This window comes from Salvelinus namaycush, chromosome 14 (genome assembly GCF_016432855.1).
Source record: "Salvelinus namaycush isolate Seneca chromosome 14, SaNama_1.0, whole genome shotgun sequence".
Classification (NCBI taxonomy): Eukaryota; Metazoa; Chordata; class Actinopteri; order Salmoniformes; family Salmonidae; genus Salvelinus; species Salvelinus namaycush.
Genome location: NC_052320.1, coordinates 28,046,254 through 28,116,044, shown reverse-complemented (window position 1 = coordinate 28,116,044; position 69,791 = coordinate 28,046,254). Strand labels below are relative to the sequence as shown.

The 69,791-nt window shown below is 45.5% G+C and overlaps 3 protein-coding genes across 3 annotated transcripts in view; 1 reads left to right on the top strand and 2 right to left on the bottom strand.

The window, feature by feature from the left end:
- Positions 1–28,430: 28,430 nt before the first annotated feature.
- snphb (syntaphilin b) lies at positions 28,431–38,342 on the top strand. The gene is made up of 5 exons (XM_039007428.1): positions 28,431–28,480; positions 33,839–33,949; positions 36,116–36,268; positions 36,614–36,920; positions 37,017–38,342. Exons 1-5 carry the CDS (start codon positions 28,431–28,433, stop codon positions 38,340–38,342), a joined length of 1,947 nt encoding a protein of 648 aa, XP_038863356.1.
- Positions 38,343–42,088: 3,746 nt separating this feature from the next.
- LOC120059361 (syntenin-1-like) lies at positions 42,089–55,540 on the bottom strand. The gene is made up of 9 exons (XM_039008362.1): positions 55,357–55,540; positions 50,789–50,840; positions 50,184–50,277; positions 48,083–48,183; positions 46,110–46,274; positions 44,517–44,692; positions 43,209–43,380; positions 43,024–43,115; positions 42,089–42,908 (listed from the first exon to the last, which is right to left on the bottom strand). Exons 2-9 carry the CDS (start codon positions 50,837–50,839, stop codon positions 42,854–42,856), a joined length of 906 nt encoding a protein of 301 aa, XP_038864290.1. The 5' UTR covers position 50,840; positions 55,357–55,540; the 3' UTR covers positions 42,089–42,853.
- A 10,981-nt stretch (positions 55,541–66,521) lies between these two features.
- Positions 66,522–69,791, bottom strand: part of LOC120058927 (peptidyl-prolyl cis-trans isomerase FKBP1A-like) — an 8,159-nt gene continuing 4,889 nt past the window's right edge. Inside the window, exons 4-5 of the mRNA XM_039007675.1 lie at positions 69,086–69,253; positions 66,522–68,930 (exon numbers count right to left, since the gene is read on the bottom strand). Coding sequence (XP_038863603.1) covers positions 69,125–69,253 — 129 coding nt within the window. The 3' untranslated portion in view covers positions 66,522–68,930; positions 69,086–69,124. The remainder of the gene's footprint in view (positions 68,931–69,085; positions 69,254–69,791) is intronic.

Genomic DNA, 69,791 nt, shown 5'->3' with positions numbered 1-69,791 from the left:
CTAATATGCAAATATCCTATTCCACAGCGTCTGTTGCAGCCACCACTGCTCAAATATTCAGAAACCAGTCATGCTCACTTCTGACTGTTTTAAAACTGGCACATTTACAGTAATGTTGATTTAATGTGCACTGTCCCTGTAAAACTACATTTAATAAAGTAAATTCATACAGGTTCATAAATACCAGACTCACATTCTTAAAACAATGATTATGAGTATATAGACTGTGACTGAGAAAGTGTGTGTGTGTGTGTGTGCGCGTTTGCGTGCGTGCGCCCAGGGACAGTGTTACTGTCACTTAACTGGTGTGACTCGTTCTGTGTCTCTATCCCAGCCATAGGGTGTAATGTAAGTTGTGAGTCAGAATCCCAGAGATTTTCACTGTTTCTTGTTCAAATACATTAATATACGCATGTTTGTATGCTCGGCAGCACACACTTTTAACACACTTCTCAGACTCTCACTTGATGTACAACAACATACATACTAGTGAGTGACGCAGGAAAGACACAGTCTCTTATCTTTCTTCCTTTAACACATGCTGCAGTGTCCTGTACATGGAGTTCCTGGGTGTATATAAGATTAGTCAAGGTCACCTTTCCTTGAGAGAGCAGGGACATTCTGTTTCCGGAGTGTGTGTGTGAGCGAGAGACCATGCTGAGGTGTGACAGTGTGTGCATGTGCGGCTGTACCTGTGTGTGCGTGATAAACATAACCATGGGGTGTGTGTGTGTGTGTCCAAGGTGTTAGATTCCATCAAGGATGTAAAGAGCTTTTACTGTGACTCCCACGAAGGTGCAAATTTATACAGGCGGTCACTACAGATGCTAGACATGAGAAGGATAGATAAGCATATGAGGCTTGATGGTAGATTAAGGTTTTCCCTACTTCTCTGTCTAGCTTCCTCTCTCGCTCACACTCCATCTCTGCGCTCCCTTTCTCCCTCTCTTCCCCCTTTGTCCACAAGTCTCTGTCCACTTGTGTATCATAGCAAGGTTTGGGAGGCTCTCCCCCCCGGATAGCATATGAACACATCATAAGCCATGGCAAAATGTTTAGAATTACAGGAAATTAGCTTTAAAACGGCAATATTTTATCTTTGCCCCATGGCAAAATATGTAGAATTATTGGGGGGGACCTCATGAAATTGCGGTACGTCATTGTCTCTTTCATCAGCTTTGAAGCTGCTTGCGTGCTGCTGTACCCGTCTGATGCTGCCCGTACTTTTGGCTGGGGATGGTGTTATATAATAGGGCTTAATAAATCCTGTATGAATGCCTTGTGATGTACATACAGATATACACTATATATATATTTTTTTAAGTATGTCCACCCTTCAAATGAGTGGATTCGGCTGTTTCAGCCACACCCGTTGCTGACAGGTGTATAAAATTGAGCGCACAGTCATGCAATCTCCATAGACAAACATTGGCAGTAGAATAGCCTTGCTGAAGAGCTCAGTGACTTTCAACGTGGCACCAATGTTCCCTCTAAACTGCGCACGTGCTGGACTGCCATGCAGAAGAAATATCAGCTCGCGCAGAGAAGCACGAGATTGAATTTACAAAATTTCTAGAGTTTTCCCCGTTAGTCAACACAATCAACATTTCCCTTTACTGTGGGAATTGTGATCGAATCAATACAATATTAGCCACTTTCAATGTAAAATACTGAAACAAAGCAAACAATGCCAGACTTAGTATGCAAAACTATCTATGCAAGAGATTTTGTTAAAGGCAGAACGCATCGGATTAGGATTCTATTGCATTGACAGGCACGACTCAGACCCGTACTCTACACAGACCGGTGCGCCATAACCAATCAGAGCTGAAGTAGGCCTACTGTATATGCAACTAGACCATTGCCATATATGGATCTGTGTCATTCACTTTGAACTGGACTGTGTTTACAGCATGAGCGGTCATGAGGAGATGCGCTTGTTTTGAGATCAAAGCTAGAGCTACATGTAGCGACGTGCACATTTGTTCATATCCTTTGCTAGTGAATTATTAGCCCAGTTATAGACTACTTGTAGTCAGCAATAGAAGAGTGATTGCTTCTTACGAGGGCACAAAACGTGTGTATTTCTAGATATCTTTGAAAAGTGAGTCAGGTAAAGAGCTTTTTTTGTCTTTAAAGGGGCAGTGTTGTATTTTGAGACAGGCTTGAATAAGCTAAGTGACCAATAGGCAGAGGGTAGCATAATTTGTCTGATTCTTTGTAATAATGGTATGGGAATGATGATGCATTTTATTTTGTAAAGTGGTTTCTTGCATCAAACAACACAACAATATTTCCAGTCACCTCCTTGTCTGAAGGACAAGTGGATGAACAGGTTAATGTCAAACCCTGCATGTTTTTTTACAAAAGTCTCATGGAATGTAGGCCTCCATTGAACACCACACATCGGCTGCTACTGTAGGCTGGACAATAGAACAGCTATTTCCATGTTAAAATGTTATGGGATGCATTTTCTCCATTGTTTCTGATGGTAGGCCAATCTTGTAGGCCTACATTATGATCAAATAGCCACAGTAGCCAACTGTTAAAACTAACTAAAAGCAGGTACAGCCTCAGTGTTCACAGTAAACGCACACCGGAAGTTGCACAGAATTTTCACAAAGCTCAAGTTTGCACTCAGCAGACCTGAAATTTGCTCAGTGATGCAAAAGATTTGAGGGAACATTGTGTGGCACCATCATAGGATGCCACCTTTCCAACAAGTCAGTGTTCAAATGTTTGCCCTGCTAGAGCTGCCCCGGTCAACTGTGAGTGCTGTATTTGTGAAGTGGAAACGTCTAGGAGCAACAACGGCTCAGACCCTGGGTCTCGACCCCGCCCTGTGCAACTGGGTCCTGGACTTTCTGACGGGCCGCCCCCAGGTGATGAGGGTAGGAAACAACATCTCCACTCAGCTGATCCTCAACACTGGGGGCCCCACAAGGGTGCGTTCTCAGCCCTCTCCTTTTCACCCATGACTGCGTGGCCATGCACGCCTCCAACTCAATCATCAAGTTTGCAGACTATACTACAGTGGTAGGCTTGATTACCAACAACGACGAGATGGCCTACAGGGAGGAGGTGAGGGCCCTCGGAGTGTGGTGTCAGGAAAATAACCTCACACTCAACATCAACAAAACAAAGGAGATGATCGTGGACTTCAGGAAACAGCAGAGAGAGCACCTCCCTATCCACATCGACGGGACAGTAGTGGAGAAGGTGGAAAGTTTTATGTTCCTCAGCGTACACATCACGGACAAACTGAAATGGTCCACCCACACAGACAGCGTGGCGAAGAAGGCACAACAGCGCCTTTTCAACCTCAGGAGGCTGAAGAAATTTGGCTTGTCACCAAAAACACTCACAAACTTTTACAGATGCACAATCGAGAGCGTCCTGTCGGGCTGTATCACCGCCTGGTACGGCAACTGCTCCGCCCACAACCATAAGGTTCTCCAGAGGGTAGTGCGGTCTGCACAACGCATCACCGGTGGCAAACTACCTGCCCTCCAGGACACCTACACCACCCGATGTCACAGGAAGGCCAAAAAGATCATCAAGGACAACAACCAATCGAGCCACTGCCTGTTCACCCCGCTATCATCCAAAAGGTGAGGTCAGTACAGGTGCATCAAAGCTGGGACCGACTGTTAAACAGCCATCACTAACATTGAGTGGCTGCTGCCAACATACTGACTCAAATATCTAGTCACTTTAATAATTAAAAATTGGATGTAAATGTATTGGATAAATGTATCACTAGTCACTTTAAACAATGCCACTTTATATAATGTTTACATACCCTACATTACGCATCTCATATGTATATACTGTACTCTATACCATCTACTGCATCTTGCCTATGCCGTTCGGCCATCGCTCATCCATATATTTATATGTACATATTCTTATTCATTCCTTTACACTTGTGTGTATAAGGTAGTTGTTGTGAAATTGTTAGATTTCTTGTTAGATATTACTGCATGGTTGGAACTAGAAACAGAAGCATTTTGCTACACTCGCATTAACATCTGCTAACCATGGGTATGTGACCAATCAAATTTGATTTGAAGTCCATACAAAAATAATTTATCAAGATCGGTGTGGAAGAACTTGATTGACCTGCACAGAGCCCTGACCTCAACCCCATCGAACACCTTTGGGATGAATTGGAACGCTGAATGCCAGACAGACCTAATTGTCCAACATCAGTGCCCAACCTCCCTAATGATCTAGTGGCTGAATGGAAGCAAGTCCCTTCAGCAATGCTCCAACATCTAGTGGAAAGCCAGATGAGTGGGCTTTTATAGCAGCAAAGGGGAGACCAAGTCCATATTTACGCCCATGATTTTGGAATGAGACAAGAAGATGTCCACATACTTTTGGTCAAGTAGTGTAGGATCTTAGTTTGAGCCAGTTTGCTACAGCAGGAAAATAATCCTGCAGCAACAGGAAATGTTAACTATTATGTGGATTATAATTAATGGGGAAAAAAGTTAGGGGTTGGTACGAAAAATGTAAGGGAAAGTCAAGTCTGAAATTTCAAAGTGGAAATTACAAACTTCAGAAGCCTTTTTTCAAACTCAAATACACAAGTTTTTAATTTCCTGCATTGCAGGACAATTAAAATCCTATATCTGTAGTAGAAAATATTGCATCTGCCTCCCTCCCGGTCTACCTGCTCCTGTCAAACCAGGGATAGGTCTAGGCTGTATCTGTCACGCCCTGGGTGTGGGTACTCTAGTTTTTGTATTTCTATGTTGGCCTGGTATGGTTCCCAATCAGAGGCATCTGTCTATCGTTGTTTCTGATTGGGGATCATATTTAGGCAGCCCTATTCCACCTGTTGTGTGTGGGATCTTGATTTTGTATTGTTGCTTTTTAGCCCTACAAAGCTGAACGTTTCGTTTGTTACTCTTTATTGTTTTGTTGCTGGTTCACATGAATAAATCATGATGAACGCCTTCCACGCTGCACCTTGGTCCAATCCTTCCAACAACGAGCGTTACAGAAGATCCCAACACCCCAGGACCAAGCAGCATGCCCAGGAGGAGCAGACATCCTGGACGTGGGAGGATATATTGGACGGGAAGGGATCCTGGACGTGGGAGGAAATCCTGGCCGGAAAGGATTGCCTTCCATGGGAGCAGACGGAAGCAGCGAAGGGAGGACAGCGACGGCGCCGGGGTTCGCGGCCACAAGGAGAGCCCAAAAGACAGCCCAAATATTTTGGGGGGAGGGGCACACGGGGTGGTCGGCGGAGCCGAGGTGTGAACCAGAGATGACCTGGGAGGAGATAGAGAGGTGGTCGGTCGGCCCAGGGAGAGTGCCAGAGCCCGTCTGGGAGTCGATGAAACAGTGCGAGGAAGGATACCGGAGAATGGAGTTGGCGGTAAGTATGCGGCAACGCAGGCGTTTGGAGGAGCGTGTCACCAGTCCGGTGCAATCTGTACCGGTCCCACGCATCAGGCCTCCAGTGCACCTCCCTAGTCTGGTACGTCCTGTGTCTCCTCCTCGCACTCGCCCTGAAGTGCGTGTCCCCAGTCCGGTATGTCCTGTGCCCTCTCCCCGCACTCGCCCTGAAGTGCGTGTCACCAGTCCGATGCCACCTGTACCAGCCCCACGCATCAGGCCTCCAGTGCACCTCCCCAGGCCGGTACGTCCTGTGCCGGCTCCACGCACCAGGCCTCCTGTGCGTCTCCCCAGCCCGGTACGTCCTGTGCCAGCTCCACGCACCAGGCCTCCAGCGACGGTCTGCAGTCCAGAGCCTCCGGCGACGGTCTGCGGTCCGTAGCCTCCGGTGACGGTCTGCGGTCCGTAGCCTCCGGCGACGGTCTGCGGTCCAGAGCCTCCGGCGACGGTCTGCGGTCCGTAGCCTCTGGCGACGGTCTGCGGTCCGGAGCCTCCGGCGACGAACCGCGGTCCGGAGCCTCCGGCGATGATCCGGAGTCCCCGGCGACGATCTATGGTCCGGTTCCTCCGGCGACGATCCACGGTCCGGAGCCTCTGGCGACGATCCACGGTCCGGTTCCACGGAAGCGGAGAGATCCGCGAGCGGAGCGGGGTCTACGTCCGGAGCCTTCACCGAGGCTAGATGCCCACCCGGATCCTCCCCCATAGAGTCAGATTTTGCGGCCGGAGTCCGCAACTTTGGGGGGGGGGTACTGTCACGCCCTGACCTTAGAGAGCATTTTTATTCTCTATTTTGGTTCGGTCAGGGTGTGACTAGGGTGAGTACTCTAGTTTTTGTATTTCTATGTTGGCCTGGTATGGTTCCCAATCAGAGGCAGCTGTCTATTGTTGTCTCTGATTGGGGATCATATTTAGGCAGCCTTTTTTCCACCTGTTGTGTGTGGGATCTTGATTTTGTATTGTTGCTTTTTAGCCCTACAAAGCTGTACATTTCGTTTGTTACTCTTTATTGTTTTGTTGCTGGTTCACATGAATAAATCATGATGAACGCCTTCCACGCTGCACCTTGGTCCAATCCTTCCAACAACGAGCGTTACAGTATCAGAGAGGAAGAGGATAGGAAAGGCTTTTCTAGTCTGGAACCATTATCTTTGCTCCATTATTTTGTGTGTGTGTGTGTGTGTGTGTGTGTGTGTGTGTGTGTGTGTGTGTGTGTGTGTGTGTGTGTGTGTGTGTGTGTGTGTGTGTGTGTGTGTGTGTGTGTGTGTGTGTGTGTGTGTGTGTGTTTGTTTCCATATTTAATCATGTTCCCCTGTTTTCCACATCAGAAGGCCTTGATTGCCCCAGAGGGTTTGATGTTGCTTAGTGACAGCCATTAACAGGAAAGCCATCATGGACACAGGTGTGTCTCCCATCTGGGTGGCACTGATTCATTTCTTCCTTTGTTTCTACGATTTGATTGTGTGATTGTTGTTTGTCTGTTGTTTTCATATCAGCTTTACTTTTATAGGGCTACTCTTATTTACACAACAAATGAATGGATGAAATAGCGATTTGTAGTTCTCTATTGAATGCCACATAATTAACATGTGATACAAGGACCTTGTTAGATCAATGCTTGGTGCAACAGATAATTCAAATGCATCGCATTAGGCCAGTAACCAAAAGGTCACTAGTTCGAATCCCCGAGTCAACTTGGTGAAAAATCTGTCACTGTGAGCATGGCACGTAACGCTAATTGCTCCTGTAAGTTGGATAAGAGCATCTGCAAAAAATGTAGGTTTTTTTTTCATTTATTTAACTAGGCAAGTCAGTTAAGAACAAATTCTTATTTACAATGACGGCCTAGGAACAGTGGGTTAACTGCCTTGTTCAGGGGCAGAACGACAGATTTTTACCTTGTCAGCTCGGGGATTCGATCTAGCAACCATTCGGTTACTGGCCCAACACTCTAACCACTAAGCTACCTGCCGCCCCTAAATTACTCAAATGTAATAAATGTTTGCGTAACTGCACTGTTTGAGGTAAGTACCTGGTTAGGCAGCGGCTTAGGTGAAATTGTTGTCTTCTTTCTATGTTGCGTGCTGCTCTCCTACGTGTGTATTAACTGTATTCATAAGAGTTAACAGCTGTTTTAACCATGCTACGTCACACCCTGTGGGTGTAGATGGGTTATGAGTGATGAGGTGAGGTGATAACCAGCTGGGTCTCTCTCTGTAGCAGTCTCTCTGTCACTCTGTAGCTGTCTCTCTGTCTCTGTCTCTCTGTAGCAGTCTCTCTGTCTCTCTGTAACAGTCTCTCTGTAGCAGTCTCTCTGTATCTCTGTAGCAGTCTCTCTGTCTCTCTGTAGCTGACTCTGTAGCAGTCTCTCTGTAGCAGTGTCTCTCTCTCTCTCTGTAGCAGTCTCTCTGTCTCTGTCTCTCTGTAGCAGTCTCTCTGTCTCTCTGTCTCTGTCTCTCTGTAGCAGTCTCTCTGTAGCAGTGTCTCTGTCTCTCTGTAGCAATCTCTCTGTAGCAGTCTCTCTGTCTCTCTGTAGCAGTCTCTCTGTCTCTCTGTAGCTGTCTCTCTGTAGCTGTCTCTCTGTAGCAGTCTCTCTGTAGCAGTGTCTCTCTCTCTCTGTAGCAGTCTCTCTGTCTCTGTCTCTCTGTAGCAGTGTCTCTGTCTCTCTGTAGCAGTCTCTCTGTAGCAGTCTCTCTGTCTCTCTGTAGCAGTCTCTCTGTCTCTCTGTAGCAATCTCTCTGTCTCTCTGTAGCAGTCTCTCTGTAGCAGTCTCTCTGTAGCAGTCTCTCTGTAGCAGTCTCTCTGTCTCCCTGTAGCAGTCTCTCTGTCTCTCTGTAGCTGTCTCTCTGTCTCTCTGTAGCAGTCTCTCTGTCTCTCTGTAGCTGTCTCTCTGTAGCAGTCTCTCTGTAGCAGTGTCTCTCTCTCTGTAGCAGTCTCTCTGTCTCTCTGTAGCAGTCTCTCTGTCTCTCTGTCTCTGTCTCTGTCTCTCTGTAGCAGTCTCTCTGTCTCCCTGTAGCAGTCTCTCTGTAGCAGTCTCTCTGTAGCAGTCTCTCTGTCTCTGTCTCTCTGTAGCAGTCTATGTCTCTCTGTAGCAGTCTCTCTGTCTCTGTCTCCCTGTAGCAGTCTCTCTGTCTCCCTGTAGCAGTCTCTCTGTCTCTCTGTAGCAGTCTCTCTGTCTCCCTGTAGCAGTCTCTCTGTAGCAGTCTCTCTGTAGCAGTCTATGTCTCTCTGTAGCAGTCTCTCTGTCTCTGTCTCCCTGTAGCAGTCTCTCTGTCTCTCTGTAGCAGTCTCTCTGTCTCTCTGTAGCAGTCTCTCTGTCTCTGTCTCTCTGTAGCAGTCTCTCTGTAGCAGTCTCTCTGTCTCTGTCTCTCTGTAGCAGTCTCTCTGTAGCAGTCTCTCTGTCTCTCTGTAGCTGTCTCTCTGTAGCTGTCTCTCTGTAGCAGTCTCTCTGTCTCCCTGTAGCAGTCTCTCTGTCTCTGTCTCTCTGTAGCAGTCTCTCTGTCTCTCTGTAGCAGTCTCTCTGTAGCTGTCTCTCTGTCTCTCTGTAGCTGTCTCTCTGTCTCTGTCTCTGTCTCTCTGTAGCTGTCTCTCTGTAGCTGTCTCTCTGTAGCTGTCTCTCTGTAGCAGTCTCTCTGTCTCTCTGTAGCAGTCTCTCTGTCTCTCTGTAGCTGTCTCTCTGTAGCAGTCTCTCTGTAGCAGTGTCTCTCTCTCTCTGTAGCAGTCTCTCTGTCTCTGTCTCTCTGTAGCAGTGTCTCTGTCTCTCTGTAGCAGTCTCTCTGTCTCTCTGTCTCTGTCTCTCTGTAGCAGTCTCTCTGTAGCAGTGTCTCTGTCTCTCTGTAGCAGTCTCTCTGTCTCTCTGTAGCAATATCTCTGTCTCTCTGTAGCAGTCTCTCTGTCTCTCTGTCTCTCTGTAGCAGTCTCTCTGTCTCTCTGTAGCTGTCTCTCTGTAGCTGTCTCTCTGTAGCAGTCTCTCTGTAGCAGTGTGTCTCTCTCTCTGTAGCAGTCTCTCTGTCTCTGTCTCTCTGTAGCAGTGTCTCTGTCTCTCTGTAGCAGTCTCTCTGTAGCAGTCTCTCTGTCTCTCTGTCTCTCTGTAGCAGGCTCTCTGTCTCTCTGTAGCAGTCTCTCTGTCTCTCTGTAGCAATCTCTCTGTCTCTCTGTCTCTCTGTAGCTGTCTCTCTGTAGCTGTCTCTCTGTAGCTGTCTCTCTGTAGCAGTCTCTCTGTAGCAGTCTCTCTGTAGCAGTCTCTCTCTCTCTCTGTAGCAGTCTCTCTGTCTCTCTGTAGCAGTCTCTCTGTCTCTCTGTAGCAGTCTCTCTGTCTCTCTGTCTCTGTCTCTCTGTAGCAGGCTCTCTGCCTCTCTGTAGCAGTCTCTCTGTCTCTCTGTAGCAATCTCTCTGTCTCTCTGTCTCTCTGTAGCAGTCTCTCTGTCTCTCTGTAGCAGTCTCTCTGTAGCAGTCTCTCTGTAGAAGTCTCTCTGTAGCAGTCTCTCTGTAGCAGTCTCTCTCTCTCTGTAGCAGTCTCTCTGTCTCTCTGTAGCAGTCTCTCTGTCTCTCTGTAGAAGTCTCTCTGTCTCTCTGTAGCAGTCTCTCTGTCTCTCTGTCTCTGTCTCTCTGTAGCAGTCTCTCTGTAGCAGTCTCTCTGTCTCTCTGTCTCTGTCGCTCTGTAGCAGTCTCTCTGTCTCCCTGTAGCAGTCTCTCTGTAGCAGTCTCTCTGTAGCAGTCTCTCTGTCTCTGTCTCTCTGTAGCAGTCTATGTCTCTCTGTAGCAGTCTCTCTGTCTCTGTCTCCCTGTAGCAGTCTCTCTGTCTCCCTGTAGCAGTCTCTCTGTCTCTCTGTAGCAGTCTCTCTGTCTCCCTGTAGCAGTCTCTCTGTAGCAGTCTCTCTGTCTCTGTCTCTCTGTAGCAGTCTATGTCTCTCTGTAGCAGTCTCTCTGTCTCTGTCTCCTTGTAGCAGTCTCTCTGTCTCCCTGTAGCTGTCTCTCTGTAGCAGTCTCTCTGTCTCTGTCTCTCTGTAGCAGTCTCTCTGTAGCAGTCTCTCTGTCTCTCTGTAGCTGTCTCTCTGTAGCTGTCTCTCTGTAGCAGTCTCTCTGTCTCTCTGTAGCAGTCTCTCTGTCTCTCTGTAGCAGTCTCTCTGTAGCTGTCTCTCTGTCTCTCTGTAGCTGTCTCTCTGTCTCTCTGTCTCTGTCTCTCTGTAGCAGTCTCTCTGTCTCTCTGTAGCTGTATCTCTGTAGCAGTCTCTCTGTAGCAGTGTGTCTCTCTCTCTGTAGCAGTCTCTCTGTCTCTGTCTCTCTGTAGCAGTGTCTCTGTCTCTCTGTAGCAGTCTCTCTGTAGCAGTCTCTCTGTCTCTCTGTAGCAGGCTCTCTGTCTCTCTGTAGCAGTCTCTCTGTCTCTCTGTAGCAATCTCTCTGTCTCTCTGTCTCTCTGTAGCTGTCTCTCTGTAGCTGTCTCTCTGTAGCTGTCTCTCTGTAGCAGTCTCTCTGTAGCAGTCTCTCTGTAGCAGTCTCTCTCTCTCTCTGTAGCAGTCTCTCTGTCTCTCTGTAGCAGTCTCTCTGTCTCTCTGTAGCAGTCTCTCTGTCTCTCTGTCTCTGTCTCTCTGTAGCAGGCTCTCTGCCTCTCTGTAGCAGTCTCTCTGTCTCTCTGTAGCAATCTCTCTGTCTCTCTGTCTCTCTGTAGCAGTCTCTCTGTCTCTCTGTAGCAGTCTCTCTGTAGCAGTCTCTCTGTAGAAGTCTCTCTGTAGCAGTCTCTCTGTAGCAGTCTCTCTCTCTCTGTAGCAGTCTCTCTGTCTCTCTGTAGCAGTCTCTCTGTCTCTCTGTAGAAGTCTCTCTGTCTCTCTGTAGCAGTCTCTCTGTCTCTCTGTCTCTGTCTCTCTGTAGCAGTCTCTCTGTAGCAGTCTCTCTGTCTCTCTGTCTCTGTCGCTCTGTAGCAGTCTCTCTGTCTCCCTGTAGCAGTCTCTCTGTAGCAGTCTCTCTGTAGCAGTCTCTCTGTCTCTGTCTCTCTGTAGCAGTCTATGTCTCTCTGTAGCAGTCTCTCTGTCTCTGTCTCCCTGTAGCAGTCTCTCTGTCTCCCTGTAGCAGTCTCTCTGTCTCTCTGTAGCAGTCTCTCTGTCTCCCTGTAGCAGTCTCTCTGTAGCAGTCTCTCTGTCTCTGTCTCTCTGTAGCAGTCTATGTCTCTCTGTAGCAGTCTCTCTGTCTCTGTCTCCTTGTAGCAGTCTCTCTGTCTCCCTGTAGCTGTCTCTCTGTAGCAGTCTCTCTGTCTCTGTCTCTCTGTAGCAGTCTCTCTGTAGCAGTCTCTCTGTCTCTCTGTAGCTGTCTCTCTGTAGCTGTCTCTCTGTAGCAGTCTCTCTGTCTCTCTGTAGCAGTCTCTCTGTCTCTCTGTAGCAGTCTCTCTGTAGCTGTCTCTCTGTCTCTCTGTAGCTGTCTCTCTGTCTCTCTGTCTCTGTCTCTCTGTAGCAGTCTCTCTGTCTCTCTGTAGCTGTATCTCTGTAGCAGTCTCTCTGTAGCAGTCTCTCTGTCTCTCTGTAGCAGTCTCTCTGTCTCTCTCTAGCTGTCTCTCTGTAGCAGTCTCTCTGTAGCAGTGTCTCTCTCTCTCTGTAGCAGTCTCTCTGTCTCTGTCTCTCTGTAGCAGTGTCTCTGTCTCTCTGTAGCAGTCTCTCTCTCTCTCTGTCTCTCTGTAGCAGTCTCTCTGTAGCAGTGTCTCTGTCTCTCTGTAGCAGTCTCTCTGTCTCTCTGTCTCTCTGTCTCTCTGTAGCAGTCTCTCTGTCTCTCTGTAGCTGTCTCTCTGTAGCAGTCTCTCTGTAGCAGTGTCTCTCTCTCTCTGTAGCAGTCTCTCTGTCTCTGTCTCTCTGTAGCAGTGTCTCTGTCTCTCTGTAGCAGTCTCTCTGTAGCAGTCTCTCTGTCTCTCTGTCTCTGTCTCTCTGTAGCAGGCTCTCTGTCTCTCTGTAGCAGTCTCTCTGTCTCTCTGTAGCTGTCTCTCTGTAGCTGTCTCTCTGTAGCTGTCTCTCTGTAGCAGTCTCTCTGTAGCAGTGTCTCTCTCTCTCTGTAGCAGTCTCTCTGTCTCTCTGTAGCAGTCTCTCTGTAGCAGTCTCTCTGTCTCTCTGTCTCTGTCTCTCTGTAGCAGTCTCTCTGTAGCAGTCTCTCTATCTCTCTGTAGCAGTCTCTCTGTCTCTCTGTAGCAATCTCTCTGTCGCAGTCTCTCTGTAGCAGTCTCTCTGTAGCAGTCTCTCTGTAGCAGTCTCTCTGTAGCAGTCTCTCTGTCTCCCTGTAGCAGTCTCTCTGTCTCTCTGTAGCTGTCTCTCTGTAGCAGTCTCTCTGTAGCAGTCTCTCTGTCTCTCTGTAGCTGTCTCTCTGTAGCAGTCTCTCTGTAGCAGTGTCTCTCTCTCTCTGTAGCAGTCTCTCTGTCTCTCTGTAGCAGTCTCTCTGTCTCTCTGTCTCTGTCTCTCTGTCTCTGTCTCTCTGTAGCAGTCTCTCTGTCTCCCTGTAGCAGTCTCTCTGTAGCAGTCTCTCTGTAGCAGTCTCTCTGTCTCTGTCTCTCTGTAGCAGTCTATGTCTCTCTGTAGCAGTCTCTCTGTCTCTGTCTCCCTGTAGCAGTCTCTGTCTCCCTGTAGCAGTCTCTCTGTCTCTCTGTAGCAGTCTCTCTGTCTCCCTGTAGCAGTCTCTCTGTAGCAGTCTCTCTGTAGCAGTCTATGTCTCTCTGTAGCAGTCTCTCTGTCTCTGTCTCCCTGTAGCAGTCTCTCTGTCTCCCTGTAGCAGTCTCTCTGTCTCTCTGTAGCAGTCTCTCTGTCTCTCTGTAGCAGTCTCTCTGTCTCTGTCTCTCTGTAGCAGTCTCTCTGTAGCAGTCTCTCTGTCTCTCTGTAGCTGTCTCTCTGTAGCTGTCTCTCTGTAGCAGTCTCTCTGTCTCTCTGTAGCTGTCTCTCTGTAGCTGTCTCTCTTTAGCAGTCTCTCTGTCTCCCTGTAGCAGTCTCTCTGTCTCTGTCTCTCTGTAGCAGTCTCTCTGTCTCTCTGTAGCAGTCTCTCTGTAGCTGTCTCTCTGTAGCTGTCTCTCTGTCTCTGTCTCTCTGTCTCTGTCTCTCTGTAGCAGTCTCTCTGTCTCTCTGTAGCTATCTCTCTGTAGCTGTCTCTCTGTAGCAGTCTCTCTGTAGCAGTCTCTCTGTCTCTCTGTAGCAGTCTCTCTGTCTCTCTGTAGAAGTCTCTCTGTAGCAGTCTCTCTGTAGCAGTGTCTCTCTCTCTCTGTAGCAGTCTCTCTGTCTCTGTCTCTCTGTAGCAGTGTCTCTGTCTCTCTGTAGCAGTCTCTCTGTCTCTCTGTCTCTGTCTCTCTGTAGCAGTGTCTCTGTCTCTCTGTAGCAGTCTCTCTGTCTCTCTGTAGCAATCTCTCTGTCTCTCTGTAGCAGTCTCTCTGTCTCTCTGTCTCTCTGTAGCAGTCTCTCTGTCTCTCTGTAGCTGTCTCTCTGTAGCTGTCTCTCTGTAGCAGTCTCTCTGTAGCAGTGTGTCTCTCTCTCTGTAGCAGTCTCTCTGTCTCTGTCTCTCTGTAGCAGTGTCTCTGTCTCTCTGTAGCAGTCTCTCTGTAGCAGTCTTTCTGTCTCTCTGTCTCTCTGTAGCAGGCTCTCTGTAGCAGTGTGTCTCTCTCTCTGTAGCAGTCTCTCTGTCTCTGTCTCTCTGTAGCAGTGTCTCTGTCTCTCTGTAGCAGTCTCTCTGTAGCAGTCTCTCTGTCTCTCTGTCTCTGTCTCTCTGTAGCAGGCTCTCTGTCTCTCTGTAGCAGTCTCTCTGTCTCTCTGTAGCTGTCTCTCTGTAGCTGTCTCTCTGTAGCTGTCTCTCTGTAGCAGTCTCTCTGTAGCAGTGTCTCTCTCTCTCTGTAGCAGTCTCTCTGTCTCTCTGTAGCAGTCTCTCTGTAGCAGTCTCTCTGTCTCTCTGTCTCTGTCTCTCTGTAGCAGTCTCTCTGTAGCAGTCTCTCTATCTCTCTGTAGCAGTCTCTCTGTCTCTCTGTAGCAATCTCTCTGTCGCAGTCTCTCTGTAGCAGTCTCTCTGTAGCAGTCTCTCTGTAGCAGTCTCTCTGTAGCAGTCTCTCTGTCTCCCTGTAGCAGTCTCTCTGTCTCTCTGTAGCTGTCTCTCTGTAGCAGTCTCTCTGTAGCAGTCTCTCTGTCTCTCTGTAGCTGTCTCTCTGTAGCAGTCTCTCTGTAGCAGTGTCTCTCTCTCTCTGTAGCAGTCTCTCTGTCTCTCTGTAGCAGTCTCTCTGTCTCTCTGTCTCTGTCTCTCTGTCTCTGTCTCTCTGTAGCAGTCTCTCTGTCTCCCTGTAGCAGTCTCTCTGTAGCAGTCTCTCTGTAGCAGTCTCTCTGTCTCTGTCTCTCTGTAGCAGTCTATGTCTCTCTGTAGCAGTCTCTCTGTCTCTGTCTCCCTGTAGCAGTCTCTGTCTCCCTGTAGCAGTCTCTCTGTCTCTCTGTAGCAGTCTCTCTGTCTCCCTGTAGCAGTCTCTCTGTAGCAGTCTCTCTGTAGCAGTCTATGTCTCTCTGTAGCAGTCTCTCTGTCTCTGTCTCCCTGTAGCAGTCTCTCTGTCTCCCTGTAGCAGTCTCTCTGTCTCTCTGTAGCAGTCTCTCTGTCTCTCTGTAGCAGTCTCTCTGTCTCTGTCTCTCTGTAGCAGTCTCTCTGTAGCAGTCTCTCTGTCTCTCTGTAGCTGTCTCTCTGTAGCTGTCTCTCTGTAGCAGTCTCTCTGTCTCTCTGTAGCTGTCTCTCTGTAGCTGTCTCTCTTTAGCAGTCTCTCTGTCTCCCTGTAGCAGTCTCTCTGTCTCTGTCTCTCTGTAGCAGTCTCTCTGTCTCTCTGTAGCAGTCTCTCTGTAGCTGTCTCTCTGTAGCTGTCTCTCTGTCTCTGTCTCTCTGTCTCTGTCTCTCTGTAGCAGTCTCTCTGTCTCTCTGTAGCTATCTCTCTGTAGCTGTCTCTCTGTAGCAGTCTCTCTGTAGCAGTCTCTCTGTCTCTCTGTAGCAGTCTCTCTGTCTCTCTGTAGAAGTCTCTCTGTAGCAGTCTCTCTGTAGCAGTGTCTCTCTCTCTCTGTAGCAGTCTCTCTGTCTCTGTCTCTCTGTAGCAGTGTCTCTGTCTCTCTGTAGCAGTCTCTCTGTCTCTCTGTCTCTGTCTCTCTGTAGCAGTGTCTCTGTCTCTCTGTAGCAGTCTCTCTGTCTCTCTGTAGCAATCTCTCTGTCTCTCTGTAGCAGTCTCTCTGTCTCTCTGTCTCTCTGTAGCAGTCTCTCTGTCTCTCTGTAGCTGTCTCTCTGTAGCTGTCTCTCTGTAGCAGTCTCTCTGTAGCAGTGTGTCTCTCTCTCTGTAGCAGTCTCTCTGTCTCTGTCTCTCTGTAGCAGTGTCTCTGTCTCTCTGTAGCAGTCTCTCTGTAGCAGTCTTTCTGTCTCTCTGTCTCTCTGTAGCAGGCTCTCTGTCTCTCTGTAGCAGTCTCTCTGTCTCTCTGTAGCAATCTCTCTGTCTCTCTGTCTCTCTGTAGCTGTCTCTCTGTAGCTGTCTCTCTGTAGCAGTCTCTCTGTAGCAGTCTCTCTGTAGCAGTCTCTGTAGCAGTCTCTCTCTCTCTCTGTAGCAGTCTCTCTGTCTCTCTGTAGCTGTCTCTCTGTAGCAGTCTCTCTGTAGCAGTCTCTCTGTCTCTCTGTCTCTGTCTCTCTGTAGCAGGCTCTCTGTCTCTCTGTAGCAGTCTCTCTGTCTCTCTGTAGCAATCTCTCTGTCTCTCTGTCTCTCTGTAGCAGTCTCTCTGTCTCTCTGTAGCTGTCTCTCTGTAGCAGTCTCTCTGTAGCAGTCTCTCTGTAGCAGTCTCTCTCTCTCTGTAGCAGTCTCTCTGTCTCTCTGTAGCAGTCTCTCTGTCTCTCTGTAGCAGTCTCTCTGTCTCTCTGTAGCAGTCTCTCTGTCTCTCTGTAGCAGTCTCTCTGTCTCTCTGTCTCTGTCTCTCTGTAGCAGTCTCTCTGTAGCAGTCTCTCTGTCTCTCTGTCTCTGTCGCTCTGTAGCAGTCTCTCTGTCTCCCTGTAGCAGTCTCTCTGTAGCAGTCTCTCTGTAGCAGTCTCTCTGTCTCTGTCTCTCTGTAGCAGTCTATGTCTCTCTGTAGCAGTCTCTCTGTCTCTGTCTCCCTGTAGCAGTCTCTCTGTCTCCCTGTAGCAGTCTCTCTGTCTCCCTGTAGCAGTCTCTCTGTCTCTCTGTAGCAGTCTCTCTGTCTCCCTGTAGCAGTCTCTCTGTAGCAGTCTCTCTGTCTCTGTCTCTCTGTAGCAGTCTATGTCTCTCTGTAGCAGTCTCTCTGTCTCTGTCTCCTTGTAGCAGTCTCTCTGTCTCCCTGTAGCTGTCTCTCTGTAGCAGTCTCTCTGTCTCTGTCTCTCTGTAGCAGTCTCTCTGTCTCTCTGTAGCTGTCTCTCTGTAGCTGTCTCTCTGTAGCAGTCTCTCTGTCTCTCTGTAGCAGTCTCTCTGTAGCTGTCTCTCTGTCTCTGTCTCTCTGTAGTAGTCTCTCTGTCTCTCTGTAGCTGTCTCTCTGTAGCTGTCTCTCTGTAGCAGTCTCTCTGTAGCAGTCTCTCTGTCTCTCTGTAGCAGTCTCTCTGTCTCTCTCTAGCTGTCTCTCTGTAGCAGTCTCTCTGTAGCAGTGTCTCTCTCTCTCTGTAGCAGTCTCTCTGTCTCTGTCTCTCTGTAGCAGTGTCTCTGTCTCTCTGTAGCAGTCTCTCTGTCTCTCTCTCTCTGTCTCTCTGTAGCAGTCTCTCTGTAGCAGTGTCTCTGTCTCTCTGTAGCAGTCTCTCTGTCTCTCTGTAGCAGTCTCTCTGTCTCTCTGTAGCAGTCTCTCTGTAGCAGTGTCTCTCTCTCTCTGTAGCAGTCTCTCTGTCTCTGTCTCTCTGTAGCAGTGTCTCTGTCTCTCTGTAGCAGTCTCTCTGTAGCTGTCTCTCTGTCTCTGTCTCTCTGTAGCAGGCTCTCTGTCTCTCTGTAGCAGTCTCTCTGTCTCTCTGTAGCAATCTCTCTGTCTCTCTGTCTCTCTGTAGCAGTCTCTCTGTCTCTCTGTAGCTGTCTCTCTGTAGCAGTCTCTCTGTAGCAGTCTCTCTGTAGCAGTCTCTCTGTAGCAGTCTCTCTCTCTCTCTCTGTAGCAGTCTCTCTGTCTCTGTCTCTCTGTAGCAGTGTCTCTGTCTCTCTGTAGCAGTCTCTCTGTCTCTCTGTCTCTGTCTCTCTGTAGCAGTCTCTCTGTAGCAGTCTCTCTTTCTCTCTGTCTCTGTCTCTCTGTAGCAGTCTCTCTGTAGCTGTCTCTCTGTCTCTCTGTAGCAGTCTCTCTGTCTCTCTGTAGCTGTCTCTCTGTAGCAGTCTCTCTGTAGCAGTCTCTCTCTCTCTCTGTAGCAGTCTCTCTGTCTCTGTCTCTCTGTAGCAGTGTCTCTGTCTCTCTGTAGCTGTCTCTCTGTAGCAGTCTCTCTGTAGCAGTCTCTCTGTCTCTCTGTAGCAGTCTCTCTGTCTCTCTGTAGCTGTCTCTCTGTAGCAGTCTCTCTGTAGCAATCTCTCTGTCTCCCTGTAGCAGTCTCTCTGTCTCTCTGTAGCAGTCTCTCTGTAGCAGTCTCTCTGTCTCCCTGTAGCAGTCTCTCTGTCTCTCTGTAGCAGTCTCTCTGTCTCTCTGTCTCTGTCTCTCTGTAGCAGTCTCTCTGTAGCAGTGTCTCTGTCTCTCTGTAGCAGTCTCTCTGTCTCTCTGTAGCAATCGCTCTGTCTCTCTGTCTCTCTGTAGCAGTCTCTCTGTCTCTCTGTAGCAGTCTCTCTGTCTCTCTGTCTCTGTCTCTCTGTAGCAGTCTCTCTGTAGCAGTGTCTCTCTCTCTCTGTAGCAGTCTCTCTGTCTCTCTGTAGCTGTCTCTCTGTAGCTGTCTCTCTTTAGCAGTGTCTCTCTCTCTCTGTAGCAGTCTCTCTGTCTCTGTCTCTCTGTAGCAGTGTCTCTGTCTCTCTGTAGCAGTCTCTCTGTCTCTCTGTCTCTGTCTCTCTGTAGCAGGCTCTCTGTCTCTCTGTAGCTGTCTCTCTGTAGCAATCTCTCTGTCTCTCTGTCTCTCTGTAGCAGTCTCTCTGTAGCAGTCTCTCTGTCTCCCTGTAGCAGTCTCTCTGTCTCTCTGTAGCTGTCTCTCTGTCTCTCTGTAGCAGTATCTCTGTCTCCCTGTAGCAGTCTCTCTGTCTCTCTGTAGCAGTCTCTCTGTAGCAGTCTCTCTGTAGCAGTCTCTCTGTCTCCCTGTAGCAGTCTCTCTGTCTCTCTGTAGCAGTCTCTCTGTCTCTCTGTAGCAGTCTCTCTGTAGCAGTCTCTCTGTAGCAGTCTCTCTGTAGCAGTCTCTCTGTCTCCCTGTAGCAGTCTCTCTGTCTCTCTGTAGCAGTCTCTCTGTAGCAGTCTCTCTGTAGCAGTCTCTCTGTCTCTGTCTCTCTGTAGCTGTCTCTCTGTAGCAGTCTCTCTGTCTCTCTGTCTCTGTCTCTCTGTAGCAGTCTCTCTGTCTCCCTGTAGCAGTCTCTCTGTAGCAGTCTCTCTGTCTCTGTCTCTCTGTCTCCCTGTAGCAGTCTATGTCTCTCTGTAGCAGTCTCTCTGTCTCCCTGTAGCAGTCTCTCTGTCTCTGTCTCCCTGTAGCTGTCTCTCTGTAGCAGTCTCTCTGTCTCTCTGTAGCAGTCTCTCTGTCTCTCTGTAGCAGTCTCTCTGTCTCTGTCTCCCTGTAGCAGTCTCTCTGTCTCTCTGTAGCTGTCTCTCTGTAGCTGTCTCTCTGTAGCTGTCTCTCTGTAGCTGTCTCTCTGTCTCCCTGTAGCAGTCTCTCTGTCTCTCTGTAGCAGTCTCTCTGTCTCCCTGTAGCAGTCTCTCTGTCTCTCTGTAGCTGTCTCTCTGTAGCTGTCTCTCTGTAGCAGTCTCTCTGTCTCTCTGTAGCAGTCTCTCTGTCTCTCTGTAGCAGTCTCTCTGTAGCTGTCTCTCTGTCTCTCTGTAGCAGTCTCTCTGTCTCTCTGTCTCTGTCTCTCTGTCTCTGTCTCCCTGTAGCAGTCTCTCTGTCTCCCTGTAGCAGTCTCTCTGTCTCTGTCTCTCTGTAGCAGTCTCTCTGTCTCTCTGTAGCAGTCTCTCTGTCTCTCTGTAGCAGTCTCTCTGTCTCTCTGTAGCTGTCTCTCTGTCTCTGTCTCTCTGTAGCTGTCTCTCTGTCTCTGTCTCTCTGTAGCAGTCTCTCTGTCTCCCTGTAGCAGTCTCTCTGTAGCAGTCTCTCTGTCTCTCTGTATCTCTGTCTCTGTCTCTCTGTAGCAGTCTCTCTGTCTCCCTGTAGCAGTCTCTCTGTCTTTCTGTAGCAGTCTCTCTGTCTCCCTGTAGCAGTCTCTCTGTCTCCCTGTAGCTGTCTCTCTGTAGCAGTCTCTCTGTCTCTGTCTCTCTGTAGCAGTCTCTCTGTCTCTCTGTAGCAGTCTCTCTGTTTCCCTGTACCAGTCTATGTCTCTCTGTTGCAGTCTCTCTGTCTCTGTCTCTCTGTAGCAGTCTCTCTGTCTCTCTGTAGCAGTCTCTCTGTCTCTCTGTAGCAGTCTCTCTGTCTCTCTGTCTCTGTCTCTCTGTAGCAGTCTCTCTGTCTCCCTGTAGCAGTCTCTCTGTCTCTGTCTCTCTGTAGCAGTCTCTCTGTCTCTCTGTAGCAGTCTTTCTGTCTCTCTGTAGCAGTCTCTCTGTAGCTGTCAATCTGTCTCTGTCTCTCTGTAGCAGTCTCTCTGTCTCCCTGTAGCAGTCTCTCTGTAGCAGTCTCTCTGTCTCTGTCTCTCTGTAGCAGTCTCTCTGTCTCCCTGTAGCAGTCTCTCTGTCTCTCTGTAGCAGTCTCTCTGTCTCCCTGTAGCTGTCTCTCTGTAGCAGTCTCTCTGTCTCTGTCTCTCTGTAGCAGTCTCTCTGTAGCTGTCTCTCTGTAGCAGTCTCTCTGTCTCTCTGTAGCAGTCTATGTCTCTCTGTAGCAGTCTCTCTGTCTCTGTCTCCCTGTAGCAGTCTCTCCGTCTCTCTGTAGCTTTCTCTCTGTAGCAGTCTCTCTGTCTCTCTGTAGCAGTCTCTCTGTCTCCCTGTAGCAGTCTCTCTGTCTCCCTGTAGCAGTCTCTCTGTCTCTGTCTCTCTGTAGCAGTCTCTCTGTAGCAGTCTCTCTGTCTCTCTGTAGCAGTCTCTCTGTCTCCCTGTAGCAGTCTCTCTGTCTCCCTGTAGCAGTCTCTCTGTCTCTGTCTCTCTGTAGCAGTCTCTCTGTAGCAGTCTCTCTGTCTCTCTGTAGCAGTCTCTCTGTCTCTCTGTAGCAGTCTCTCTGTCTCTCTGTAGCAGTCTCTCTGTCTCTCTGTCTCTGTCTCTCTGTAGCAGTCTCTCTGTAGCAGTCTCTCTGTCTCTCTGTCTCTGTCGCTCTGTAGCAGTCTCTCTGTCTCCCTGTAGCAGTCTCTCTGTAGCAGTCTCTCTGTAGCAGTCTCTCTGTCTCTGTCTCTCTGTAGCAGTCTATGTCTCTCTGTAGCAGTCTCTCTGTCTCTGTCTCCCTGTAGCAGTCTCTCTGTCTCCCTGTAGCAGTCTCTCTGTCTCCCTGTAGCAGTCTCTCTGTCTCTCTGTAGCAGTCTCTCTGTCTCCCTGTAGCAGTCTCTCTGTAGCAGTCTCTCTGTCTCTGTCTCTCTGTAGCAGTCTATGTCTCTCTGTAGCAGTCTCTCTGTCTCTGTCTCCTTGTAGCAGTCTCTCTGTCTCCCTGTAGCTGTCTCTCTGTAGCAGTCTCTCTGTCTCTGTCTCTCTGTAGCAGTCTCTCTGTCTCTCTGTAGCTGTCTCTCTGTAGCTGTCTCTCTGTAGCAGTCTCTCTGTCTCTCTGTAGCAGTCTCTCTGTAGCTGTCTCTCTGTCTCTGTCTCTCTGTAGTAGTCTCTCTGTCTCTCTGTAGCTGTCTCTCTGTAGCTGTCTCTCTGTAGCAGTCTCTCTGTAGCAGTCTCTCTGTCTCTCTGTAGCAGTCTCTCTGTCTCTCTCTAGCTGTCTCTCTGTAGCAGTCTCTCTGTAGCAGTGTCTCTCTCTCTCTGTAGCAGTCTCTCTGTCTCTGTCTCTCTGTAGCAGTGTCTCTGTCTCTCTGTAGCAGTCTCTCTGTCTCTCTCTCTCTGTCTCTCTGTAGCAGTCTCTCTGTAGCAGTGTCTCTGTCTCTCTGTAGCAGTCTCTCTGTCTCTCTGTAGCAGTCTCTCTGTCTCTCTGTAGCAGTCTCTCTGTAGCAGTGTCTCTCTCTCTCTGTAGCAGTCTCTCTGTCTCTGTCTCTCTGTAGCAGTGTCTCTGTCTCTCTGTAGCAGTCTCTCTGTAGCTGTCTCTCTGTCTCTGTCTCTCTGTAGCAGGCTCTCTGTCTCTCTGTAGCAGTCTCTCTGTCTCTCTGTAGCAATCTCTCTGTCTCTCTGTCTCTCTGTAGCAGTCTCTCTGTCTCTCTGTAGCTGTCTCTCTGTAGCAGTCTCTCTGTAGCAGTCTCTCTGTAGCAGTCTCTCTGTAGCAGTCTCTCTCTCTCTCTCTGTAGCAGTCTCTCTGTCTCTGTCTCTCTGTAGCAGTGTCTCTGTCTCTCTGTAGCAGTCTCTCTGTCTCTCTGTCTCTGTCTCTCTGTAGCAGTCTCTCTGTAGCAGTCTCTCTTTCTCTCTGTCTCTGTCTCTCTGTAGCAGTCTCTCTGTAGCTGTCTCTCTGTCTCTCTGTAGCAGTCTCTCTGTCTCTCTGTAGCTGTCTCTCTGTAGCAGTCTCTCTGTAGCAGTCTCTCTCTCTCTCTGTAGCAGTCTCTCTGTCTCTGTCTCTCTGTAGCAGTGTCTCTGTCTCTCTGTAGCTGTCTCTCTGTAGCAGTCTCTCTGTAGCAGTCTCTCTGTCTCTCTGTAGCAGTCTCTCTGTCTCTCTGTAGCTGTCTCTCTGTAGCAGTCTCTCTGTAGCAATCTCTCTGTCTCCCTGTAGCAGTCTCTCTGTCTCTCTGTAGCAGTCTCTCTGTAGCAGTCTCTCTGTCTCCCTGTAGCAGTCTCTCTGTCTCTCTGTAGCAGTCTCTCTGTCTCTCTGTCTCTGTCTCTCTGTAGCAGTCTCTCTGTAGCAGTGTCTCTGTCTCTCTGTAGCAGTCTCTCTGTCTCTCTGTAGCAATCGCTCTGTCTCTCTGTCTCTCTGTAGCAGTCTCTCTGTCTCTCTGTAGCAGTCTCTCTGTCTCTCTGTCTCTGTCTCTCTGTAGCAGTCTCTCTGTAGCAGTGTCTCTCTCTCTCTGTAGCAGTCTCTCTGTCTCTCTGTAGCTGTCTCTCTGTAGCTGTCTCTCTTTAGCAGTGTCTCTCTCTCTCTGTAGCAGTCTCTCTGTCTCTGTCTCTCTGTAGCAGTGTCTCTGTCTCTCTGTAGCAGTCTCTCTGTCTCTCTGTCTCTGTCTCTCTGTAGCAGGCTCTCTGTCTCTCTGTAGCTGTCTCTCTGTAGCAATCTCTCTGTCTCTCTGTCTCTCTGTAGCAGTCTCTCTGTAGCAGTCTCTCTGTCTCCCTGTAGCAGTCTCTCTGTCTCTCTGTAGCTGTCTCTCTGTCTCTCTGTAGCAGTATCTCTGTCTCCCTGTAGCAGTCTCTCTGTCTCTCTGTAGCAGTCTCTCTGTAGCAGTCTCTCTGTAGCAGTCTCTCTGTCTCCCTGTAGCAGTCTCTCTGTCTCTCTGTAGCAGTCTCTCTGTCTCTCTGTAGCAGTCTCTCTGTAGCAGTCTCTCTGTAGCAGTCTCCCTGTAGCAGTCTCTCTGTCTCTCTGTAGCAGTCTCTCTGTAGCAGTCTCTCTGTAGCAGTCTCTCTGTCTCTGTCTCTCTGTAGCTGTCTCTCTGTAGCAGTCTCTCTGTCTCTCTGTCTCTGTCTCTCTGTAGCAGTCTCTCTGTCTCCCTGTAGCAGTCTCTCTGTAGCAGTCTCTCTGTCTCTGTCTCTCTGTCTCCCTGTAGCAGTCTATGTCTCTCTGTAGCAGTCTCTCTGTCTCCCTGTAGCAGTCTCTCTGTCTCTGTCTCCCTGTAGCTGTCTCTCTGTAGCAGTCTCTCTGTCTCTCTGTAGCAGTCTCTCTGTCTCTCTGTAGCAGTCTCTCTGTCTCTGTCTCCCTGTAGCAGTCTCTCTGTCTCTCTGTAGCTGTCTCTCTGTAGCTGTCTCTCTGTAGCTGTCTCTCTGTAGCTGTCTCTCTGTCTCCCTGTAGCAGTCTCTCTGTCTCTCTGTAGCAGTCTCTCTGTCTCCCTGTAGCAGTCTCTCTGTCTCTCTGTAGCTGTCTCTCTGTAGCTGTCTCTCTGTAGCAGTCTCTCTGTCTCTCTGTAGCAGTCTCTCTGTCTCTCTGTAGCAGTCTCTCTGTAGCTGTCTCTCTGTCTCTCTGTAGCAGTCTCTCTGTCTCTCTGTCTCTGTCTCTCTGTCTCTGTCTCCCTGTAGCAGTCTCTCTGTCTCCCTGTAGCAGTCTCTCTGTCTCTGTCTCTCTGTAGCAGTCTCTCTGTCTCTCTGTAGCAGTCTCTCTGTCTCTCTGTAGCAGTCTCTCTGTCTCTCTGTAGCTGTCTCTCTGTCTCTGTCTCTCTGTAGCTGTCTCTCTGTCTCTGTCTCTCTGTAGCAGTCTCTCTGTCTCCCTGTAGCAGTCTCTCTGTAGCAGTCTCTCTGTCTCTCTGTATCTCTGTCTCTGTCTCTCTGTAGCAGTCTCTCTGTCTCCCTGTAGCAGTCTCTCTGTCTTTCTGTAGCAGTCTCTCTGTCTCCCTGTAGCAGTCTCTCTGTCTCCCTGTAGCTGTCTCTCTGTAGCAGTCTCTCTGTCTCTGTCTCTCTGTAGCAGTCTCTCTGTCTCTCTGTAGCAGTCTCTCTGTTTCCCTGTACCAGTCTATGTCTCTCTGTTGCAGTCTCTCTGTCTCTGTCTCTCTGTAGCAGTCTCTCTGTCTCTCTGTAGCAGTCTCTCTGTCTCTCTGTAGCAGTCTCTCTGTCTCTCTGTCTCTGTCTCTCTGTAGCAGTCTCTCTGTCTCCCTGTAGCAGTCTCTCTGTCTCTGTCTCTCTGTAGCAGTCTCTCTGTCTCTCTGTAGCAGTCTTTCTGTCTCTCTGTAGCAGTCTCTCTGTAGCTGTCAATCTGTCTCTGTCTCTCTGTAGCAGTCTCTCTGTCTCCCTGTAGCAGTCTCTCTGTAGCAGTCTCTCTGTCTCTGTCTCTCTGTAGCAGTCTCTCTGTCTCCCTGTAGCAGTCTCTCTGTCTCTCTGTAGCAGTCTCTCTGTCTCCCTGTAGCTGTCTCTCTGTAGCAGTCTCTCTGTCTCTGTCTCTCTGTAGCAGTCTCTCTGTAGCTGTCTCTCTGTAGCAGTCTCTCTGTCTCTCTGTAGCAGTCTATGTCTCTCTGTAGCAGTCTCTCTGTCTCTGTCTCCCTGTAGCAGTCTCTCCGTCTCTCTGTAGCTTTCTCTCTGTAGCAGTCTCTCTGTCTCTCTGTAGCAGTCTCTCTGTCTCCCTGTAGCAGTCTCTCTGTCTCCCTGTAGCAGTCTCTCTGTCTCTGTCTCTCTGTAGCAGTCTCTCTGTAGCAGTCTCTCTGTCTCTCTGTAGCAGTCTCTCTGTCTCCCTGTAGCAGTCTCTCTGTCTCCCTGTAGCAGTCTCTCTGTCTCCCTGTAGCAGTCTCTCTGTCTCCCTGTAGCAGTCTCTCTGTCTGTCTCTCTGTAGCAGTCTCTCTGTAGCACTCTCTGTAGCAGTCTCTCTGTAGCAGTCTCTCTGTCTCCCTGTAGCAGTCTCTCTGTCTCTGTCTCTCTGTAGCAGTCTCTCTGTAGCAGTCTCTCTGTAGCAGTCTCTCTGTAGCAGTCTCTCTGTCTCTCTGTAGCAGTCTCTCTGTAGCAGTCTCTGTCTCTCTGTAGCAGTCTCTCTGTCTCCCTGTAGCAGTCTCTCTGTCTCTTTGTAGCAGTCTCTTTGTCTCTCTGTAGCTGTCTATCTGTAGCTGTCTCTCTGTAGCAGTCTCTCTGTAGCAATGAGACAGGTGTCTGTCTGTCTGTCTGTCTGTCTGTCTGTCTGTCTGTCTGTCTGTCTGTCTGTCTGTCTGTCTGTCGCAGTGGACACCTAGTGGGTATCTGTCTCGGGCTGTCTGTCTGTCTGTCTATATGACTTGCCTAGTTAAATAAAGGTAAAAAAATATGAAAATAATAATAAATAAATAAATATATAGCATTGCAGGCTGAGTGGGTGTCTGTCTGGCCAGCTGGCTGGCTGGCTGCTGAGGGGTGATTCAACATGGTTACTCACTCTACACTGCAGGGTTGGGACAAAAAGTACACTACTGCCCAACCCTGTCAGGCAAGGACAGAGGAAATGGGGACAGCAAACTACAGTGTGTACATTGTCTTTGAGAGTCTGAAGGACTGGCTTTTCTCACATAATGGTAGGGTCATTTTTCATGATCAGAAACACAAGGCAGAGGGACAGAGGAAAAGTAAAGGAATAACTATATGGGAGTGTATTTTAGGAGAGGGGATGACATGAGGAGGAGGAGGAGGTCAAGGAGGTAGCACTGTGCCCACACAGACAGAAGGATGGGTGGGTTTATGGAGAAGCCTGAGGGAGGTTTAGGGGCCAGGCTTATGGTGCACACTTGGCTCCTGAACTCACTAAATCCTGTGTTCTATTATTAATGGGATTAATCCCCTCTTTCCCTTCATGTACTCTCTGTCTCTCCTCATCTACCTCTCCTATCATACCTGCTGCTTATCGCTCCCTTTCTACCTCCCCAATCAGGTCTGTCTCTCTCAATCATCACTGCTTATCTCCACTGACTGTGCATGGCCAAGAGATTATGAGGAATAGACATACTTGGCACATTGTTGACCTTGAGACCCATATCTTATTTTGCAATCGGCATTTGCCCAACATTGCAATATACACTGCTCAAAAAAATAAAGGGAACACTTAAACAACACAATGTAACTCCAAGTCAATCACACTTCTGTGAAATCAAACTGTCCACTTAGGAAGCAACACTGATTGACAATAAATTGCACATGCTGTTGTGCAAATGGAATAGACAAAAGGTGGAAATTATAGGCAATTAGCAAGACACCCCCAATAAAGGAGTGATTCTGCAGGTGGTGACCACAGACCACTTCTCAGTTCCTATGCTTCCTGGCTGATGTTTTGGTCACTTTTGAATGCTGGCGGTGCTCTCACTCTAGTGGTAGCATGAGACGGAGTCTACAACCCACACAAGTGGCTCAGGTAGTGCAGCTCATCCAGGATGGCACATCAATGCGAGCTGTGGCAAGAAGGTTTGCTGTGTCTGTCAGCGTAGTGTCCAGAGCATGGAGGCGCTACCAGGAGACAGGCCAGTACATCAAGAGATGTGGAGGAGGCCATAGGAGGGCAACAACCCAGCAGCAGGACCGCTACCTCCGGGCTCTGAGGATCAAGGGCTCTGAGGATCTCATCTCGGTACCTAATGGCAGTCAGGCTACCTCTGGCGAGCACATGGAGGGCTGTGCGGCCCCACAAAGAAATGCCACCCCACACCATGACTGACCCACCGCCAAACCGGTCATGCTGGAGGATGTTGCAGGCAGCAGAACGTTCTCCACGGCGTCTCCAGACTCTGTCACGTCTGTCACATGTGCTCATGTGCTCAGTGTGAACCTGCTTTCATCTGTGAAGAGCACAGGGCGCCAGTGGCGAATTTGCCAATCTTGGTGTTCTCTGGCAAATGCCAAACGTCCTTCACGGTGTTGGGCTGTAAGCACAACCCCCACCTGTGGACGTCGGGCCCTCATACCACCCTCATGGAGTCTGTTTATGACCGTTTGAGCAGACACATGCACATTTGTGGCCTGCTGGAGGTCATTTTGCAGGGCTCTGGCAGTGCTACTCCTTGCACAAAGGCGGAGGTAGCGGTCCTGCTGCTGGGTTGTTGCCCTCCTACGGCCTCCTCCACGTCTCCTGATGTACTGGCCTGTCTCCTGGTAGCGCCTCCATGCTCTGGACACTACGCTGACAGACACAGCAAACCTTCTTGCCACAGCTCACATTGATGTGCCATCCTGGATGAGCTGCACTACCTGAGCCACTTGTGTAGGTTGTAGACTCCGTCTCATGCTACCACTAGAGTGAGAGCACCGCCAGCATTCAAAAGTGACCAAAACATCAGCCAGGAAGCATAGGAACTGAGAAGTGGTGTGGTCACCACCTGCAGAATCACTCTTTTATTGGGGGTGTCTTGCTAATTGCCTATAATTTCCACCTTTTGTCTATTCCATTTGCACAACAGCATGTGAAATTTATTGTTAATCGGTGTTGCTTCCTAAGTGGACAGTTTGATTTCACAGAAGTGTGATTGACTTGGAGTTATATTGTGTTGTTTAAGTGTTCCCTTTATTTTTTTGAGCAGTGTATTTAAACTTGAGCTTTGATAGCATGTTAATTAGATCGTTTCGAAAGACCGCAACAACTGTCACAGGGCTTGCCTGACTTAGATTGTTATTTATCACTGAATCAAATCCATAAACCATTTGCTGTTGAAGCACAAACACTGCTCTCTACCGTCTCAGGCCTGTGGCCAGACTAGTAAGTGGTGATTGGCTGACTCTCCCTGCTGCTCTGTCTGGCTGGGCTGATCCCAGATATGGCCATCCCTGGCTCCTGCCAGCTTGTCAGCACAAAGCACGAAGCTGAAACATCTATAGTTATAACCAAGGAAGTCAGCAGAAGTGTGTGTGTGTGATTTACTAGCCACAAGGATAGTAAAACAAAGAAAATTCTCCCTCGTGGGGACATTTCCCACATTCACATGAGGACAAAGGCTATTTTAAGTTTAAGGGTTAGAATTAGGGGAAGGGTTAGGGTTTAAGGAAAATAGGATTTTGAATTGAAATAAATGTTAGGTCCCCATGAGGATAGAAAAACAAAACGTGTGTGACCTCACTGACTTATTCATACTTGAAAACAATTGCATGATTTGTTGGTTCAAAAGAGTGTGTCATGCCTGGTCCACAGTGCCACAGAGTCGGTGCCTGTTTGTGTGTTTGTATAGAACTCACTGTGTTCATTTGTCTGTTTTCCTCTCTCAGGCTGGCCGTCACTGCAGAGCTGAAGCTGCAGAGTGAGAGAGAGACACAGAGAAATAGGAAAAGAGAGGGCGAGAGAGGCTGTCTGGCTCCATGTCTGCCCCTGCGCCTTCCACCCGGAGGTCTGTGTCAGGCTCACGCAGGTACAGCACTGCATACACACCTACACATCTGAAACTCCTACTCTATCCCCACTGGGTGCAGACGTCAATTCAACGTCTATTCCACGTTGGTTTAACGTGGGTTGCAGGTTGCCTAGCGGTTAGTGCGTTGGGCCAATAACCGAAAGGTCACTGGTTCGAATACTCGAGCCGCCAAGATGAAGAATCTACCGATGTGTCCTTGAGCAAGGCACTTAACCCTAATTTGCTCCCGTGGCGCTGTACGTCTATGGCTGACCCTGTAAAACAACACGTTTCACTGCACCTATGGGGTGTATGTGACAGTAAAAAACATGGGAACAATGTTGATTCAACCAGTGGGTCCGTCTGTCCTCATTTCTCTAATTCATCCTCTATCGCTCTCCTTTCATCTTCTTTTTAGATTACCTTCACACTCTCTTATGTTCTCCACTTAACCCCGTCTCTTATATAAGTACACCCTCATTTATTTTTGACTCATCCTTTTAAAATCCCTCGTACTCCGTTTTACTAATCTCCCTTTTCTATTGAACAGCCCTATTTTCCTCTAAATGCTTCTCCTTTTAACTTTTTCAGTCAACCTCTTAGTCAACCTCTCTCGCTCTCTCGCATCTCTCTATTTTGTTCTCCCTACTTCATCCATTTTGTCTTCTTATCATCACCCACAAGAAATGGTCAGGGGTGAAGAATGTGGGTATGTCCCTCCCAGAGAACATGTTTAATGATGTGATGTCTCGCTGAGTATTGAATGCTGTGTGTGAACTTGTGTTTGTCTTTATTGCTACAGGGGCTCATAATCTCCTGGGAGAGCTAAGGCTCAGTTTTGCTTCAGTCCCATCCGCTGCTGAGCTCCATAAGCGGTTACAGGCCAATTTTCTCTCGCTCTCTCTCTCTCTCTCGTGCTCTCTCTCGTGCTCTCTCGCTCTCTCTCGTGCTCTCTCTCTCTCTCGTGCTCTCTCTCTCTCTCGTGCTCTCTCTCTCTCTCATGCTCTCTCTCTCTCTCGCTCTCTCTCTCGCTCTCTCTCTCGCTCTCTCTCTCTCTCTCTCTCGTGCTCTCTCTCTCTCTCGTGCTCTCTCTCTCTCTCGTGCTCTCTCTCTCGTGCTCTCTCTCTCATGCTCTCTCTCTCTCGTGCTCTCTCTCTCTCTCTCTCGTCACAGTTGTCAGCACTTTAGAGCTTTGCTTTTCTCTCTTTTTTTCCAACATGGTTGGTTTGACCATGTAACTGCTTTGTCAGCTAAAAATGAATGCAGTGGTGTGTTGGGATTATGGTAATAGTTGCTATAAAAGGAGTGAATGATTGGATCTCAGTTTATTTAACACACTGCAACTATATTGTGAACTTGCACTCTGTCTATTTAAAGTTGTCTTTATGTTGATACTGTATTTCACTTAAATTAATTACTCATGTCCAATGTCCTAGCTACAGCGCAAGAGTAGCATGAATTCTATTAGGCTTGGAAAACTGGAGCAAAGATAGAACCCAGCTCTGGTCCTTTCTGTCGTCTCTCTCCCTAGATTCAACCCTCTGAAGGCTCTGCAGCCCAAACGGCGCTTGCAGCAAATGCTGCCGTCCTCCTCCTCGCCCGTGCCTGTACCCGTGCCCGCGCCCCCTGCGTGAGACACCCTTCAGTTATACTGTCCCAGAGAGCATGCTCATGTGCCATAGTCATAGCTGGACAGACCGGCACAGACAGAGATCCATTGATCTTTGACATTCACTGATAAACCCTCCAGATGCACCAAACAGAATTGGTGGTACACTGACATATGCCAATATTATAGCCAATAGCTTGATGAGGTGATTGACTGATTTAACAGTGAATTTACTGAAGAGTACAGCTGTTAAAGTAGTAGTGCTGGCTGGTCAGTCACGCTGGACAATCTCGCAAACCATCTTCAAATCTGACCGTAGTTATTGTGTGGTAGTTTATAAGAGCAGTCTCTCTGTCCCACCACATTCTCGTCTCACTTCTTGCATTTCTCAGCTTGACCCTTTTCTGTTTGTATGCTGTTGGCCTTTGTCATAACCTGACATAACCCTTCCTAAAATAAAACTGCTCCCAACAGCTGGTTCTATCTGTTTGGCACTGCTTATTTCCTTCTACCCAGTCTGGAAGCCAGTGATTGGGCAACACTACTGTCCTCCTGGATAACTGCCAGAATTTGATTGCTTTGTTTAATTGCCTGTCATTAGTAAATTTACCAATTTGTCAACAGTCACAGACTAGTACAGGACAGGAGTTGCCCATCACAGTGCCCCTTCCCCATTCCTTCACTAATAAAATGTAGAAACTACATGAATATGATTTCAACAGAATTTCATTCTACTTTCTTTATTTGTCTTCTTTTCCCAGTTGTTAATTCTACTGACTTTTTTTGGTTTCTTGCTCTGATGTTGTTTTTAAGGGTTATGTGAGGTAGGAATTTCCCCAAATTGCAGGTTGTAATTGTGCATATTTTTGGTGTGGGCTCTGATGCCACTGCTCACCTTTTGTCCTGAGGGGGACAGGAGGGGGACAGAGTAAGAAGGCAGAAATGTGTCTGGTCCACATGTCAGCATCTTAATCACGGTTTAATAATTTCTTTGTTTAGGAGAATAATGTTTAGATGAAGTCATCTTCAGATGCCCTGTTAACCTATAGCAGACCTCGACAGGGCAAGTTCATGTCTCGTTAGTAGTTGTAATCTGCCTATGCTCTCTCTCATTAAAGAACAAATCTGCTGTATTTACACACATCAGTGTAGAGGAATCTCCCAGAGCCAAGGATTAAGTTCTAATGAGCCAGTTTTTAAGGAGAAGGATTACTTTAATCCATTTCATTCTAAATGTATTTCTAATTCATCATTAGCCAGTGTTTCTGCTCTAAACAATCCAGGCTACGGTCTTTATTTTACTTTAAACAGTCTCACTATCAAACTAGATAGGTACTCACTTTACTTATCCCATGATGACCATTGTTGATGTATTTGGCCAACACAGGGTATAAGCCCTAAGTACTATTGATGTTTGTCACTGGGTTCTAGTCTGACAGACATCACTGTCTCCTCACTGTAATAGCTTGTTGTCTTTGGCTAGGTTTGACTATTGCAGGTTCATAGAGCTAGACTACATTCCAATGGAGACAGACTATATGGTTTCAATGCACCCAACGGATCGAGGATATCTCACTACCAAGTCTCCGGAGCGGCACTGTCGGTCAGCACAACTCTCCCTTTATCCCTCTCTCTCCGTCAATTTTTTGTTGTTGTATCTCTCTGACTTCGTTCCCTAGGCATGTGCAGTGCATTCAGAAAGTATTCAGACCCCTTCCCTTTTTCTACATTTTGTTACGTTAGACTTATTCTAGAATGGATTTAATAGTTTTTTACCTCATCATTCTACACACAATACCCCATACTGACAAAGTGGAAACAGGTTTTCAGAAATTTTAGCAAATGTATAAAAAATAAAAACAGAAATACCTTATTTACATAAGTATTCAGAATCTTTGCTATGAGACTTGAAATTGAGCTCAAGTGCATCCTGTTTCCATTGATCATCCTTGGGATGTTTCTACAACTTGATTGGAGTCCACCTGTGGTAAATTCAATTGATTGGACATGATTTGGAAAGGCACACACCTTTCTATATAAGGTCCCACAGTTGACAGTGCATGTCAGAGCAAAAACCAAGCCATGAGGTCCAAGGAATTGTCAGTAGAGCTCCGAGACAGGATTGTGTTGAGGCACAGTTCTGGGGAAGGGTACCAAAAGAATTCTGCAGCATTGAAGGTCCCCAAGAACAAAGTGGCCTCCATCATTCTTAAATGGAAGAAGTTTGGAACCACCAAGACTCTTCCTAGAGCTGGCCGCCCAGCCAAACTGAGCAATCGGGGGAGAAGGGTCAATGGTTACTCTGACAGAGCTCTGTGGAGATGAGAGAACCTTCCAGAAGGATGACCATCTCTGCAGCACTCCACAAATCAGGCCTTTGTGGTAGAGTGGCCAGACGAAAGCTACTGCTCAGTAAAAGGCACCTAAAGGACTCTCAGACCATGACAAACAAGATTCTCTGGTCTGATGAAACCAAGATTGAACTCTTCGGCCTGAATGCCAGGCGTCACATCTGGAGGAAACCTGGAACCATCCCTATGTTGAAGCATGGTGTTGGCTGCATCATACTGTGGGGATGTTTTTCAGCAGCAGGGACTGGGAGACTAGTTAGGATCGATGGAACGATGAACCGAGCAAAGTACAAAGGAATCCATGATGAAAACCTGCTCTGAAGCAAAGGTTCACCTTCCAACAGGACAACAGCCCTAAGCACACAGCCAAGACAACGCAGGAGGGGCTTCGGGACAAGTCTCTGAATGGCCCGGCCAGATCCCAGACTTGAACCCGATCGAACATCTCTGGAGAGACCTGAAAATAGCTGTGCAGCGACGCTCCCCATCCAACCTGACAGAGCTTGAGAGGATCTGCAGAGAAGAATGGGAGAAACTCCCCAAATACAGGTGTGCTAAGCTTGTAGCGTCATACCCAAGAAGACTCAAAGCTGTAATCGCGGCCAGAGGTGCTTCAATAAAGTACTGAGTAAAGGGTCTGAATACTTATGTAAATATGATATTTCATAAATTTTTCTGCTAACATTTCTAAAAACCTGTTTTTTGTATTCTGTGTAGATTGAGGGAAAAAAACAATGTAATACATTTTATAATAAGGCTGTAACAAGATCTGGAAAAAATCAAGGGGTCTGAATACTTTCCGAATGCACTGTATTTAGTCTTAATGCCAATATATTGAATGACAAATGTATATTGTCATTCAATAGGCGTTTTAAAGTCTTAATTGGAACTTTTGATAACTTGTTCTGTTGTTGAGCATCACTAGATGTGGGGTGTTAGAGCGTTATGGTACAAAGTCCATGGCATGTAGATTGAATCCAGGTACTTTCTAAACCATCACATGCAAGCTGATCTGTTGTTGGCTGGGAGTAACCTTTCACCTTTGGCATTCTCATTTATTGATAGGCGTTGCAGACATGATTTGAAGTTCTACTTTGTCTTGGCTTTTGGTTTTCTTGACAGCTTTCATCTACTCAAAGTGCATGGCATCTTTGAGCCATTGTGTAATATCATCTGTGTTACAGAGCATACTGTATGTCCTTCATCATGGCCTTTTTAATGTATGTGTCTGTCTTGGCACATTCTGAGTCTGTGTTTTTTAGTGGGCATGTTTATGGGTGAGTTTTGGGCATGATTTTAATGTTGGTTGAGTTTTATTGAGGCAGGATTTGTTCTGGTGTTTGATAATGTCAGTTAATAGTACTCTGTCTGTCTATATTGCCTGATGTATTAACGGCCCCTTTCACTCTGGTACAGAAGGACAGCTGCCCCAGTCAGCAACAGAGATCCCTATGGCAACGCCTCTCTCAGCAGCAGCAGCACTAACTCTGGCTCCTGCAAGGGCAGTGATTGCAGCCCCACCAAGGGGTAAGACAAAAATAGGCTACCCCATCAATCTATAAGACTACGGGCTCTATTCAATCCGTATCGAGGAAATTCAGCGTCCCAGTGTGATTGAAATTTAAAGGCAATGTTCCCGCATTAGCTGAGACTGCATTCAAGGTAAACGCTGCCGATTTTCCGCTTAATAGGAACTTACCTTTACATTTCTTCAGCGATACAGATTGAATAGAACCCTATGGCTAGCCTGCTATGCCCCATGTCAGTATCATTCTCCTACTAGGGAGAATGAGTGCCTACTGCAAAGTAGCCTACAAAGTGTTATGTTTTGTATTATAAGGACATGTTATTAAAAGGTCTTATAACTTGTCAGAAGAATGTATGAGCCGTAGCCCTTGACACTGGTCAGCGCCTAAATTGGAACGCAGTGGCTGTACATGTCGTCAGAGTTCAGGGTCTCCACTTCACAGCTCTGTATGGGTTTTGACTGACAGCCGTTCTGAACTTGAGCACCGCGCATGACAAGGAGTTGCCCCCATCCCTCCCGCTAATTGGACAACTTCTGAAAGATTTTTGTTGTCTGAGTGAGAGAAGGTGTAAATTACAAGGACTCTCTGTATTTTGAAAGATGAGATGTTGAAGATTATAATAAATACCACTTTGATGTCATACAAGCAAGCTAAACACACGTGAGTCCAAATGTGCACTCCACATTTACATATCATAACACTCATGTCGTATACAGTGTCAACGTTTATGATCACTATGTTTGATGTACAGTTACAAGGTGACATGGCGTTATACCCTGGGTTGTCCTAAACAGAATGAGCCTATGTTTGATGTACAGTTACAAGGTGACATGGCGTTATACCCTGGGTTGTCCTAAACAGAATGAGCCTATGTTTAATGTATTGTGAAGAAAATCTGCCGTGGACCACGCATCTGAATACACTCATGACTCTATTCTATTTGCACCAAAATTACGATCCGCTTCTCTTAATTGCCTTGTGAAAACCTAACACTGTAAGATCGTATTTCGACGGGACAGTAGTGGAGAAGGTGGAAAGTTTTAAGTTCCTCGGCGTACACATCACGGACAAACTGAAATGGTCCACCCACACAGACAGCGTGGTGAAGAAGGCGCAGCAGCGCCTCTTCAACCTCAGGATGCTGAAGAAATTTGGCTTGTCATCAAAAACACTCAAACTTTTACAGATGCACAATCGAGAGCATCCTGTCGGGCTGTATCACCGCCTGGTACGGCAACTCCTCCGCCCACAACCGTAAGGCTCTCCAGAGGGTAGTGAGGTCTGCACAACGCATCACCGGGGGCAAACTACCTGCCCTCCAGGACACCTACACCACCCGATGTCACAGGAAGGCCATAAAGATCATCAAGGACAACAACCACCCAAGCCACTGCCTGTTCACCCCGCTATCATCCAGAAGGCGAGCTCGGTACAGGTGCATCAAAGCTGGGACCGAGAGACTGAAAAACAGCTACTAGGCCATCAGACTGTTAAACAGCCATCACTAACATTGAGTGGCTGCTGCCAACATACTGACTCAAATCTCTAGCCACTTTAATAATTACAAATTATTGTAATAAATGTATCACTAGCCACTTTAAACAATGCCACTTTATATAATGTTTACATACCCTACATTACTCATCTCATATGTACAGTGGGGAGAACAAGTATTTGATACACTGCCGATTTTGCAGGTTTTCTTACTCTACAAAGCATGTAGAGGTCTGTAATTTTTATCATAGGTACACTTCAACTGTGAGAGACGAAATCTAAAACAAAAATCCAGAAAATCACATTGTATGATTTTTAAGTAATTAATTTGCATTTTATTGCATGTCATAAGTATTTGATCACCTACCAACCAGTAAGAATTCCGGCTCTCACAGACCTGTTAGTTTTTCTTTAAGAAGCCCTCCTGTTCTCCACTCATTACCTGTATTAACTGCACCTGTTTGAACTCGTTACCTGTATAAAAGACACCTGTCCACACACTCAATCAAACAGACTCCAACCAGAAACATTTCAATTTATCGCTATCCATATAGGCCAATTCCAACGAGTGTAAGGGGTTTTAATAATGTCTTATTATTCAGCTTATAGAAGATAATGGATTCCAATACATCTTTGTTTCTCCTGTTTCCGCTCTCTCTCTCTCTCCAAGGCGTAACATGAAGGCATACGCCTCATGTACAGATAACCATGGCATCCGCCCGCCTCCCCCAGAGCAGTACCTCACACCCCTGCAGCAGAAGGAGGTGTGTATCAGACACCTGCGGGCCCGCCTCAAGGAGTCAGTCGACAGGCTGCAGGACAGGTGAGACACAAAAGGACACACTGGAATGATTCTCTAGCCAAAAGGAAGATCTGGACTCGAACCATTACATTTTCCCATTTACTCTGGTCTCGTTCAAACAAGTACATTTTCATTTGAGCATTTTTTGTTTTGGAAATATTATGCTCTTTGAAATATAGATTTTAATGTCAACTGCTACCCCATTTCCATCAAATTACCCTCATAACGCTTTCATTTCGTAATTATGTTGATATATAAACATAATTTTTGAGGCAAATTACTAAATCGCCAAACATTATTACTAAATCTCTCTCTTTAAACCTCCCTTGTTCACTCACTCCTCCTCCTCTTCTCTGTCTGTCTCAGGGACTCTGAGATCGATGCGTTGAAGACCCAGCTGTGTCGGATGCAGGAGGACTGGGTTGAAGAGGAGTGTCACCGCGTGGAGGCCCAACTAGCTCTGAAAGAGGCGCACAGGGAGATCCAGCAGCTCAAGGAAGTGGTGGACGTAGTGCGCACCAACCTCAGCTCCAGTGACTCCACCGACACCGGTATCCAGAAATACTTCCAGGACATCAACGTCCAGAACCACAAGCTGGAGACCCTGCTGCTCAGCATGGAGCTGGCTCAGAACGGGGTGGCCAAGGAGCAGGAGGCTGCTGCAGCAAGAGGAGTGGCAGGGGGGTCCCGGGCTGGGAGGCCTGGGACTGCGGGGTCATGGCCTGGGAGTAGTCCCGCTGCATCAGGGACTGGAGGGGGTGGCTCCAAGAGTCTGTGTGGGTCCTGTGACGGCTCCCCCGCCCGTTCTCTGACCCATAGCTCTACCTACACCAAGCTAAGCGACCATGCGCTGGGGGATAAGAACGGGAATGGCCTGTCAGGGGAGGAGAACCATGACAGCGGCTTTGTGTGCTGTGGGGAGAGTCACAGTGCAGCCAGCAGTCACAGGGCAGACTTACTCCTGGAGGCAGCCTTCCTATCTGAGGAGACAGCCTCACTGCTCAGCACCTACTCCCACCTGTCACCCTCCTCCACCTACGAGAAGCTGTGCACCGGGCAGGACAGGGTGGTGCCCCTGCGCTGTGCCATGGGTGGGACGGGCAGCACCAACCACTCCTGTCTGTCCCACCACCACCTGTACCTGCACCACCTCAGGGAGCAGGCCGTCCAGACAGAGAGCTGCCCCATCCCGGTGGGGTTGGGCTACGCCTCTGACCTGGACACCATCGCCGAGCGCACCTTCCGCTCTCAGGCCTGCAGCCCCACCTCCACCTGGGTCTCAGACGAGGGAGACGACCTGGACTCGGTTACCATGACGTCAGTCACCATGACAACCCTCACAGCTACAACAGCTGAGCCCGCTCCTGGTACTCCTTTAGCTAGCTCTGCCTCTGTCTCCTGTGCAGTGGATATGGCCTCCCTATCAGTGAAGGAGGATGGGAAGATGGTGGGAGAGTTGGAGAGGCATATAGAGGTAGTGGTGGAGGGCGCAGTGGGGATGGTAGAGGTAGGCAAGCAGCAGGAGGAGGAGGAGGTGGGGTTGGTACAGTTGTGTAAGCAGGAGGAGGTAAAGGTGCTGGGGTTGGTGGGGGAGGGGAAGCAGAGGGAGGTCAGGGAGTTAGATCTATATAATCAGAGGGAGGAGGTTTTGGAGGTGAAGAATCAGAGAGAGGTTGAGGAGGTGAGGTCAGTGGAGGTGGAGGAGCGGCCCCACACCTCCCAGCCCAGGAGCAGCTCGCTACAGAAGATAGCTGGGGTGACAGTGGTGGAGGTTGATGATGATGATGAAGAGGCTGAGGTTCAGGGAGCAGTAGGGGGAGCAGAGGAGTCTACCTCTTCTGAGTCTGGACCTGCAGTGAAGAGCTACTGGAGCCGCCACTTCCTGGTGGACCTGCTGGCAGTGGCAGTGCCCGTGGTTCCCACGGTGGCATGGCTGTGCCAGGGGGCACGGCGCGATGGACTGCCAATTTACCACTTCGGCTCACTGCTGCGTGGCTGCTGCACAGTGGCCCTCTCCTCCCTGCGCAGGGGCGGGGGAGTCAGGCACTACCCCGCGGGCACAGGTGGGGGAGCCATGGGGGGCACAGAGATCTGAGACAGGCCCCATGACAGCATGGGAACTGCACACACACAGCACTGCCCTCTCTGGTCCTGGGTCCTGGGTTTGTTCTCGTCCTCCACCTAAAGTACTGGGTAAAGAAAGGAGGGGAGCGATGATTTTGAATAAATTATTCTGAAGACAGGACAGCCCCAGCAAACCATATAACCCTCTCTGGTGGTGGCCTCTTCCACTTCTGCTAGACTGAGAAGGGACACCAGGATGTGTTGAACTGACACTAAATGGTAGAACTGAACGATTCAATGGATACTGAATGACCTGAGTGTGACTGATGGTGATTGTAACCACTCTCTCTTGTGTGCAGGGAGACTGAAAGGTCTGTAGGTCACTGTGGCTCTCTTTATTGGTCCAGTTCCATTTTGACTCGTGTGTGATCACACGACATGTGTGTTGTGAGTGTGCAGCATGTGTGTTCTTCTCTGTGTTGTATTGCGTTGTGTAGCCAAAGCACATAGATGTCTGGAGGCAATCGCAGCCATGGCTGTGCAGTAGTTGGTATGCTCATTTACGAGTGTATGACGAGTCTTGACACATGGCAGTTACCACCTAAAGGTACCAGGCAAGCTGCTGCTGTACATTTCTGCTTCCTTTCACTGGTGTCCTAGATTAACAATCACTCTTGTAGCATTAAGTCCATGTCCATCGTCCAAGAGTTAGTCATTCCACATCCATGAACCAGAAACATCTCAAGAAGGAAGCAAATAGAGATATAATAATTGAAACTAAGTTTATTTTTCTTTCAAAAATAGGAAAGGGATTATGGACTTTGAGGATTGTGATGGTAATTTGTTGTTATTGGGGTGTTTGCAGTGTTATGCCTGAGTTGGAAGAATCTGAGTGTCTTATTGTTTTGGGCTGTAATGGATGTAGTCATTGATGTGTAATAGTTGAAAGGCTGAGCAAGGCCTGTACTGTAATGTTTAAATATAATTCTTTGTTAGCAATTTCTGAGCCAAACAAGTGCTAACTGATGTCCACAAGATTGATGCGACCAACAAGAACAGTCCTTTTGAGTTGAAGTATATTGAGTTCTTTAGAGAAGAAACAGGATATATCTTATTTCTTTAGTAATTTCTTAACAATGTTTTGCACTATTATTCACTTTATGAGGTTAAGCAATTACTTGAAGTCAAGTTTGTGTATTTCCGAAGTCGAATGCGGCCACAGTTTTGCTTCTGAGGCTTTTTTGTGTTCAATATACTTTCTAACAGATATAACTGTATACTAGAATATGTTTCAAAGGAAAGGTGCAATTTTCCTTTGAACACTGAAAACTGTTGCCTTCCGTCCATAACTTTATTTTCCTGTACAGTGTTTTAGCCATAGGGGATATGCTTCTCAAAATGTGTTGCTGCTTTCTGGAATGTGCGCTGGATGTGCATTTGTGGTGTTGTTTCTCTATTCCTCTTCATTTCTGCTGTTTGACAATCCCTTCTGTGCATGTTTTTGCTTATTTAACCACTTCACGATGACTTCCAGCACCTATGAATAGTGAAACACACGAGCAGCACTGACAAAATAGATTGGGTGGTGAATTAATGAAATGCTTGGAGTTGTCTTACACACCTTTCACTGTTGTCATGTGCTTTAGATTTGAACACTTTCCACAACCCTGTTGGAATTTGTAATGTGTCTTGATATTGTGCGTTGCTGTAGTTCTTCCCCTTCATGTTTCATCATCATGACCTGTGAATGGTCCCCCTGCCGTTTATAAAGCCTGCTTGGTGTAAGTGGTTCAGGAAGCCTCTGCATTTTTTATTAAAAGCCATACTCCTTCCTGTAAGGTGAATGTGTTTGAGAATGTCTCTAGCAGAAACACAATGATGAAAATAGAGTGTGATTGATATTGATATGCATTTATAGATGACTCACCTGAAGTCTCCCCAACAGTACATGGCGTGTAGATCCCCCCCCGTTTGTGGCAGACCATTTTTGATGTTTTGGCCAATAATTGGAAAAACATCTGATCTGATTGGTCAAATTACAAATTAGTGGCAATATATCAGAATTTGGCTACATGTGTAAACAAAGCCATTGCTTGTTAAACCTGTACTGGACTATTTTATATTTCTCAAGCAATTTCATTGGTGTTTGAACAGTAAAACAACGCCCCTTCATTATGTACCTCTACGCACAACAAAACAAGCTTACCAGTAATGTGTAATGTGTGATGTTAAGTGAATTACTAAAGGCTAACGGGTCATGCTTATGTTATAGTTACCGTATGCTAATTGCTTGTTATTGCCCCATGTCTTTGTATTTTCCTGGGTTTTGAAGCATAATTAGATTTCTGGTGTTCTGGTCTTGCCACCATAGTACTTTAACAAGCCCAGCTCTCTCCATCGGATGCTTGATTTGATTTGGTAATGCACTGCTATGATGTTAAAGTGTATCTGTCCTTTGGGATAATTCCCTTTTCCCAAAGTGTACTGTTTTTGTGTGAAATGGTTTAAGCATCAACAAAGAGGATCAGGGTGATGGGTTTATTTATAGCTCAAAAGAACTACCCAAATCACATTGGGCGTCATTGGACTTTGAGTTTGGACATATCTGTAGGTCATTGGAGCTTACGTTAGGACATACCTGTAGGTCATTGGAGCTTACGCCAGGTCATATCTGTAGGTCATTGGGAGTCATTGGAGCTTACGCTAGGTCATTGGACCTCGCATTTGGACATACCTGTAGGTCATTGCTATATATATATATAGCATAAAAAGGTAGTCTAGAGTGTTCTGTTTGGAAAGCAGTGTTTTAACAGGGTTGTTACTGTATCCTACATCCATGTCACTCATCTTTATTTTACAATGTGATTGGAAGATATCTTAGTACCTCAGAAATAGTTTTTTATACATTCAGTCCAAGGAGACCTGGTGCACTGTATTGTTGGTCTGAGATAGGTTGTGACAGTACATGTGCATTAATATGGGATGTGTTGTGAGATTGTACTGTATATCCCAGAGAAACCCACACAATCTTGGTGGAAATCATGACGTTTTCTCTTTGAGGGTATTGTATTGAATGTGCAGTATCATATTTTTTGTTTGTCTAATTGTCAGATAATTTGTTGGATGTAAAGGGATCTATATCAAAGATGGTTATGAGACATATCTTTACCTGAAGGACATTTTCCCTCCTAAATGCCTTGTATGGGGATCAAGTAGCCATCATTATTAATAGCTATAGATCAATTATCTTAATGGCAATAGTGTGTACAGTGCAGACATCACGGTTCATGAGTACAAATGCATTTTCACTCCCACCATACTGTATAAAGCAAAACCAAAAGGCCCCATATTAAAGTGCATGATGTAAAACTGACACCGTTTCTGTTCAATTATCCACAAAGTACTTTCAAATGTTTTCACTGAATGGAGGTAATTTTAAAATCGCTGTGGAAAAGGAATTTAACCAAGTTGTTGTAAAATGAGTTTTAGGTTTTTGTTGAGTCTCATGGGCATTCCACTATTGTGTTCTGGCAGCCTTTAAAGGATAACATCACCTGTTGAGAAAGTATGTGGCCCCTGAGTCCATCCATACTTTAGAGCAATACTGTCAAGATTACTTAAGCATTATGGCTGGTTATTAAATTGGCCTATGTACAATTTTAGGTGATTTAATCCCTCCAGTAGTCCAAGGCAGAAGATGGGTGTTCTAAACTAGAGTAGACAGGTTGATATGGTGAAGGACATATCCTCTGAGTAAAGGGAGGGCACACACTGATATAGCAGAATGAAGGATTATTTATTTGTTTTAGTTATTTTGTATATAAACTTTTAGATTCTAGCATTCAGAATGATGGCTGTGTGATTTATCAAAGATTACAAAGAAAATGCAACCAAACGAACATTCAGAGAAACGCTGTGCACATCAATCACGGAATATATGCACTAAACATGATTGAACCCTAGATGTGTTTTATTTGTTGATTACTTTGTGCATCAAACAAATCAATTCCCAGAGTTAACTTCTCCATATTTCCTAGTTCATTTTGACTCCACTTGAACAATAACAAAACACTGAAATGGTTAGAGGAAAGACTACCTCTAACAGGAAGTGGAAAGTGCACTTAGTGGATCCACCCAGCGTAATACCCCAGCTGCATAGGGGAACAGGGTCATGATCAACAACCATGGGGGTCATTGGCTTTTACAGCATTTTGACACAAAGGGTGAAAGTTCACGAGCCAATGATCCATTTCCATGCTATATTTGAGGAAGCTCTGGACTCATAACGTTCATGTCTTTAAAATAAAGGTGTACTCAATGCAATGCCACATACAATGTAATATTTGACTACAAGAATTATCATATAAAAAGACGAAATGTAAATCTAGACAGAGGGATGAAGTAGAAAAGGAACTACATTGAAGGTGATTGATACAAGAGGTTTTTTCCAAAGAGAAAGAACCCCATTGGACGTTTAGGGGCCCAATGGGAACTCTGGACATTGTAGGCCTCCTGCAGGAGAACGTGGTCACGTTCTGGTCCTCACACCTCTGGCACAGAGTGGTCCATGGCTGATCGCAGGAGACCGCTGGACATTCTAAAAACAAACATTATATTAATCTAAATAACTTAAGTATTTTACCAGTGTTACTGATCTGAGGAAACAGTGTAATGCTATTCCTTAGACACTTAGCTCCTGCCTGACTGGTTACCTCTTGATCATGTGTTCGTAGATGAACTTGGGCATGATGGTGATGGTCATGGCTGTAGGGGAGGTGGTCAGGATGTCCTTGATCTGAGCGTCCTGCACATACAGAGTATTAGCATACATTAGACAATTTTGACACATTCATCGTTATGGAGAAGTCTCCGTCAACAGTTACAAGTCAAAACTCACCTTGAGGCCGATAACATTTTGGCCGTTGATCTCACAGATGTAGTGGTCGGTCAGAAGGCCATTGCGAGCGGCCGAACCATCCTTGACCAGCGAAGTGATGTTGCCCGACTTGAAGATGAACCCAACGTGACCCGAGCTGTCTTTGTGCATGGTGACAGTACGCTGGAACGGCCTGAAGTCATACCACAAACAAAAACAAATTAGGTACTCAATGCTCAAGAGTAGTAGTGCAGTCCACTTCCTCCTAAAATGTCTCAAATGGGTTAGGGTTGGTAGTGGCCTAAAGCTGCTTTTCTATCAAGGCCCATTCTTTTATTTTCCTGCTTTAGACTTTTGGCCTTTTTTCCCCCCATGTCCTTTGATCAGAATGATGTTTTGAGAAACTGCATACAAATTAGCCTAACAGCAAAAAAGTATATCAAGTGTGGTGATATGTCCAGCAGGAGGAGCCAGAGCTACAGTGTCAGATTTTCACAGCACAGAGCAACTAAGGACATTTTACACTCCATCTCCTCATCTATTAGCATTCCCCCTAATGGCCAGACATACTGATTAACACCAAAACCCCATGACATAATCCAGGAAACTGATCAAACTGGACTACACTGATTCCTCTCTGGAGGTCTTTCTAGGGAGTTGTTCCTAGCCATTGTGCTTCTGCTTCAGCTGTTTCGGTGTTCAGACCGGGTATCTGTAAAGCACTTTGTGACAACTGCTGATGTAAAAATGGCTTTATAAAATACATTTGATTGATTAAAATGTTGGTCGTCATTCATTTGGTATTCATTAGGATTCCCATTAGTCGCTGTAAAAGCATCAGCTACTCTTCCTGGGGTCCACATGAAACATGACATCATACATAGTGCAGAACATTATTAGTCAAGGACTGAAATGCATACATTTAAAACGTGACACAGCCTACATGTCAGTACATAAACACAATATCTAGGTCTAATACATAGTACAGTGCAAATTATAATACAATATATGTGTCTCTTCACAGTCCCCTTTGTGCAGTTTGTGTTATTTTTTTAAAAACTGGTTTTATTGCTAGATTGAGTTACCCGGGGTGGCAGAGAGTTCCATGTAGTTAATACAGACCTGGGGACTGTGAAGACACCTCTGGTTGCATGTCTTGTGTTGTACCGATGAGTGTCCAAACTGTGTGCCAACTGATTGAACAGACAGTTCAGTACCGTCAAAACATCAATACCACGCACAAAGACCCAAGAGAGACTGACATGCATGTTACTGACACTTTCCCGCTGTCTACATCTAAGTGCAACACGTGCTGCTTCATCTCCTTACCTGTCCCGGACGATGAGCTCGATGCGGGTCTCGGCCGCAGCCTTCAGGACTTTGTGGGCCTTGTCCAGGGTCCAGCCAGCACAGTTCTGCCCATTGATCTGGAGGACCTGGTCCCCGAAGCGCAGACCCCCCAGGGCGGCCGGGGAGTTGGCTTGAACCAACTGGATAAACACTCCCTGAGGAGGAGAGGAAATACAACATGTTCCACTGGAGTTATCAATCATCAACACACTGCATAGTCTCCCCCTGCTGGAATAACATTCCTCTTAGGTCTGCAGTGGAAATTAGATACAGTGCATTCGTAAAGAATTCAGACCCCTTCCCTTTATTCACATTTTTACTTTACAGCCTTAATCTAAAATTGATTAAATTAAAATTCCCCCTCAATCTACACACAATATCCCATTATGACAAAGCGAAAACCGGTTTAGACATTTTAGCAAATGTATTTAAAACAAAAATATTTGTATTCATTTGTATTCAGACCGTTTGCTATGAAACTCGAATTTGAGCTCAGGTGCATCCTGTTTCCATTGATCATCCTTGAGATGTTTCTACAACTTGATTGAAGTCCACCTGTGGTAAATTAAATTGATTGGACATGATTTGGAAAGGCACACACCTGTCTATGTAAGGTCCCACAGTTGACAGTGCCTTGTCAGAGAGAAAAACAAAGCCATGAGGTCAAAGGAATTGTGTCGAGACACAGATCTGGGGAAGGGTACCAAAATAAATCTGCAGCATTGAAGGTCCCCAAGAACAGTGGCCTTCATCATTCTTAAATGGAAGAAGTTTGGAACCACCAAGACTCTTCCTAGAGCTGGCCACCCGGTCAAACTGAGCAATCGGGCGAGAAGGGCCTTGGTCAGGGAGGTGACCAAGAAACTGATGGTCACTCTGACAGAGCTCCAGAGTTCCTCTGTGGAGATGGGATAACTTTCCAGAAGGACAACTATCTGCAGCACTCCACCAATCAGGCCTTTATGGTAGAGTGGCCAGACGGAAGCCACTCCTCAGTAAAAGGAACATGACAGCCTGCTTGGAGTTTGCCAAAAGGCACCTAAAGGACTCTCAGACCATGAGAAACAAGATTATCTGGTCTGATGAAACCAAGATTGAACTCTTTGGGAGAAACTCCCCAAATATAGGTGTGCCAAGCTTGTAGCGTCATACCCAAGAAGACTTGAGGTTGTAATCACTGCCAAAGCTACTCCAACAAAGTACTGAGTAAAGGGTGTGAATACTTACGTAAATGTGATATTTTCTAAAAAAAAAACTGTTTTTGATTTGTCATTATGGGCTATTGTGTGTAGATTGATGAGGGAAGAAAACCATTTAATCCATTTTAGAATAAGGCTGTAACGTAACAAAATGTAGACAAAGTCAAGGGGTCTGAATACTTTCCGAATGCACTGTACATTTATATAGGCTAGACTGCTTATTTAATAAATATTCAGCGATGCTTTAGGGGGGGGATTTAAGTTTCTTAGACAGATTTAGAACAAGTGCCTGCACCCCAGATATAGACTGGCCTGAGGATAGATAACCCCAAGCTTCAGTCTGGTGGTAAGTAAGGCTATCATGACGACTCACATTGTCGATGGCCCTCAGCCTCAGGCCGACCTTCTTATCCTGGTCCTTACAGAGGATGATCTCACGCAGGCCGGGTCGGATCTCTGCCCTCCTGATCCCCACGTCTGACCCAGTCACAGGACTCACCATGCCACCGATGCCCATGCCTGAGGGCACTGCCACCTGCTGTAGAGGGAGGGGAAAGAGACGGGCAGATAATATTGAGAGAGTTCAGAGATTGGAAGAGAGATGGCAGGTGTGGAATTGAATGCTACATTAATAAGCAGTTGGAGATGTAATGGAATGTCCATGGGAGGTATACTGAACAAAAATATAAAAACGCAACCAACAATTTACACGATTTTACTGAGTTACAGTTCATATAAGAAAATCTTTCAATTGAAATAAATTAGGCCCCAATCTATGGATTTCACATGACTGGGAATACAGATATGCATCTGTTGGTCACAGATACCTTAAAAAAAAACAAGGTAGGGGAGTTGATCAGAAAAACAGTCACCGCCACCATGGGGAATTCTGTTCACAACATTGACATCAGCAAACCGCTCGCCCACACAACGCCATACACGTGGTCTGCGGTTGTGGTCTGAGTCTGGTTGGACATAGTGCCAAATTCTGTAAAACGACGTTGGTAGAGAAATGAACATGAGATTTTCTGGCAACAGCTCTGGTGGACATTCCTGCAGTCAGCATGCAAATTGCACTCTCCCTCAAAACATCTGTAGCATTGTGTTGTGTGAAAACTGCTCATTTTAGAGTGGCCTTTTATTGTCCCCAGCACAAGGTGCACCTGTGTAATGAGCATGCATTTTAATCTGCTTGTTGATATGCCACACCTGTCAAGTGGATGGATTATCTTGGCAAAGGAGAAATGCTAATTAACAGGGAGGTAAACTCAATGTAAATGTTGTACACAACATTTGAGAGAAATAAGCTTGGTGTACATATGGAACATGTTGGGGCTCTTTTATTCAGCTCATGAAACATGGGACAAACACTTTACATGTTGCATTTATATTTATATTTTTGTTAAGTGTAGATTCAATTCCCAGCATCACCTGGAGAACTTCCACTTGCTAAGCCAGGAGGATTAAACCACCTAGAACTTAATAAAGATGATAAGACCTGCTTTTGACATTACTTTTTGTTCTCTCACTCATATTTCAGAAGACTAAATCTGCATTGTTTATTTGGCATTTTCTTGAATCTTCTTTTTGGTGTTCTAAAGTGAATGAGAGAACTAAATGTGAGTGGACATAATACAGGGCACTATGAGAGCTCACCCACACTGGCCTACACACTGAGGGGGAGCAGAGGCCTCACATATACCCACTCACACTCCAGGCTGCTGCTGAGTGAGTCAGTGGTGCTCTTGGAACACAGTGCTACACAGCACTCTGGTTTCTAAAGAGTCTTCTATGACTCAGTCTCATAGCGCCTCCAAAACCAATGTCCCTCCTGCCTCCCCCTCATCCCCCCCAAAAACTAGGCTACACGTCTCATTCTTATACAACTCTAGACAAAATATGTACGGGTGGGGGAAATCGTACCATACATCTCTTGTTGAAGCCTTATGGTTTGCATTTACTAACTACATCCGCTGAATTACTAGCTGCACTTCCGAATACCCTTTTGAATGCAACCTATTCTGTGAGGCGGAGGAAGCTTCAGTCAGGGCCGTGCTGTCTTCACTAGAGACAAACAGGATGTGTTGTGTGAGCTGGTCTGATGGCACTGGGGTATTCTGTCTGACATCTAAGCATCAGATAGAAGCAATAGATATAGACCTTACATAATATTCAGGCATCCACAGACAACTCCTCTTACCCCTCACTCAGCCAATGAGGAGAAAACACTTCTGACTGAGATCACCACTGACATCCTTCACACAAACACACCATCTGACATACACCAACAAGAGGTGGGCTCTCTCTCGTAGTGCTTGGTGGATTAAAACTACCCACAATACTTACATTGTCTGCCATGGGCACCAGGGCCATGCTCCTCTGCACCTCATCACTGTTGAGGCTCAGGCCCATGTACTCTCCCAGATCCTCCAGGTTAGGGTACAGGGCTAGAAGAGAACACATGAATACATTAATGCATTTGGACGATGCTAATTATGACTCCTGGCTGTGGCAAAAGTAAACAATGGATTAATGTGGATTTTGTCCCTATGGGCCTTCAGACAACTCAAGGTCAGGGGAATTTGTCTCAATATACATTTTGCATTAACTATCCCCTTAAAATAAACATGCGATATTCAGAAGTCAACAAATCAGAACATAATACTGACACAAAAAAACATTACTGTATGTCTCTTCAGTCCGTGTGTGTTACAATATTTACATAATGAGCAATAAGACGCATTGAACGCTCATACATTGTGATGGGTGGGGTCCAGGGGAGTACATCATGGGTTGTATTCACAGTCACACTGACCACTAGAGCAGGGTTAGTCTTGAACTGCTCTGCTCTGGAGGAAGGCTGCTAATAACCTGGCTGTTGTGCTTTAGCACAGCTATCATTTCCTGACATGACTCCCTCTCTTCATGGCTCTGAAAGAAAAGGCTGTTTCCCTGTTCCACTTTTCTGGCAGGAGTAGGCTGGGCTGGAGTGCCCGCAATGCCGCTACCTCTCTCTCTCCAAATAAGGTGCATGAATTGAGGAGAAAACTGAAGTAGAGGGGAGATTCAGCAACTCTTGGAGGACAATGGAAGTAAATTTAAAAAAAATCTTATTTATTAAGTAAAACCAACATGTTTTGGCTCTTGCCCTCAGAGTATTACACCTGCCCAGTGAACAGGAGACCTGTGCTATGTCAAACCCACACACAGAGCACAGTGGGAAGGGTGGAAAGGAAAAGGACATGCATGCAAAAGGTACACAGATGCAAAGACATGGTAGACTGATATGATAAGACAGAGACAGTCAAACAGAACACAAGCAATAAACATACAAGTCATACTGGCTATAGGGCACTATTTTTGGTTCAAGCAAAGGAACACATGATTGACACACAGAGACCACCACCCACACAGACCACAGATGCTGTATGTGAGAAGGATTTGCAGACAGTGATTCACCCAACCACCGCCTACACGCATCATTACAACCTCTTCCTATGAAGGGGGAGGGGAAGAGGGGGGGCAGGAGTGGGAGCTGTGTTTGAGCTGTAGTCCAGTGATGATGCCAGGGCCATTTCCTTCACCTCCTTTCCGGTCTGTCCCCTTCAGGCCTGAGAAAAAACACCCCTCCCCCCTCCTCAGCCCTGCTGCTAGGCCAGCCTTCTCCATGGCAACCCTAAACTAGCTCCACTGGAAGAAAACAAAAGCCCAGAGGACATCCCATCCTGAGAGAGAACCGGCGAGAGAGAGCAAGAGTGAAAGAGGAGAACAAGTGAAAAAGAGCAGAAAAACACATTTTCCTCCCCCTGGGCCCCCTGTCCATCTTCTACTTTCCTTTTATCTTGTACTTCTGCATCATCCTCCCCCAATCGGACTCCGTGCATTGAGGGACTGTTCACTGCGGTCTCCCTGCCCATTTCACCCTCACTCAAAGACCCTGAGGCTGAGAGGAGAGTGAGAGCCACGGAGTAGGAGCAGAGGGAAATGTCATTCACTCCCCTGGTAGGCCCAAAACACCATCTCACTCCCATCCTCTCGCTATGCATTTATCTCACTCCCATCCTCTCGCTATGCATTTATCTATCTCCCCTCAATACCACAAAACACAATAGAGCAGGCAGGAATTTGCCCTCTAAGGATAGACTGATTCAGGGAAGACCGCCAACAGAGACAAAGATGGAGAGGGAAACCAAGTGACAAAAGGAAGAGTAGGGAGAAAGTGAGAGATCAGGGCCTGTGTTCACAAAGCATCTCAGAGAGCTGATCAAGGATCAGGTCCCGCTCTTATGATTTAAAAGACCAAACAGATGCTAAATAAGCACTCCTACTCTGAGATGCTTTGTGAATATGGGTCCTGGTCTGCAGGAAGACAACAAACAGGGAATCTATCAAATATGGTATGTGATCTTTAACGTGTGATACAGGCCTCACAGAGCCAGGGACCTACTTGTTGATGGTATCCCCAGGCCAGCAGCCTGTGGCTGGTAGGTCCCCTCAGCGATGGCTGGGGTAGCAGTGGTATGGGCAAATTGGGCTTGGGCCTAAAATAGAAAAACAGTAGAGCAGTGTATTAAGTTGTCATACTGAAACTCAATACAACTCTTACAGTATAAGAGGACTTCTCCCCCGGCTATCTATACACACACACACAATACCATTAAGCTAGCACATGCAAATAAGTACAAATCTTATTAAGAACAGCCACTTCATTCCTCTTGGAAGTGAAAAAACAGGAAAGGTAATAACGTTGTCACACCTTACAATAATATGCAGCTGAACTGATATCCATTAGAACATTTATTTGGAAGACAAAACGTCACTAGAGAGTGTAACGGACCCTAGAACACCTTGGCGTACGCTTCAGAGTACTCCAATTTGTCTTCCTCTCTTGTTAACAAAGAGCAAGGCCGATTTCATTTAAATGTTCATTTTGGTTTTAGCCTCCCGCTGGCTTCATTGTTATCAGGAAGAGCACTTGATCAGCCGAGAGGAGCTCAGAGTAGCCTACTTCAAAATGGTTGAATATTCTGTCTGATACTTGGTTTGCCTTACCTTCATGACCTTGTCCACCTTAAGATCCTCGAGAGATGGATACAGTGACATTCTGTGGGGGGAAAAAACAAAATAAACTGTTTAAGTGTTGGCATGTGAGGAGTAAAAACTGCATCAATACAAATGGGAGCTCACCCATCAACTGCTAACCTTTGATGAGAATCAATAGATTAAATTTAGGGTGAGGACAGGTCCAGAGGGGGAAAGCCTATTTGAGATAACAGCCCGATGGAGTCTCGACCACACAGACAGCTTGTTGGAGGGCACAGCAGTTGGTCTGTCTGTCGATAGACCGTGACCATACACAGCTCTGACCGTGTGACAGACATGGAATGGCATTGGGACTCCAGAACCATAAAGCTCTTAATGAGATTCCTGTTTTTCAATTAAGTGTTTCACCACTAATCCACCATGAGCCGTTTCTGCCCATCCAGCACCCTTCATCCATTTATCATTGCACATCCTTCCATTATTGAGATGAAAAAGAGAGAGAAAGGTAGCTAATGGTAACAGAAAGATGTGATGTAGGCTAAGGAGTAGGTGGGTGGTCAGAAACATCACAGTCTACAAGACCAAACAAACAAGTCAGAGAAACCCTTATTATCCACATAGAACTAGCCCAGCCTACAACTAACCATTTAGAAACTGACTGTAACCTATAAGCTAAGGCTAAAGCTGACAGTCAAAACACACACAGCAGGCAGAATGTGTCATCGTTCACACACAGCCATCCCTCAGGCACTTCATTGGTTATAAAACATGTTATGCAAGCCTCAACCTGCTTTCTGCCTTGTCCCCACTGAACGAGCACACAGCCAAAATATCTCAATGAGCCGGGTTTGATCTCTGGTTGTCTACTATCAAGACAAAAACATTGACGGGCATAAAAAAAGTTGATAGCAACTGTACTAAAACCAAGAAAGGTAAACTGAAACCTATTAGCAAACACTGAAAAATATGAGGAAGCTTGTGGTATCTGCTTGGTATGTGACAGGCCTGATATGTATAGTCTGATGCAACATACTGAGAGTGAATAAAGACAAGTACTTGCGCTCTCAAAGCTGGAAAACAAATAAAACAGAAATAATGATCATGGAAAACTACCATCACATGGCTGAGGAAGACGGAGCAAAACTAATGGATCTAGGCCTAATTGAATAGCGAGGGAAACAGGATGACAGTGCAAATTCCCTTTTACTAGAAGTGGTACAGCCAGAGGTAATGCGCAACTAAGAGCTCACTTATATTACACTCCTTAGAAAGAAAGGGAAAGGTGGGACATGAAACGCAGAGAAAGAGGGAATGGCATCACGACTGAGTACACACTTTCAGTATACAGAGTAAATAGAGATCAGCTGTAGCACAGGGCACAGCAGAAACTCAGCAAAACCTGAGTTTAAAGTAGATACCATGCCCAAGAGTGTGAGCCCTGTCACTTATGAATGACTAATCATCATGCAACTCAACACACACACACCTTGCCTTTAAGGACAAAGGCTTAACGCTGGGCCAATTGTGCGACGCCCTATGGGACTCCCAATCACGGTCTGATGTGATACAGCCTGGATTCGAACCAGTGTCTCCCGACCCCTCCTGTCTCAGCCTCCAGTATTTATACTGCAAAAGTTTGTCGGGGGGTAGGGTCAGTCTGTCATATCTGGAGTATTTCTCCTGTCTTATCCGGTGTCCTGTGTGAATTAAAGTATTATCTCGCTCTCTCTGAGGACCTGAGCCCTAGGACCATGCCTCAGGACTACCTGGCCTGATGACTCCTTGCTGTCCCAAGTCCACCTGGTCGTGCTGCTGCTTCCAGTTTCAACTGTTCTGCCTGCAGCTATGGAACCCTGACATGTTCACCGGACGTGCTACCTTGTCCCAGACCTGCTGTTTTCAACTCTCTAGAGACAGCAGGAGCGGTAGAGATACTCTGAATGATCGGCTATGAAAAGCCAATTGACATTTACTCCTGAGGTGCTGACCTATTGCACCCTCTACAACCACTGTGATTATTATTTGACCCTGCTGGTCATCAAAGAACATTTGAACATCTGGCCATGTTCTGTTATAATCTACACCCGGCACAGCCAGAAGAGGACTGGCCACCCCTCATAGCCTGGTTCCTCTCTAGGTTTCTTCCTAGGTTCCGGCCTTTCTAGGGAGTTTTTCCTAGCCACCGTGCTTCTACACCTGCATTTCTTGCTTTTTGGGGTTTTAGTCTGGGTTTCTGTACAGCACTTTGTGACATCACCTGATGTAAAAAGGGCTTTATAAATACATTTTATTGATTGATTAACTATTGTGCTTTTCTGATGAAGGTGTTGGTGTATGCGTACATTGAACAACTTATTCTTTAGAATATGGTTGAGAAAGGAAAAGTCCAAAAAGTGCTGTTCCTTTGTCACTTCTCTATTACTGACAGTGACACCATCTTTTGTGAAAAGATCACAAGATCTGCTGTATGCTAGGAACAGGAAATGGGAACTTAGAGGTAGGCAATGATACACTTACCATGACCACAGATCACACACACACGACTAAATGAAAAAGATGAAAAAAACACTCCTACACATGTATAAACCCTCTCCCACAACATTGATGCAAATTACACTTACTCCTACATGCATAACACTGCCAAATGAATACAACCAAATCCTTGTTCCGCTAAAAGACCATCATACAAAACAACCACACACTTGTGAAAAGACATAACCCTACTAACTAGTTGACACTACTACACAGTAATACGGATAAAAATAAGCACAACAATGTGAACATTCAGCACAATCCCAGAGCCAATCTAAACATGCCGACCACAATTACATTACTGAGAAACTTCATGCTCAGGCCCAGACAACACTACGCATCCCATTCACAGACCAGGGAGACAAACACTCCATTATGTCATTGAGCACCAAGGCACTTTCCAGGTTTTCATTTCAACTGTTCCTTTTATCTCCTTCACCATTCAGAAACATGGGCTGGGTTATTCCCGGGTAAGCTTGGAAAATGACATTATTTTCATCCTCAACTAGGATCTACAGGTTTTTTTTTAGGACTGATGTGGGTGGAATTCCTTAACAAGAATAGACTAACTTTAAGACTCAAATAGGGACACAAGATGTGTGTCTTGAACAATGTGTTTCTGACAAAAATATCCTGAGTGATGCAACTTCCGTCGCTCTGCAGGAAATACCAACACACATTTTTGTAAACTGGCTTTTGGTCTAGCCACTACCCCGATATGTCCAGCAGCAGCAACAAACAGAGGGGTAAATTTCAGCACTTCCTTGAGCATGAACGAATTGGCAAGATACATGAGGAATGGTATCCCCTTGGCAACGTATTCTGGTCTATTGGCATGCTTGAGAAAGGGAGCTGTGGTAATCATGGTTAGAGAGCAGGGATGGTGGGGGGGGAGGAAAACTATGACAATGATCACAAGGTCTGTTATAACCTATGTTTGAACTGTGTTATGGCCAGTGCACCACTATGGCAGCACTCACCCTCTTTTTCAACCAGTATATACCAAGTCGTTTAAGATATAGGCCTAGCTGCCCATTCAAAATCTTCTCCTTCAAAGTCCTACTGCACTATAGCATAAACATATTAATAAACCTGTTTCAGTGTCTAGAGGTTGACTGATATTATTCTAAAACAGAAGGTAGACATTGTGCCAAACTTGAACCTATTATTGACCACATTTTCGTAAGCCTGGTTACAGCTAGCACTAGTTAGATCCCTGTAATATATGGATATGTATTTAGAGTTGGGCCAATGCGGTTTCTGGATGATACATTTCAACATTTTATGGCAACCATGTTAGCTCCCCATTAACATTACATGGGGAATATTTAAACAATGCTATGTAACTGAATGTCTAGAATTTGAACAATATTCAACATTCTAAAAGTTGGCCTAACTCTCTTAACGTTAAATATATGGCTCTGGAGCTAGGTTACAGCTGATAGCTCTACACAGATCTCTAGTGTGACATTTTACATTCTCCCGAATGTGTCAAGAAATCAGATAATATCACGTGTAGAGGTTTGAAACATTGAGTTGAACAGTTGTAAACAACGACAGTTATCGTTGATAACTAGCTAGTTATCTAGTTTATTAGCTAGCTAGTTAGCTACTTCACTGGCTAGGCGAACTTTAATAGCATTACTTAATATGACTAACAATTTGACACCATATTGACGGCACATATATTAGCTAGCTAGTTAGCTAACTAACGTATATGCTAGCTAATATATAAGACTTAATCAGCTAAGAAAACAAAGTTGTGGGTAAACGATAACTAGTAGTAACTAGCTAGGTTTGACAGTTAGCTAGCTAAATCAACGTATCAAGACAACATTCTTTGTTCATCTAATCTTGGCTAACACATCGCTGGTGAACACTAACTTGGCTTCACCAATCACAACCTTGCTTCGATAACAGGTAAAGTTACAAACGTAGCTCGCTATATCCCTTATTCATGACTTAAATTCGATTGCAATTACATTAGCTAACTAAATTAGATACGCTAGCAAACGGGAGATGTGGTTGGAAATATGTAAACTCACCTTAAACGTTTTGGTTGTCAATATATTAGAAAAATCTCCGAATATAGTTCCAATACACTTCTCCTTTTCTGCTGCGAATTTTGGACGACACCACTGCTGCTGAGAAGTGATATTACTGAGCTATAGAGTGATATTCTGAGTCACCTCACCGCTAATTTCCTGGTCGAGAAACGCAAGTCAATCACTTGTGACGTAAACCAATGACCGCCTAGCAGCTGCTGTTGATTTTGTCACAAGATTATTACTTACTCAACGCATAGCTAGCTACATAATGAATGTATGATGAATTTCTTTGCAAGTACAGCATGTTGAAATTGAGAAATCTGGGGTGGTTATAGACAGAATATGTGCATTTAGTTCTCAGACAGGAACTATAAATGGCTCAGACAGGAACTATAAATGGGTGAAAAATATGAGCATAGGCTAGTAATCAGTGGTGTAAAGTAACTAGCTAAGCAAAAATACATTGAAGTACTACTTAAATAGTTTTTTGGGGTATCTGTACTTTACTATTTATATTTTTGACAACATTAACTTTTACTCCACTATATTACTAAAGAATATATATACTGTTTACACCCATGCCCTTTCCCTGACACCCAAAAGTACATGTTGCATTTCGAACGCTTAGGCAGGACAGCAATATGGTCCAATTCACACACATATCAATATTACACATTGTCATCCCGACTGCCTCAAATCTGGCGGACTCACTTTACACAAATACTGCGTTTGTCAATTATGTCTGAGTGTTGGAGTGCCCCTGGCTGTCCGTAAAATTAAAAAAACTAGAACATTGTGCCGTCTGGTTTGCTTAATATAAGGAATTTGATGTATAGCATTTACTTTTACTCAAGTACGCCAATTGAGTACTTTTTCCACCACTGTACTTAAGTACATTTAAAACCAGATAGCCTACTTTTACTCAAGTAGTATTTTACTGGATGACTTTCGCTTTAGTAATTTTATATTAAGGCATCTTTAATTTTACTCAAGTATGACAATTGAGTAGTGCAGACAGTGGGGAAATGATGCCACTCCTCTATGGCTGCGTTTACACAGGCAGTCTAATTCTCATATTTTGCCAAGAATTGTTCTTTTGACCAATCAGATCAGAAATGTTGCCAGTAATTGGGCAAAAGATCAGAATTGGGCTGCCTGTGTAGCCGTAGGCTTGCTATGACTGATAGTTTATACAGGTAACTGCCACAATTTTTTTTTTTTTTTTTATTTCACCTTTATTTAACCAGGTAGGCTAGTTGAGAACAAGTTCTCATTTGCAACTGCGACCTGGCCAAGATAAAGCATAGCAGTGTGAACAGACAACAACACAGAGTTACACATGGAGTAAACAATAAACAAGTCAATAACATGGTAGAAAAAAAAGAGAATCTATATACAATGTGTGCAAAAGGCATGAGGAGGTAGGCAATAAATCAAATAATTACAATTTAGCAGATTAACACTGGAGTGATAAATCATCAGATGATCATGTGCAAGTAGAGATACTGGTGTGCAAAAGAGCAGAAAAGTAAATAAATAAAAGCAGTATGGGGGGTGAGGTAGGTAAATTGGGTGGGCTATATACCGATGTACTATGTACAGCTGCAGCGATCGGTTAGCTGCTTGGATAGCAGATGTTTAAAGTTGTTGAGGGAGATAAAAGTCTCCAACTTCAGAGATTTTTGCAATAAAGGGAACACCAACATAAAGTGCCGTAATAGAGCATTGAGCCACCAGGAGACACCAGTCTGTCTGTAACTCTATTGGAGGGATGTGACACCATTCTTCCACAAGAAATTCCATAATTTGGTGTTTTGTTGATGGAAAACACTGTTTTAGGCACTGCTCCAGAATATACCATAAATGTTCAATTGGGTTAAGATCTGTGCACGCACACTCTCTTTTAGCCATGGTAGCCAAAATAATGGGCAACTGGGCATTTTTATACATGACCCTAAGCATGATGGGATGTTAATTGCTTAATTAACTCAGGAAGCACCTACTTTCAATATACTTTGTTTCCCTCATTTACTCAAGTGTTTCCTTTATTTTGGAAGTTACCTGTATATTTTAATCCCCTCAAACTCAACTCTGGACCTTGAAGCCAGCGCCACTGCTTGTTTGCATTGTCTCTCTCTAATCAGGGACTGATTTCGACCTGGCACACTAGATGGGTGCAATTAATTATCAGGTAGAACAGAAAACCATCAGGCTCCAGACCTCGTAGGGTAAGAGTGAACATGAATGGTCATTCTTAAGGTTTAGCTATTCCACAGATTCAGCTTCTATAGCAAAATAGACTAATTCAACACTGATACTTTAAAATTGTTTTATCCTTGATGCCAGATAATCCATTAATTGACTCAGGATAAATCAAATGTATGCATACTGTGACGACCCTCCCACTCTGTCTACCGTTTTCTCTCTCTTTGCTCTTGTTTCCTTATTAGGATGCCGGTGGGCGGAGTTGGGAGGGTCGTCAGCTACATGGGAAACACCTGGGCCCACTCTCCCAGGATAAATACACCACTTCCCCATTCATGGAGGAGACTCTCTCCAGGCAGACACCTTGACAGATTTGTTTGTGTTTCGGTTATGTTTCATGGTGCTTTTTGGTTGTTTGTGTTAGCATCTTTCAACACCCTGCATTATCACATTCATGCATGCAAAACACTCACTTACACTACTGATTACTGATTACACACCCCATTGTATATTATACCTAGTTTCGTTATTTAAATAAATATATTTTGTTACTCCTTATCTCCACGTGGTCTCCCTTTTTGTTACGGGCTCTGAGCCGGTTCGTGACAAGTGGGGGCTCGTCCGGGATCTATTGAACGTATTTGTTTGGGAGAACGTGGAGGTACGTGGTTGGTTTAAATATTTTTGTTTGAGTTGTTAGGCCCAGTATTGGTTGCCTTAGTTGGTTGGTTGGTGTGCTGCGTTGGAGAGAGTACATTGGTTAGTTTCCAGGCCCTGCCCAGCCTGGGAACTCTTGTTCTACTTTCTGTTGGGAGATCGGTCTGAGGTGAGTAATCGGCTGTGTACCTCAGTGGGAGATTTGGATAGGGTAGTACTATTTACTACCCGGAGCTATAGCCTTTTACCCCTGATAGGTTTAGCGACGTGTTTCATTTTTGGAATATGTTGGGCATGGTTAATGTTTGTTATTTTTGTGTGGTGTCTGTGGACTGAGCAGTTGTCTCGGGGGCACATCCGTGGCTTGGTGGAATCTGCCAGCGTGCTGGGGGGTTTATTTCCTTGCCAGCGGGCTACAGTGCGTAAATACCCACCGCAAATCCGCATGAAGACTAGGGTTGAGTTAATGTAGGTTTGGGGAAGCTCCGTATCTCATCTCTCTTCTGTGGTGCTCAGGGTGATTGTCATTTCTTGAGTTGTGGTCTGGTGTGCTCAGCAGAGGGGACGAGTGAGATTTTTTTTTGTAACTATGGCGTCTTTTGTAGATGAGTTCATTCGCTTTCCATCAGAGGAATTGTTAGAATTAGGTACTAAAGAACAGCTGTTGAAAATCGCCGAATACTACAATGTTGAAATTAGTGATAAACGTCTAAAGAATTCTATTAGGTTGATATTGAAGGCCAATCTGATGGAGAGTGGTATTCTTGAAGTTATCACTGGGCCAGTCTCTGCTGAGGGGTCATCTCCCCGTAACGTTACAATGGCCATTCCATCGGTTAGTCCTAGTAGTCTTCTTTTTGAACAGCAGAAAGAACTGCTTTTGTTACAGCTGCAGCATGATCGTGTAAAGTATGAAAAGGAATTAGATATGGAGCATGATCGTGAGAAGCTAGAGCATGATCGTGTAAAGTATGAAAAGGAATTAGATATGCAGCAGGATCGTGAGAAGCTAGAGCATGATCGTGTAAAGTATGAAAAGGAATTAGCATTTAAACAAGATATGGAGATGGCTAAAATCAAGTTGCAACAAGAACGGATAGAGTTGATTAGGGAAGGAAAGATTTCAGGGGAGAGTTTGTTCTGGGAAGGTGACCCAGATTTACCTAGGGGTCGTTCCACTTTTGGTCGTGCCCCGGACACATTTGATATTGTTGGGAACTTACGGTTATTGCCTCAGTTTAATGAAAAGGACCCTGAGACATTCTTTTCGTTGTTTGAGCGTGTTGCTGACGCTAGGAGTTGGCCTGATTCTGACCGCACCTTAATGTTGCAGTGTGTGCTGACTGGTAAAGCGCAGGAAGCATATTCAGCTCTTAGTGTACACGACAGTGTCAGTTATGATAAGGTTAAAACGGCTGTGTTACAGATTTATGAATTGGTCCCTGAGGCTTACCGCCAACGATTTAGAACTTTAAAAAGGGATGATAAACAGACCCATGTTGAGTTTGCGCGACAATTATCTATACAGTTTAATCGCTGGTGTTCTGCCTCTGCAGTTGTGACTTTCCAAGGGCTGTGTGACCTGATTATGTTAGAGCAATTTAAGGACACAATCCCTGATCGTATTGCCACGTATATTAACGAACAAAAAGTAAAGAATATCGCTGAAGCTGCGGTTGTGGCGGATGAGTATGTGTTGACTCACAAAAGAGTCTTTGCAGAGCCCCGTATTCGGAATGAGTGGGGGCGTTCGGATAGATTTGGGCTTCGCTCACCGAGATATTTTGGTTCACGGGCAGAGTTCAATTCAACTCGGGTTGAGCCTGACTCCCGTGGTAAAGCTGACTTTGGGCAAGAGTGTCACTACTGTCAAGGTTCAGGTCATTGGAAAAACGAATGTCCACTTCTCAGATCAAAGGGTGCTTACGTTAAACCTAAGCCTACCGCGTTAGCTGCGCCGGTTCTACATCCGTTCATTCATGACTCATTGCCTCAGGTCCAGGAGCATGTGAAAGTACATATTGATCCAGACTATTTACCTTTCATTACGGAAGGTTTTGTGTCTATGATAGGAAGTAAGGAATTAGTGCCAGTGAAGATCTTGAGAGACACAGGTGCCTCTGAATCGTTTGTGTTGGAGTCTGTGTTACCCTTTTCAGCTGAGACTGATTTGGGGAATAGTGTTCTAATTAGGGGAATAGGTTTGAACACTCTTTCAGTTCCATTGCATAAACTGATGTTAGATTGTGGACTGGTGAAAGGTGAGGTTATTGTGGGGGTGCGTCCTTCGTTGCCTATTGAGGGTATCGACGTTATTCTTGGGAATAACTTGGCAGGTGAGCGGGTGTGGCCTGTCGCGTTTCCATCTCTAGTGGTTTCCACAAAGCCGTCAGTTGTTGAGATTCCTGATGAGTGTACAGAGCTTCCCAGAGGTGTTCAGTGCGTGTGCAGTGACGCGTTCTATGAGCCGTGGCGAACTGGTCACTGTGCCGACTAATGAGAAGTATGCCACTGCTTTCCCTGTTATTCCATTATCTGTTAACCGCTCAGATCTAATCAATGCGCAACGGACTGACTCCACATTAGAAGAGTTGCGTGACAAAATTGTGCCTGTGGAACAGTTGGGAGATGTCGCCCATGGTTATTTTCTCCTGGATGAGGTCCTGATGCGAAAGTGGGTGTCTCATGGTAGTTGTTTTCTAGGGGAGGCGATTAGTCAGGTTGTGGTACCAGTAAAACTTTGTGAGTTGGTGTTGACAACTTCTCACAATGATGTTGCTGGACATATGGGTGTAGGGAAAACATACCATCGCATATTAAGACATTTCTTTTGGCCTAGATTAAAGAGGGATGTTTCTGATTTCATCAACTTGCCACACCTGTCAATTAACTGGGAAACCTAATCAAGCTATTAAGCCGGTACCACTGTTTCCTATTCCTGTACTCAGCCAACCTTTTGAGTATCTGATTATTGACTGTGTGGGTCCTTTGCCTCGTTCTAAAAAAGGTAGTAGTTACCTGTTCACTGTGATGTGTCAGACCACAAGGTTTCCAGCAGCCTATCCTCTCCGGTCTATCACGACTAAGTCTGTGTTAAAAGCTTTGACTCAGTTTCTGTCACTGTTTGGAATACCTAAGGTCATTCAGAGTGATCAAGGGTCTAATTTCACCTCTAATCTGTTTGGTCAGGTTCCATCTTAAGCACCATCTGGCTAGCGCCTATCACGCGCAAAGTCAAGGAGCACTAGAACGTTTCCATCAAACACTTAAGTCTTTGTTGAGAAGTTATTGTACTGAGATGGATAAGGATTGGGAGGAGGGGTTGCCTTGGTTATTGTTAGCCGCTAGGGAGGTTTCACAGGAGAGCACCGGTTTTAGTCCAAATGACCTTGTGTTTGGACATAGGGTGCGTGGACTTCTATCTGTTCTTCAGGATGACTGGAAGTCTCCCGAGCCTCCTCAGTCTTTGTTATCGTATGTGTGTGATTTCCGGCGCCGCTTGTATGTCGCTGGCGAAATGGCTAAAGAAAAGCTATCATCTTCACAGGAGAGGATGAAAGGCATATTTGATCGCCGAGCTGAGCCACGTCACTTTAGTCCAGGTGACCAGGTTCTTGCTCTGCTGCCAATTGTTGGTTCTCCTTTTGAAGCCAAGTTTCAAGGTCCATATACAGTGGTGCGCAAGTACACTGAGCAAAATTATCTAGTTGCCACTCCAGAACGGAGGAAAGCACACCAGCTGTGCCATGTAAATTTGTTAAAACCCTATTATGCACGTTCCTCAGAGACTGAACAGTGGGAATCTATAGAGGACGGTAAACCTATTCTTTTGGCTGAAACCGTTATTCCCTTGGATTCTTCTCAGGATAGGTCTACGAATGAGGAGGAAGATGTTCCTGGTCCCGACGATTGCATACTGCAGGGTAGATTGAAAAATTCAGAGACACTGGATATGTTGGGCAGCATTCTCACTCATCTACCCGTTGATAGGCGGGAAGAGATGGTTGGTCTGATTCGGAGATTTCCAGGGTTGTTTTCTGATACACCTACACGTACAAACTTGATAGAACATGATATTGACGTTGGAGATGCTGACCCCATTCGTCAGCGGTTCTATAGAGTTTCTTTAGAGAAACTGCATTGTCTGGAGGCTGAGGTCAGATACATGCTGGAGAGTAAGATAGCAGAGCCTTCTTTCTCCAGTTGGGCTTCTCCCTGTATCTTGGTCAGAAAACCAGATGGATCAAACAGATTTTGTACAGACTACCGTAAGGTCAACAGTGTCACTAAGCCAGATTAATTTCCTCTTCCTCGGATGGAGGACTGCGTTGATCAAGTCGGGGCAGCTAGATTTGTGAGTAAATTTGACCTGTTAACCTGTCTAGGACTGGGGTGCCGCTAGCGGCACCCCCCCCCCCCCCCCCACTGAAAAGCCAGGGCGTGAAATTCAAAAAAAATATTTTTTTTAAATATTTAACTTTCACACATTAACAAGTCCAATACAGCTAATGAAAGATACAGATCGTGTGAATCCAGCAAACATGTCCGATTTTTAAAATGTTTTACAGGGAAGACACAATATGTAAATCTATTAGGTAAACACCTTAGCAAAAGAGACCATTTTTTCTTTGTCCACCAACACCACTAGCTATCACCAATTCGGCTAAACTAAGATATTGATAGCCACTAACCAAGAAAAAACCTCCTCAGATGACAGTCTGATAACATATTTATGGTATAGGATAGGTTTTGTTAGAAAAATGTGAATATTTCAGGTAGATATCATAGTTTACAATTGCACCCACCGTCACAAATCGACTAGAATAAATAGATAGAGCAACGTGTCTTACCTAATTACTAATCATAAAACATTTCGTAAAAATACACAGCATACACTAATCGAAAGACACAGATCCTGTGAATACAGACAATATTTCAGATTTTCTAAGTGTCTTACAGCGAAAACACAATAAATCGTTATATTAGCATACCACATATGCAAACGTTACCCCAGCATTGATTCTAGCCAAAGAGCGCGATAACGTCAACATCGCCAAAAGATATTAATTTTTTCACTAACCTTCTCAGAATTCTTCAGATGACACTCCTGTAACATCATATTACAACATACATATACAGTTTGTTCGAAAATGTGGATATTTAGCCACCAAAATCGTGGTTATACAATGAGAAAAGTAGCCGAGCTGGTCAGAAAATGCCGTGCGCCATATTACACAGTGATCTAGTCGTATACATAAATACTCATAAACGTGACTAAAAAATATAGGGTGGACAGCGATTGATAGACAATTTAATTCTTAATACAATCGCGGAATTAAATTTTTTAAATTATCCTTACTTTTCAATACAGTTTGCGCCAAGCGAAGCTACGTCAAAAAAGATGGCGTCCTAAGCCACTAACATTTTTCGACAGAAACACGATTTATCATAATAAATTGTTCCTACTTTGAGCTGTTCTTCCATCAGAATCTTGGGCAAAGAATCCTTTCTTGGGTCTAATCGTCTTTTGGTCGAAAGCTGTCCTCTTGCCATGCAGAAATGCACATTGCGTTCGGCATGAACTGGAACGGTGCCCAGAGATTCACAGTGGCTCAGAAATAAATGTCCCACAATCGCACTAAACGGATATAAATTGCTATAAAACGCTTTAAATTAACTACCTTATGATGTTTTTAACTCCTATAACGAGTAAAAATATGACCGGAGAAATATAACAGGCTACACTAATGCTTGGAAAAACAGTAGGTCGGTATCCTCCGCGCGCATGACGCACCTAGAAAAGAGGTCCTACCTACAGGATTTTTTCATTTATAGTGGCTGTGATTGGGCAATCGATACCATTCAAAGCGTCATCACGTAAAGGCATCCAGGGGAAGACGTAAGCAGTGTCCGTATACTAATAGGAATAACAGTGGCCTTAAAACTGACTCCAGAACAGGGGCCAAAATGTGTGAAATCTGACTCCATGTCAGGGAAATTGCTGTAGAATGAGTTCTGTTCCACTTAGAGACAAAATTTCAACGGCTATAGAAACTATAGACTGTTTTCTATCCAATAATAATAATAATATGCATATTGTACGATCAAGAAGTTTGTAGGAAGCCGTTTCAAAAATTACACGATTTCCATAAATAGTGACAACAGCACCCCCTAGCCTTAACAGGTTTTAAAGGGCTATTGGCAGGTGCCACTGACGAGTAGGGCACGTGAAATCTCTGCCTTTATTACACCCTCTGGTCTGTACTCATATTTGGTTATGAGTTTCGGACTGCGTAATGCACCTGCCACTTTTCAGCGACTTATGAACAGGGTTATCGCCGGTTTGACAGGGTGTGCTGTTTATCTGGACGATGTAGTGATATATGCAGATACATGGGAGGAACATCTGTTCCGTATTCAAGCCTTATTCGAACGCCTGGCTGAGGGTCACCTCACGATCAATCTGGCTAAATGTGAGTTTGCTCAGGCGACTGTTACATACCTTGGAAAGGTGGTTGGGCAGGGGGAAGTGCGTCCTGTTCGAGCTAAAGTGGTAGCTATTGATGCGTTTCCTCCACCAACTACTAAAAAGGAACTGATGCGTTTCTTGGGCATGATTGGTTATTACCGGGGTTTTTGTAATAACTTCTCTACTGTGGTCGCTCCATTGACAGATATGCTGAAAGCAAAGGCTGTTTACATTTGGTCTTCTCGTTGTCAACACGCTTTTGAAGAGGCAAAGAGGTTGCTTACCTCAACTCCGGTGCTGGCTGCTCCTCGCTTGGAATTGTCATTTACCTTGCAGGTGGATGCTAGTCATGTGGGGGCAGGGGCAGTTTTGCTGCAGGCAGATGTGTCTGGGGTTGAGAGACCTGTCAGTTTCTTTTCGAAAAAGTTTAACCATTATCAGTTAAACTACTCGGTCATTGAAAAAGAAGCGTTAGCACTCATCTGGGCGCTGCAACACTTTGAGGTCTATGTCGGGTCGGGGGTAGTACCTATTACGGTCTACACTGACCATAACCCTCTCACCTTTTTGAGGTCCATGATGTGTCCTAATCAGAGGATAATGAGATGGTGTTTATTTTTACAATCATTCCATCTCGATGTGCAGCACATTCGTGGAACGGATAACGTGATTGCTGATGCGCTCTCTCGTGCGCCCTCTTCCTGAATGTTTGTATGGTCAGGTTCTGTCTTTCCTGTCTATTCCGTCCTGGTCTGGGGAGTCTTCTTTCCTCTTAAAAGTTGCTTCCTATGCACTAATGTTGCTGAGGTCTGGGGAGTCTTCTTTCCTCTTAAATGTTGCTTCCTATGTATTAAGGTTGCTGAGGTCTGGGGAGTCTTCTTCCCTCTTAAATGTTGCTTCCCGTGCACCAAGGTTGCTGAGGTCTGGAGAAGAGGTTGGCTGGGGAAAATTTGGAAGTGGGAACACGTACCCCTCATCAATTTGGGACGCAAGTGCTGTGTCAGTTTAGGACATACCAGAGGGTGGTATGTTGTTCCGGGGTCCTTGTTGGTCCCCGGTTTTATGGGGGGGAATGTGACGACCCTCCCACTCTGTCTACCGTTTTCTCTCTCTTTGCTCTTGTTTCCTTATTAGGATGCCGGTGGGCGGAGTTGGGAGGGTCGTCAGCTACATGGGAAACACCTGGGCCCACTCTCCCAGGATAAATACACCACTTCCCCATTCATGGAGGAGACTCTCTCCAGGCAGACACCTTGACAGATTTGTTTGTGTTTCGGTTATGTTTCATGGTGCTTTTTGGTTGTTTGTGTTAGCATCTTTCAACACCCTGCATTATCACATTCATGCATGCAAAACACTCACTTACACTACTGATTACACACCCCATTGTATATTATACCTAGTTTCGTTATTTAAATAAATATATTTTGTTACTCCTTATCTCCACGTGGTCTCCCTTTTGTTACGGGCTCTGAGCCGGTTCGTGACAATACCCATATACCCACAAATATCAGTGCAACAGTATAGTCTACCACCAATGTCCCACTTTTTCTGACAACCAGATACCCAATATCCTTCTTTGCCCTACCATTGACATCACAGAGACCTAAAGGGGAAAAAATATATCGTTTTTCCCAAAGCAGCTTAGAGAGAACTATTGCAACGGCACATTTTTTTTTTTTCATCATTGGTTTTGCCTGCATATGTAACTCGGCACACAAATAGACAATACATAGGAGGACCATTTGTGCCACACACCTAGAAAGCTGTAACATCAAGAACAATGATGGCCAGCATCTGAAAAAGTGCTTTCTGAATTATAAAATGAACATTATTTCAACAGGCTTTATTTAATGTCATACATAACATGGATGCCTCTGTCACCGGACTACAACAACACAGCATTTCATTTAGGCAGTGTGGTCAGTCTTACGAATGACACTGACAAAATAATTACTTTACATTACAGGTACAGTATAAGTAATTCAGATGCCAATTAAGTTGGCACCGGAAAAATATAATGGCAATTTGTGAAACAAAATAAGGTGGAGGTGACAATCGATTCCACAACCCCAAAATTCAGGCATTTCACTTCTAAGAAAAGCATCATCACTACTCCAACTAATGAGAGTATACTACAGAGCCATTTTCTGTTGACCATCAAGTCACTTTCCCGACATTAAAAAAAAACACCCTAGCAGAATAGCTAATGCCGATGTCGGGACCTTGGAAAACTTAACAGCGAGTGAGTGATGACCATGAAAAACACAAGACTGATGGTTATAACTGTTTAAGAAGTATATTATTCTTCTGCCTTTATCTAGCTCTATTTGTGATATTTTACCTTGCCTCGCTGACTCTGTATTCAATCTTCCAGATGACATCTGCAATGTTGTAGATGATAACCATCTAGTTACATGTTTGTTAACTTGCACTAGCTGCATTTGATCATATCCACTGCTAAGTGAACTAAGAGGTTTCTCTTCGAACTGCGCGCGCCCGAGAACTGGATCAATACAGTTCCCCCATCTTTGCACTAATATGTTTAAAGCTCTCAATGGGGTTAAAGATTTGACTTGGAAAGAAAAAGTGATTCAAATGCAAAGCATTAACACCTATAGATCAGGATATTATTAACATGCAAACCTGGCTAGTTTGTGGTTGTGTGTCTGGTAAAGAGAGGCACACATAGGATACAACAATTCTCTACTGTACTAGTTCCTCTGTGCAGAATGCTCACTAGCTCCTAATAAAATGAACAATCAAAATGAAAGAACCACTATGAAAGGTCTGGATAAATTACGTATAAAAACAAAGTTCTTATTTTAGGTATCCTACAACTCAATATTTTACTACACTTATGCCACTCAACATTACACTAAACCAAATCAATTAATATTTGTTCTACTTTCAGCTGGGAGAGGTGTGGATGCAAATATGTGCTTTTCATATTCTATTAATTTTGTTCCTCAGTTAAAGAGAAAATCCACTCAAAAACAAATCTAAGCATTTTCATAATCATGATATGGCCGGTGACAATTTGTTTCTTGAAAGTCCAATATCTTGAAACTTGACATGCAAAACATTTTTGGGACTGAATCAACAATGGACTAAAGAAAAATACCAAAAGATCATTTGAGTGCATTTTCCCCTTTAAGATTTACTCAAGCACCAGCCCTCCATGTTAGTGATAGGTACTCTTACAAACAGATGAATGTCGCTGCTAATATTTCATTGGTATTTTGTATTACTCATAACCATGCACAACCAATAATTTGAGAAACAAAGAAAAGTAAAGCACAATTCAAAAATTCAAGACTAAGAACATCAAGATTTTTAAGGTTATGGCTCATAGGTGTTTAAAGAGGGTGAATTGAAAGAAATATATAACTGAGTAACCAGGTTTCCATCCAACCTTTTTATGTCGGTTAGAAAATGTCACAGGCCTGGTGGAAACAGCACATTTTTCTGTGAACTTTCCAAATGTCGACAAAACAAAATACGCTACACAAGGTGGGATCTTTATGTGTCAGTAAAATGTATTATGCGAGAAATGGCGATGGAAATGCTTTTATGCGCAAATATTGATAACTATCATCTCGAAGTCACGTGATGATATGTTGCGTGGTCCTCCCACTACGACTCGGGAAAGCATGCAGTTTATTAGGCTACAAATAAAATCAGTTGTAAATACCTTCACAGGGTGGTGAAAGTGCAAGGTGATGAGCTTGATGCTCCTTTCAATAAATATTGAGGGTCTTATTCTGGTGACATGATCGATGCTTGGCTGCCGTTTGAAAAATATATACTTATAATCTAGCTATGTTGTAGGCTATACCCACACTGTATCTGTAAACTGTTGGCTAGAGCACACGTGCCAATACCAGAGTGGGCACATTTGCTATAATGCAACATTTGTGAGAAAAAAAATCATTAGAGTTGAAAATGCATGGAAACCCATTTTTTTCTTTAAAAAACAAATTGGTATATGGGAAATTAACTGCAACAGTAATTATGTGCACTAGGTAATCACGCATCTCTGGTGAGTAAATGTAGATTTTACAATATTCGCATGAAAATCTGTCACCAATTGGATGGAAACCTAGCTACTGACAAAAACACAGATTTTGTATACATGGATAAAATATTGACCAGTGTTGGAACTATAGACTCAAGCCTCTTCTGGAATCAAGTGTAGACTCTCCTATCTTCTCTATATGTTTCCAAGGTAGGAAGTGACCTGCGAAGACAAAGAGGAGAAAGGAATTAGATTGAAACCATTGCTAAAACCATACCAGACGTTTGCGTGGTTCAGTCCTGTATACTAGATGCATTTGTACTATTACCTCAACTGAGAATAACATAACAATTTGAAAATCTTCAAAAAGTACTTACAATTTTTTTTAAATAAAGAAAATAGGTAGTGGGGATGCTTCATTCAAGGCTTAGTAGCTCAACATCAAAGAGGAGGGTGGCGTTGGGTGGGATGATCCCCGGGTGGCCCTTCGCCCCGTAAGCAAAGTCAGGCGAGCAGGTCAGCCTGGCCCTCTGACCGACACTCATCTTCAGGACAAGGGAGAGAGGACATAGGCAGAGATAAGCTATGGTTCATTTTTTAGAGAAACATTCATTGACACTGTTGACAACTTTTTTGCTCAAATCTAATTAATTATGCATCACTTTTTGGTTGGACTTGAGCAGCAATTCACACAAGCCCAGATGCTCACTGTTTGAATACTAAACAGAGGATTGTGTGTGGGAGGTGTTTGTCATGCTGTAAGTGTGGTGACTCTGATGAAAATGCCAAAGGCTCTTGTGGAAGAGTGCCATTAGCTGGGAGAATACCTAGCCCACACAACGAAGACTAATAAGGGTACGTCTGAATCTGTTGCCCTAATCAACTTCCTGTCAAACGCCCAGACGAAATGCTTTGAGGTACCCAAGGTCTCAGTCTCTCCCTCCTGTTGCACATATCTTCCTTTTAAATCTGTTGCAGCTATACATCACATGGCTGTAAAACAGAGGGCAGACTGTGTGCACTGCCCCATGGTGCATGAAACTACTTCAGTGTTTTATAGACCCCACCAAGCATGTCATTTGT

Excerpts from the sequence above, each read along its gene's own strand:
- snphb (XM_039007428.1), top strand. The coding sequence starts at position 28,431 with ATGTCTGCCCCTGCGCCTTCCACCCGGAGGTCTGTGTCAGGCTCACGC. Across the intron at positions 28,481-33,838 it reads TCTGTGTCAGGCTCACGCAG|AAGGACAGCTGCCCCAGTCA; the intron begins GTACAGCACTGC and ends ACTCTGGTACAG. Across the intron at positions 33,950-36,115 it reads GATTGCAGCCCCACCAAGGG|GCGTAACATGAAGGCATACG; the intron begins GTAAGACAAAAA and ends TCTCTCTCCAAG.
- LOC120059361 (XM_039008362.1), bottom strand. The coding sequence starts at position 50,839 with ATGTCACTGTATCCATCTCTCGAGGATCTTAAGGTGGACAAGGTCATG. Across the intron at positions 50,278-50,788 it reads AGGTGGACAAGGTCATGAAG|GCCCAAGCCCAATTTGCCCA; the intron begins GTAAGGCAAACC and ends TTTCTATTTTAG. Across the intron at positions 46,275-48,082 it reads TGGTGCCCATGGCAGACAAT|CAGGTGGCAGTGCCCTCAGG; the intron begins GTAAGTATTGTG and ends CTCCCTCTACAG.